The sequence below is a fragment of the Xenopus tropicalis genome, chromosome 4 (genome assembly GCF_000004195.4).
Source record: "Xenopus tropicalis strain Nigerian chromosome 4, UCB_Xtro_10.0, whole genome shotgun sequence".
NCBI lineage: Eukaryota > Metazoa > Chordata > Amphibia > Anura > Pipidae > Xenopus > Xenopus tropicalis.
Genome location: NC_030680.2, coordinates 23,058,484 through 23,130,572, shown reverse-complemented (window position 1 = coordinate 23,130,572; position 72,089 = coordinate 23,058,484). Strand labels below are relative to the sequence as shown.

Genomic DNA, 72,089 nt, shown 5'->3' with positions numbered 1-72,089 from the left:
TAGGGCCCTTACACACGGGTGTTTTTTTTAGGCATTCAACATCCATTGGAGAAGAGGGTTTTTAGCGCAACTAAAGGTGGCCATACACGTGGCGATCCGACGATGTTTCGTACGACCATCGGTCGCACGAAACATCGTAAGATCCGCCACACACCATTCAGGGCTGAATCGGCAGGTAAGGAGGTAGAAACAATAGGATTTCTACCTCCTTCTGCCGATTCAGCTCTGAAGGGAGAATTTTGGTCAGGCGCCTTCTATGGCGCCCGATCAAAATTTTCAAACTTGTCCGATCGGCAAGTCGTCCGATATCGGCAGCTTCCTGCGACTCGCCGACATGCCATACACGCACCGATTATCGTACGAAACGAGGTTTCGTACGATAATATCGGTGCGTGTATGGCCACCTTAAGGGTGAAGGCACACAGAGCTACTAGTAGCAGCTACTTGTTTTGGCTACTAAAATAGACAATGCTGATCATTTACTGATAATTGTCTCTATGTGTTTTAGCAGAGGTGTTTAGTAGCTGTGACAAGTAGCTCTGTATGTCTTCACCCTAAAACAATGAGATAACTGACTGCATTTTATTTTGGTTGTGCCAACAAGCATCCAGATCTGGGTTGTACCATAAGGACTCTGGCACACGGGGAGATTAGTCGCCCGCGACAAATCTCCCTTGTCGTGGGGGACTAATCTCCCCGAAATGCCACCCCACCGGTGAGAATGTAAATTGCCGGTGGGATGGCATACAGGGCGCTGCGATTTCCCTGAAAAATCTCAAGGGAGATTTGTTGTGGCCGACTAGTCTCCCTGTGTGTCAGAGCCCTAAGGGTGTAGACATACTGGGCTACTAGTAGCAGCTACTTTTTCAAAGCTACTAAACTCCAGAAAATACCCTGCCATAAAGATTACTGAGAATTGCCTCTGCTAACACACACGTAGAGACAATTATCAGTAAATGATCAGCATTATCTTTTTTAGTAGCCACAACAAGTAGCTGCTACTAGTAGCTCTGTGTGTCTTTACCCATAGGGCAGTAGCACATGGGGAGATTAGTAACCCGCGATAAATCTTAACTCCATCTAATCTCCCCGACATGCCATCCCAACCGCCAAGAATGTAAATTGCCGGTGGGATGGTATATGCATCGATTCGGTCGCCCGAAGTTGCCTTGCAAGGAAACTTTGTGTGACGGAAAACCAAAGCAACACATTTATCTGGGGCGACTAATCTCCCCATGTGCCACTGCCCTTACTGTGTTTATTGCAGGGGGTTAAACGCAACATGCTGCATTTGTATATGCTTGACGCACATTCAGAATGGATTAAAATAGAGAAATACATGTTGAGCGTGTTAAGAACATATAAACATAATATATGCATTTTGATGCATTCAGCATGCACATTCAAATTCCAGTGCATAAGGAACCTTAGATTGGCCATGGCTGACATTTTATAGAGGGAAATGCAAGTATACTGAACACTGAGGCCAGTGCTTTTATATACAATTCTTTTTTGGGGTGTTTTTTGTATTAAAGGGAAAATATACCCACATTTTTTTTACATTAGCTCATTATTGTTGGGCTTATGTAATTAAAAAATGGTGCATAAACACTTTTAAAACCACTTTAAAAACTAAATAAATATATATATTTTTCTACACAGACATACCTGGTTCTGCCTGACTGCCTCTGACTCGTAGGGTCCATTTCCCCATACTCCTCAAGGCTGCCAGAATCATTGAACCCCTCCCGGACGGGTTCCATTGCAACTTCCCATAGCTACCAGGCATATCATCCCATCCATAGCTACCAGGCATATAATCCCACCCATTCCTACCAGCCTTACAATCTAGCCCATAGCTATCAGGCATATGATCCTGCTATAGCTACCAGGCTTACAATCCCGCCCATTACTACCAGTCTTACAATCCAGCCCATAGTTATCAGGCATATGATCCCGCTATAGCTACCAGTCTTACAATCCAGCCCATAGTTATCAGGTATATGATCCCACTATAGCTACCAGTCTTACAATCCCGCCCATAGTTATCAGGTATATCATCCCGCTAAAGCTACCAGGCTTACAATCCAGCCCATAGTTATCAGGTATATCATCCCGCTATAGCTACCAGGCTTACAATCCCGCCCATAGTTATCAGGTATATCATCCCGCTATAGCTACCAGGCTTACAATCCAGCCCATAGTTATCAGGTATATCATCCCCCTAAAGCTACCAGGCTTACAATCCAGCCCATAGTTATCAGGTATATCATCCCGCTAAAGCTACCAGGCTTACAATCCAGCCCATAGTTACCAGGTATATGATCCCGCTATAGCTACCAGGCTTACAATCCCGCCCATAGTTATCAGGTATATCATCCCGCTAAAGCTACCAGGCTTACAATCCAGCCCATAGTTATCAGGTATATCATCCCGCTATAGCTACCAGGCTTACAATCCCGCCCATAGTTATCAGGTATATCATCCCGCTATAGCTACCAGGCTTACAATCCAGCCCATAGTTATCAGGTATATCATCCCCCTAAAGCTACCAGGCTTACAATCCAGCCCATAGTTATCAGGTATATCATCCCGCTAAAGCTACCAGGCTTACAATCCAGCCCATAGTTACCAGGTATATGATCCCGCTATAGCTACCAGGCTTACAATCCCGCCCATAGCCACCAGGCATATGATTCTGCCACTTTTATTCAGTGCTGTTGAATTGGTCCCTGATATGATTCATTGCATTCAGTAAACAACAAAGCCACAAACAGAGTTACTATAATCCTTTTATAAGATATATATAGAAGAACAAGAGACAGATATTAGCTTTGGCCTATCTTTCCCAATCAGCTTATACTGCTCTCTGATTTCTAGGTTATCTGAATAGACACAATGGATTATAAATAAATGTATTTCTCAACATTATGTATGATTATAGGGCATGGGGAGGGGGGGCTAAAAACTTCCTGGGAGTTTGACGTCCCTGTAGCACAGCCCTGCATATAGAAAAGTCAGCCTTATTGGGGAATGTTGGCATGCATGTAAACACCTCATTCCCATTTTATACTAATTTGCAATTCATCTGAGTACTCGCATATAAAATATAAGTGCTCACAGAGACATTCTCATGCACAGACAGTCCTTATAATTGCACGTGGTGTTTATTCTCTGCCAGCAGGGCTTACTGCAAGGGAAAGCACTATGCATGAGTCACAGTGCTACTATATTTCCCCAGGAGGCTGTTATAAAGAACACAGGCATTCGGGGGGTAGCAGACTTGAGCTGCACTTGATATCTAGTCACTCATTGTAGTGTCAGTGTAGGTCATTACTGTACCTGGTTCCAGGTGGTGTTCCTGCACAATAACAATCCCCAGGCTAATACATGTCTCACTCAATGGCCAGCTCACTGAATTAAAGGGGATGTAAACCCAAGAATTTTGGAGTAAGAAAATTTAAATTTAAAGCCCCTTTCCAGTATACATTAATTAAAAATCTTCAGTGATTGTAAATGCATTTGTAGTATGGGATCCATTATCCTGAAACCCCATTATCCAGAAAGTTACAAATTACGGGAAGGCTATTTCCTGTAATAATCCAAATTTTAGAACACATTTCCCTTTTCTCCGTAATGACACATACTGTATATTAATATATTAACATTTCATTAATCCTTTTTGGAGGCAAAACCATCCTGTTGGGTTTAATTAATGTTTAAATGATTTTTTGTAGATTTAGAGCATGGTCCCAATTAAGACCTGTTATACGGAAAGCCCCAGGTCCCGAGTATTCTGAATAATAATAGGTCCCATACCTGTACTATAGAAAGCAGCTTCTGTCCCTTCATTTGCTATGCCGTACTGGTTGTGACTATTGATGTAGCAGAAGCCTTGCTGCAACCTCGTTTCATGACTCAGAACCACCAGTGCAGAAAGGGACAGATGGATACTGCTTTAAATAGTAATTTCATTTACAATTATTTTAAAATCACTCACAATTCATAATGGATATATATATATATATATATTAGAAAGTAGTTTTTACATGTTTTTGATTAGGCAAAATAGATGAGAATATGAATTCACAGGTAATTCATTTTACATAATAGAACGTGCCAGTAATATCCTTTCAGTGTGGCAATTACAGATTTAGGGCTTTGCTGTGCAGCGTGTGTGTACTTGCTCTTGTTTGTATGGCAGGAGCCAAAGGTTTAGTTCCACTAAACTCAGTTTGGCAATTCACACACGACTTTTATCCTGAGTGCTTCCAAGCCCGGATTTGTGGCGAGGCCACAAAGGCCCGGGCCTAGGGTGGCACAAACTTAGGGGTGGCATGCTGCCCCTCCGCAGCAAAATTTTTAAATGGGAGGGTTGCGTTAGGGGGCGCAGAATGGTGGCAGCCTCGGGGCGCCCGGTTTACAAATCCAGCGCTGAGTGCTTCCCTACAGACAAGAGCAGTGGAGCCTTGGGACACTGGGTAAGGCACGTACCCCATACTGGGCTGAGCTGACACAATGTCTATCAGGTTAGCTCAGAGTTTTGGAGAGCCATTTATAGCAGGCTGGGTTTCATATAAATGTGTGTCAGTGCACATTTGTGTGTCCTAAATGACTTCACTTTACTATTTGCATTTTATGGAATGCACACCCTATCCCAAGGTGCCCTTTAGCCCCAGATGGGGCTGATTCGCAGTCATTGAATGGCTGGCAGCCATCCCCTTTTCCGTGCCTCCACCCAGAACCATTGTGTCGGACAAGGTCCAAGCACACACAGTGGATTTGGGCAGCAAAATGCATACTGGCGCATTCCGCAACAAAATCCGCTCTGTGTACCTGCACACCAGGCCTACTTCCAGGCACAGGGAAAGGCTGATGCCAGCAAGTATGTAACATTATTATTTTTACCATTATCTTCATGTAAAAAAAGGCAGAGTGCAGAAGTCACAATCAGCCATTGTTTTGCACTTTGCACACTGCCTTGTAGTCTTTCCAAACAGCCCTAGGTCTCTACACTCTGTTTGGCAGTCAGAGGCCTGCAGCTACCCCTATGTATCAACACTGACTGTGTTAATCAGTACTGGATTGGTGAGGGGCAGGAGTGGCATGTCCACCCCCTACCTGTCACCTAACTTAAGGTCCCTTGGACCGATTCGGCAGCTAATCGGCCCGTGTATGGGCAGAACCGAGCGGCCTGGCCGACCGATATCTGGCCTGAAATTGGCCAGATGTCGATCGGCCAGGTTAGAAAATCCAGTCGGATCGGGGACTGCATCGGCTCGTTGATGCGGTCCCCGAACTGACTGCCCCATGGCCACAAATGTAATCCGATCGTTTGGCCCCAGGATTATTTTTTTTTTAAGGTACTTGCTACCCGATATCGCCCACCCGTAGGTGGGGATATCGGGTGAAGATCCGCTTGCTTGGCGACATCGCCAAGCGAGCGGATCTGCCCGTGTATGGCCAGCTTTATACATGAATTAGATGCACAGATTAGGAGGAAGACACAGCCTGCAGTGGGGCCCTGTACTTATAGGGTAGGCAGTAAGGATGTGACTGGCCACCTGATGCTACAGTCTGCCACTCATACCAGGTTTCCTATCCAGCGCTAAGCGCTAGGGGCAGGGCACACTTTTTGATGAACACAAATGGGCAAGCACCCCTTACCACTCATTATCAGGAAACTTACCAGCCGCAATTACACTGGAATTATAGACATTATGTAAAAAAACATGTAGAAGAATTATACAGATATGGAGCATTCATGCCATAGGGCTAGGTGTGCATAGTTATTCTCCTATAATGAGCACAACTCCCTTCCATTGCCATCAGTGTCCCAGTTACATCTTAATGTGCCACAAAGTTAAAGGCAGCGTTAGGTGACAAGAAATAAGATCCCCTGTCACAGGGAGCAATGAGTCACAAAGCCATAGGTCTACAAACATTCATCCATGGACAGTTCAGTAGTAAACGTGCTAGTGGCTTATAGCTGATGATCTTGGCAGAGGTGTATGACCTGTGTGACAGGGGTGGGTCACACTAAAGCCGATTGAGTGAGTGTTATCTCACAAATCTGGATTTACTGAACACACAACATTTTTGTACTGTGCCACCTCCTTGTCACCATTTACAAGCCTCAAGGTCTAGTACTTATAGCAAATAGGTAGCACTAACTGGTTACCTGTTTAAAAGGTTTACTAAACTTACAGAAAGACCCCATATCTGGAAAACCCCAGATCCTGAGCATTCTGGATAACAGGTCCCATACCTGGACATTATCATAGTGTAAAGTTTGGTATAAGCCTGGATCTCACACATAGAGCTTTTAAATATGGTATTTACAGGCGCTAAATCCCCAGGTGCTGGAGATGCTTTCCTGGATCTAAATGGATCCGAGTGCATCTTGACCATACCTGTCCTGGCCTCTCCCCTTGCCATGCTCCCAGCTCCACTGCTTTTGCTGGATATCAGAAGCAACATTTATAATTGGAGATATTGCCACCTACTCTCTCCAGCCAATGTGGTTCTAAAACTAGCTAGGGTATTCTGGGAGTTGTAGTTCCCCAACAGAGTTTGAATGGTAGTATATTGCTGTTATAGATGTTATAGTTCCAGTGCCCCTGAGGCACAAGGCATAAAGTGATCTTTGTAAAATCTCAGTAAGGCTATATGAGAAGTGAATGAGCTTTCTGTCCTCTGGGGCTCGCTGGCTGAGCATAGTAAGCCATGCTTTTATTTGGCACACATATTTCCGTACACACCCTGCCTGGCAAGTTGGTTTCATGTTCCTTAATCTTCTTCAAGATCATCTTTTATGACAGGTATTTTGGATCTCCCCTGCCTTTGGTGACAGTTGTAGAAACATGCCGCTTTCTGTGTTTTGCTAGCAAATGTTAAAGGGAAACTGACCCACGGGGTTTTAAGATTCTGTTTCTGGCCTGGCTTTGTATGTAGCTCTATGGCAGTTTTGTTGCTGAGATGCAGTGGTTCTATGTGCATTATTGTCCCAATCCACTGACAAATGCCTGTAGCTTTATCACTTCAGTTGTCACATTTACTGGAATTATGACAAATTTATGTCTGAGAAGGACTTATCCTGGATGAAAGGCTCTGCTGCCACTACAGTGTCCCTCCTCAAGCGCTACAGAGCTTGAGTGTTTCTGATCTGCCTAGTGAATGGCCCCTGAGGCACAAAGCCCTTTAAAGTAGTGCTCAATCTTGCTGTCTTAAATTGTCACAGAATATCACTCTCTACATCATACTAAAAGTTAACTCAAAGGTGAACAACCCCTTTAATAAAAAGGTGCCTTATAAACAGCAGACCGATTGGCTTCTGGTGTGGCCTATGAGTATAGGGGGCTTAGTTAGGGTCCTGATGACCACAGTTAAGGTGCAAAACAGAATATTTTCTCATAATGGAGGCATTAAACAAAAAATTCCCAGTTTGAGGGACAGAACATATATAGCATGGTTACATGTATAAAAGAGTATGTATGAAGGGTAAGGGTTTGGGGCCTTGCTTAGAGTTGGGAGCTGTACAGACTCTTATTATTATGTAGCCCAGTGAAATTGTCTCTCCTTTGGTCTAGCGTCTCTCCATACACTGAACCCCAACTCTTGTATTGCTCTCTATAAGGATCTTGATAGGCACTACTTGATGGCTCTCTAGATTTATATATGGTGACAAGTGATCCAGAGCTATTCTCCTGTCCTGATCAACCTTCCTTTTGGAACGTCCCACAACAATCAACCCTTTCTCTCCGGCCATGGCAATATCCAAAGCGGATCTGTCTGTGACCAATATATGTTATGATTATGAAATTTATATGGATTAGTTTAGGAACCATGCCATTGCTGTGGAAGCCCCTGCACTTCATTGGCTTTGACTTACCAAGCATTCTCTAGTTGCTTCATTACCACACCCACCATGGTTTACCTACAAACATCTGTACTTCTGGCTCTCTTTCAATATATTTTATTTATCCTTAGATTAAGCCCCCTTGTTCATTGATTTTATACAGTTTGCCCCTTTTGCTCATCCAGCTATGGCCAACTCAGTTGTGTGCACCATAAATCTCCTGGGTCACCATCAGCTTCTTATGACCACGAGTTTAGAAGTAATACCTTTTAAGTCGCGCTGGAAGCATCATGGAACTCCCCTTAGTTATCCTCCATCATTTAAGTATAAGTTGCCTCTTGTGTTCAGACACATGCAGTACATTTGGCATGTTGGCTACTGAACCTTCATGAACCCAAATTACCCAATAGTTAGCCATGACAGTGCCTTTATACTCAACTGTAATGTCAATATCCCTGTGTGACATATGGTTACTCACACAGCTCATCTCTCCTGGGCCCACCTATAGACACACCTTTATACACACCTATATACACTATACACTATGAGCAGGCAGTTTCATTGACACATAAGTGTTTCATTTGGTAGCAAACAGGTTTATGGGATTTTTCTTGTACTACAAACTGATTCATGCCTGTCTTTCAATACTAAAGATATTTGAATTTACTCTATTTTTTTACTCGATTTTTTTTTACCATGTCATGGCAGTAACATTTTAAAGAAACAGTAACACCAAAAAAATGAAAATGTATCAAAGTAATTAGAATATAATGTACTGTTGCCCTGTACTTGGAAAAGTTGTATGTTTGCTTTAGAAACTCTACTATTTAAATAACAAGGCTCCTGTGTAGCCATGGGCTAGCTATTCAAATTGAAATATGGCTAAATAGCACAGGTTTCATAGAGAACTAATAAGCTCTGTAAAACCCCATTGTATTCTTCTGAACTTATGTGTTTTCTGCTATATAACCTCCGCCTTTTCTCCTTTTTTCCAGCTTGAATGGCTACACAGCAGCTTGTTTATATAAACTATATAGCCCCCTATGTTGGTGGGTGCATCGAAGTCCAGCCCTAGAGGGAAGTGACATTAGCAGGAGGAAAGATGGCAGCTGTAACCTCTTTCAAAAAGTTGCAGACTGTGTGCCAGTCTATGCCATTCAATACCCTGCTGAACTGCAACTGACTGCTGTTGGGTCTCTGTGCAGGGTGATTACATTATGAGAGTTATGGCCACTGGGCAGCGTCCAATTGCTTTCTCTATTGGAGGAAATGTATAGTGGCAACAACCCCAGAAAGCGATGAGTAAAGAGAACTGAAATGACATTCAGCAAAGCAAGACATTTCTAGAGGTGAGCTATTCAACTTGACTAACCGAGGGAGTTGGCTTCGACAGCATTAGCATATTTAAGATCCTACAGCCGAGGTATCGTTTATGGCACCCTTAAATGTAAGGTGGAAATGTAGGGGGCAATGTTAGGATGGGCCAATAGGTTACCGGGAAAACTCCCTGTGGGCCCAGGTGTGAGTGGCCTGGTATGCTGCTACTATGGTCATTCCCCTTTTCTGTATGAGACAAAATACAGAGGGTCAAATAGGTGCAAGTGAATGAATAAAGAAGGTTAGTAGAGAGAGGTGAGGGCCACTGGTCCCCCAGTCTGACATGGTAGGAGACAACATGTAATGTTTTGTGCACGCTGATATTGCAATATGTTTTATGGATATATATACCGGTATATGTGTGTGTGTATCCATTCCAGCCAGCCAGCCCACACTGACCCTGTTCATATAATGAGTTCTATAGTTACTACTGTATCTAATAGACCAGGGGTCTTTTTTGGGGAGCAACACAAGCATGAGGGGTTCTGAATAGGGGCTATTATTGCCTATTTGTCAGCCCCTATGTGGCCTGGCAGCCTACGGGAAGCTCTGTTTGGCAGGACACCTGGTTTGTAAGCAGCCAAAACATGCCCCAATCAAGGAATTCAAAAATAAGCAGCTGCTTTGAGGCCACTGGGAGCAACATCCAAGGGGTTGGTGAGTAACATGTTGCCCCCGAGCCACTGGTAGGGGATCCCTGCACTAGACAAAGGGTGATTCAGCATGAGAATTATTATTATAAGCTGAGTAACCCTGAATATTCCAGCCCGACCCTATTCAATCATTACACACTCCGGTGGCTTCTTTGTCCCTCTGCTGGCACCTGCCTGTGTTTGGCTCCTATCTCTTATATCTCATAGTGACATCTTACCTTCTCCTGGCTTTCCATTCTTTTCCTTGGTGTATGTCGCTGCTAAGTCCTGTCTTGCCTTATAGGTTTGCCCAACCTGTTCCAGTCTCCCTGCCTTTTCCAGTTTTCCCTGCCTATGTCAGTCAGCTGGGAATACACCTCTCTAGCCTACAACTGCAGCCATTCCACTTCTTTTGCAAGTGCCGTATTGCAGCCTATATGTGTCTGCCTGCCCAGGCTTCCTCTTTGCCCTTTTCATTCCGGCCAAATTCCTATTTGAAAGCAAGAGACCGTTTAGCCTGGTCAGTGACTGGTTTAGACTGACAGACTGTCAATCTTACCATTTAGCATAACTGTCAGCTTTTCCATAGAATCCCAGTGGATGAAGGTGTCATTGTTTTCTATGATAAGTAGTCTACTATACCCCATAGAAACTACTGGCCTTCCTGTAGTAGTCTTAAAGGGGTAGTCACGTTTAAATGAACTTTTAGTATGATGAAGACAGCAATATTCCAAGACAAATTGCAATTTTTTGTGGTTTTCCAATTATTTAGCTTTTGCTTAGCAGCTGCTCACTTTGGCATTTCAGCAGCTAACTGGTTGCTAGGACCTTAATTTCCATAGCAACCAAGTAGTGGTTTGAACGAGAGACTGGAATATCAATTGGCGAACCACCCCTTTAAGGGTTTAAGCCTTTAGTCTGTAAAGGCACTATACACAGGCCAATTCTGTGCCACACAGACCTGTCAGATGGATTAAGTATGGGGGCTCCACACATGATATGGCCGTCTGTCTATTGTTCTGATGGTTCGGGCACAGTCTGATTGGAACAGGAGACAGTAATGAGTGTAGTAACCTGCTTGTGTAGACATCTTGGTTAATGGCATTCTGGCTGTTTTGCCATTGCTTGATGATGATATTCCTATTCCTGTTGTTGTGCTTCCTGTTAAGCTGAGAGCAAGCATGGAGCGGGCCAGATCTACCTGCCATGTTCTAATAAATATACCAAAAGTTCCAGTGTGTATCTGTACCTGAACTAACACAGCAGAAGTATTAACCCACTGCTAGCCAGCAGTTTATTACAGTGGCGACGAGGATTTGTGTATTTGGACTCAGAAACAGACTCAGCTGCAGAGCAAACAGGCTGCACAGGCTGCAGGATTTCTTCTCTGCACAGTGAGTAACTTGCTACAATGTCTGCCATTGGGAAAGTCCCAGAGTTTTCAGAATCTGCTGAAGAATTTGAGTCTTATTTGGAAAGATTTGAGAGATGGCTGTCTGCAAATGATGTTAGTCAGGAAAAGAAAGCAGACATTTTACTTGCTACACTGCCAGCAAAAACCTACAGTCTCCTTAAAACTCTTATAGCTCCTGCAAAGGCCACTGAATTGTCCTATGAGAGAATTACAGAGACCCTCTCTCAGCATTATAAACCCCAGCCTATCATCATTGCTGAACGCTTTAGATTTTATAGGAGAAATCACAACATGGGGGAAAGCCTTGCAGACTATATTTTGGATTTAAAACGGCTATCTGCCTCCTGTGAATTTGGTACATTCCTGGATCAGGCTTTGCGAGATAAGTTTGTATGTGGCCTCCATGATGAGTTCTACCTGCATAAGCTGCTAAATGAAGCAGATCTCACTTTCAAGTCTGCTTGTAACATTGCCTTGGCCATAGAATTAACTAGAAGTGACTCTCAGCAATTCAAACAGCAAAATAGTTCTTCATTTACAGATATCCCTAAAATAACTACAGGGTCTAAACCCATTTCACCAAATTCACCACTGCCACCTATAGAGTCAGTTACAGGTGAGCAGGCATTTCAGACACAAAGGGTCAAACCCTGCTACGCTGTGGGGGCCTGCATCAGCAACTGAACTGCAGATATAAATCAGAAACCTGTAGAAATTGTGGAAAGTTAGGCCACATTGCTTGTGTCTGCAGAAGCAAACCAGGGAGGCCCAGGGCACAATATGTGTCTAATTGTGACAGCCAGGAAAGTGACTGCACAGACTTGAATACAGTCAATACTACGCATGGGGAGATGATGGCATTCATATTAAACTGGAAATTGATGGGCATCCAGTAAACATGTTACTTGACACAGGTGCATCTGTATCACTAATATCAGAGTTTGTTTACAAGAACTGTTTTAGGTGGAATTGCACTGCAGAACTCACTTTTACATCTCACTTCTTATACTGGAGAGAAGATTCCTGTACTTGGAGAGATTCTAGCACCAGTCACATATGAAGGTCAGTCATTTACATTGCCTTTAGTGGTTGTGAAGGGCAACAGGCCCACCCTTTTGGGCAGAAAATTGGTTGAAGCACCTAAAGCTGAAATGGGCTAAAATATTTACTATCAAACAAACTGAAGCTGCCTTTCACAAAAATCTGGAACAGATCCTGAGTAAACATGACTCCCTCTTTAAGGAAGAATTTGGCAGTATTAAGGGGCTAAAGGCAACTATCACTGTAAATTCAGATGCAAAGCCCATTTTTCATAAGCCACGTCCCTTGCCATATGCTCTTAAAGAACCTGTGGAGAAAGAACTAGAAAGAATGGAACATTATGGTATTGTGTCACGTGTCAAATACAGCAGCTGGGCTGCCCCCAATTGTAGTGGTCCCCAAAAAGGACAAAACTATTAGACTTTGTGGTGACTACAAAGTCACTGTCAATCGCTGTATTGAACCAGAACCCTACCCACTACCAAATGTAGAGGACTTGGTTTGCTACACTTGCTGGAGGTAAATACTTTAGCAAAATTGATTTATCAAATGCCTATCAACAGCTAGAGCTGGATCCGGATTCAAAGCCATTTCTTACCATCAACACACACAAGGGGTTGTTCCAATACCAGCGCTTACCATTTGGAGTATCTACAGCTCCAGCAATCTTTCAGCATGCAATGGATCAGATTCTTCAAGGAATTGATCATGTGGTCTGTTTTCTGGATGACATTTTAATTACAGGTTCAACTGTTGAAAAGCACTTGGCACTGTTAGACAAGGTGTTATCAAAATTAAAAGCATCTGGGGTGCGAGTAAAATTGTCCAAGTGTCACTTCCTCCAGGAGTCTGTAGAATACTTAGGATACCGCATAGATGCACAAGGTCTTCACCCAACAGAAACAAGTTAACTGCTATTGTTAATGCACCTTCACCTTCAAATGTGTCTGAACTACGCTCCTTCTTAGGACTGCCTAAATTACTATGGACGGTTCCTTCCAAATCTGTCAACATTATTGCAACCCTTACATGAACTTTTGCAGAAAGATACCAAGTGGGCTTGGTCAGCCGAGTGTGAAAAAGCATTTCAGGATGCAAAGCAAAGACTAACCAACAGCAAGTGGCTAGCACACTATGACCCTAGTAAGCCACTCAGATTAGCATGTGATGCCTCACCCTACGGAGTTGGAGCAGTTATATCACATATACTGCCTAATGGAGAAGAACATCCAATTGCTTTTGCGTCTAGAACCCTAACACAAACAGAGCGCAACTATGCTCAAATAGAGCGGGAGGCACTAAGTATTATTTTTGGAGTAAAAAAATTTCATAAATATCTTTATGGAAGGAAGTTTTCACTGGTCACTGATCACAAACCACTTCTGGCAATTCTTGGGCCAAAATCAGCAATTCCAACATTGGCAGCACTTCGAATGCAACGGTGGGCACTACTCCTATTGGCATATGACTATGATATTATATATAAGACGTTCTCAGGATCATGGGAATGCAGATGCTCTATCACGGCTTCCGTGCCCATATACAACAGATGTTCATGACGAAAGTGTCATTTTTCAAGTTTCATTTGCAGAGGAACTACCTATTTCTTGCAAAGATATTGCAGCTGCAACAAGTCGTGATCCTCTTCTGGGCAAAAGTGTGGGACTTTACTTCCAAGGCTGGCCAAACTACAGCTCTGACAAAATCCTTAAGCCATATTTTGAAAAGAGAGATGAGCTTTCCATAGATCAAGGTTGTTTACTGTGGGGGATACGGGTTGTCATTCCCCCAAAATATCGTCAGAGGCTCTTGCATGAACTTCACGAAGGCCATCCAGGTGTAAACAGAATGAAAGCACGAGCTCGTGGTTACCTGTGGTGGCCAGGCCTGGATCAAGATATAGAAATTTTTGTAAGTCAGTGTACTGCTTGTGCTTCTGTACAAAATCAGCCACCCACTGCACCCCTTCACCCATGGACATGGGCCACATCGCCGTGGGAAAGAATCCATATTGACTATGCTGAAATAAACCAGCAAACATTTCTTGTGGTTATCGACAGCTATTCCAAGTGGTTGGAGGTGTTACCCACTAAAACGAGTACAAGCGAGAAAACGATTACCTTGCTGCGTAATTTGTTTGCATCCTATGGTCTGCCAAAGGAATTAGTTTCGGATAATGGACCTCAGTTCACATCTCAGGAATTCCAGTACTTCTTGCAACAAAATGGTATCAAGCACAAATTGACCCCACCTTATCACCCAGCTTCAAATGGTGCTGCTGAACGGGCTGTTCAGACATTTAAAAAAGCTTGGATGAAACACTCAGTAGCCAGTGAGTCCGCTCGCACTACAGGAGAGTTGAGACTTTGTCGATTTCTGTTTAATTATAGGAATACTCCACATTCAGTCACTGAAAGTACCCCAGCGGAACTGTTTTTAAAGAGGCACCTCCGAAGCAGGTTGGATTTGATTAAACCCTCTTTAGTGGAGAAACATCAGAAGCAACAAGTCAGAGCACATAATAGCTCCAGACAAAGATACAAAGACTTTTACCCAGGTGATAAGGTTTTGGTTCGAGACTTCCGCCACTCAGGGCGCCTTTGGTCTCCAGGGACCATTTGCCATAGAAGGGGTCCCCTGACGTACGAGGTTCAAATTGGTAACCGTCACATTCATGTCCATGTGGAGCATCTGGTTCCAGATAAGAGTGTGTCACCTGTACCTCCTTCATTTTCTACCATTGACTTTCAAGTACCTGTAGCGCCCTCACAGGAATTACCAGATGCCAACAATCCATCTAATCCAACCAGTGCTACAGCCTTTGAGGGTGAACGGAGGTATCCAATACGAGCACGCAAGCCTCCTGACAGACTGGACTTATAATGCCACTATGTTATTGTTAACTTGGACATTTCCACTTTAAAATGTTTAGAACTGAGTTATAACTGTTGGTTATATATATATATATATAATATATATATTGTCGAGATCTACTTTTTGCTAAAAAGGGAGGAATGTAGTAACCTGCTTGTGTAGACATCTTGGTTAATGGCATTCTGGCTGTTTTGCCATTGCTTGATGATGATATTCCTATTCCTGTTGTTGTGCTTCCTGTTAAGCTGAGAGCAAGCATGGAGCGGGCCAGATCTACCTGCCATGTTCTAATAAATATACCAAAAGTTCCAGTGTGTATCTGTACCTGAACTAACACAGCAGAAGTATTAACCCACTGCTAGCCAGCAGTTTATTACAATGAGGGACAGCATTTTGCTGCCAAGTCTCCTAAAGCAGCAGAAGCATTATTATTCCTGCACCTAACAATATATTCATATTTCCCAGGACATCTCCAGGATCTGCTCACTACACTACTAAATAGTCCAGGTTCTTTGTGTGCGCACAATCCCGGGGGCCGCCCTAAGTTGTATGCTGAATGAGGCGCCACTTTCTGTTTCTCATCGTTGTGTTCCAATTGGGCATGTGGAATCTTGTGGGTACTGGATCTGGTTCAGATTGTCTGGGAGGAACAACAAGCTGGAGCCACCAGTTAAAATAATAGCGTTCAGCGAGGAGGGACAACCAGTGCTGTAAATCTGCCATATTCATTCATAAAGAAATAGCAATAAATCTCACCTTTCACAAAAAAGTCCCTCCTGGTATCAGAGGGTTGGCAGTTTCTGGTATCCAAGGGGCGGCAGGCCTATCTTGTTGTATTCTGCAGAATATTCTGGACAGTGAGAGAACATTTATAGTCACCATAGTGGGGTGCAACTGGTTATTAGACATTCCTGGCAGTATTCTGGCACTCCTACTCACCTCACATAAGTTTCTCCCACAAGAAAATCCTCCAGGTTTTTGCTGCAAATATCCTTAGTTCTTGGCTATGAATACAGAATGGTTGTCCTGTTTGGTTGCAGCCCAAGTCCTACAGACATGAAGCCCATACCTTACTACAGTGCTCTCTGCAAATTGGGTACATGGCTCAGGAGGCATGGTTACATCTGTACAGTTGTTTCCAAACTTGGGGGGCCCTATGCAGTCCGTAGTGGGACTTCTGCCATTGTGAATATAATAATATCCAGTAATTTATATTACTGGAATTATAGTGCTCTGACTTTTCACACTATAGGGCTCAAAGCACCAATTTTTTTGTTTAGAGCCATGCACAGCCGGGCCAAAAGCATGTGGTGCTACCAACCTTATCTTTATAGCTGGTTGCCTGGAAGGATATGCAGGGCCGGAGTCAGAGAAGGCAGTAGGTGCCAAGGGCACAACGGTTGGGGGCGCTAGGACACCAGGAACGTACCTCTGCTGCCTACCCCTAGTCCAGGCCCTGCCCACAGCACAACTTGCCCCTGCTCTTTTTTCCCAGCTTCTCTCAGGAGAATCTCTTTTTGCCTCCAGAATGCAACTGCAACTTGCCCATGGGCATTCTCATCCATGCCACTTACTTACAAGTCATTTTTGACTAAAAAGTAGGGGTTCTCTGGGCACCAAGGGCATTTGGATACCTGGGGCTACCCTGTTCCATCAAAGATGCAACTGGCACAGCACAATGAACATCAGATAGATGCAGTTGTATAAAATTTGCCCCCCAACATTTCAATTTGCACTGGTCTGATAGCAAATGTAAATGTCTCTGCTCAGGCCTGGGCTGCTGTAAGTTGGGGCATGTTGGGGCTGTTTGGACCTCTGTGAACTTGAAACGTCAGGGCCTATTTCGACTCCCAGCCCAGACCTGTCTGCGCAAACTGTTCCCCCAGGGGATAGTAGGGGTATATTTATAAAGCACTGCCACATGTACACCACTGCACACGATAATGTAGAATTCTGCATATTTTCAAAGCAGTTTCATGAATGTTACTGTATGTGTAGCAACGTGTACAATTCTGGAGTTGTGAGCTTGGGAAAAGCTGCATGAAAAGCACAAGCGGAATTTTTTTTTACTGGGTGACAGGGTCAGATTTGCTTGAATGAGTTACACCAGCTCTGAGCTAATGTCAAATTATTACATTAAATGAAGTGCTAATCTGCCATAAAGTTACACACCTCTATAAATACCGCAATTGGCTCTTTGCAATGAATGATTTACATGACCATGATGCTTGGTGTACATTCATGCCTAATGAGTACAACACCACTTTAGGTATAGGATCTATTATCCAGAATGCATGGGCCTGTATAAGGGATCTCTCTGTAATTTGGATCACCTCACCACTAAAAATCAATTAAACATTAAATAAACCCAATAGGATTGTTTTGGCATCACTATTTATTCTTGCAGCTTAGTTACCATCAGATACAAAGCTACTGATTCATTATTACAGAGAAAAGGGAAATCATTTTTATAATTGAGAATGATTTGCTATTCAGAGCATTCAGAATAACAGATTTCCAGATAAGGGATCCCATACCTGTACACCAGTGCTGTCCAACTTCTGCGGTGCCGAGGGCCGGAATTTCTCTAGCATACATGGTGGAGGGCCGCTAATGGAAGCCAGTTTTGACCACTCCCCTTTTTTAAACCACACCCACTTCAAACCACACCTATTTTATCACAATGGCGGTAGCACAGCAAATCCCAAAATGCTTGGTCCTTACTGTGGGGATATCAACCGTCATTCATATGTGAAAGAATTATGTCATATTAAGATATACCCTTAAAGGAAAAATAAAGTCAAAGTCACTTGGGGGTGCCAAAATGTTAGGCACCCCCAAGTGACTTTAACCGCTTACCTCGTACCCCGGGCTGGTGCCCCTGTTAGGAGAAAACAGCACCAGCCCGGGGCACCTGGAGCGCAGCGCTTCCGTCTTCCTCGCTTCCTTTTCCTGAGTGCCAGCGGTGGGCGCATGCGCAGTAGAGTGAAAAGCCGACTTTAACATTTAAGTTCGGCTTTTCACTCTACTGCGCATGCGCGCGCAGCGAATCAGGAAAAGGAAGCGCCGGCAGCTACCCCGGGCTGGTGCTGTTCCTTCCTCACAGGGGCACCAGCCCGGGGTAAAAGGTAGGCGGTCAAAGTCACTTGGGGGTGCCTAACATTTTGGCACCCCCAAGTGACTTTGACTTTCGTTTCCCTTTAAATTCCATATGCCTCCTCCTCCCCTGTGGATAGCACAGCAACCCCCAGTACATAATTACACACCTTTGGGACCATTTAATGGCTACTTCCAACTGCTAACAAACTCCCACAACAAACCCCTGCCAGGTTCACCTCCCACAAGCAGCATAGGGCAAGCAGAGTATGGCACACACAGGCAGTACTCTGCCTGCCCTACCCTGCCTGTGTGTGCCATACTCTGCCTGCCCTATCCTGCCTGTGTGTGCCATACTCTCAGGGCCGGATTTATCTTCAGGGCGCCCCGAGGCCGCCCCCGTTGGTCGCCCTGCCCCGCCCCCTGTGCGCATGCGCGAACGCGCGACACACCCCCGTGCGCAGGTGCGAGTGCGCATGCGCAAACCTTTAAACTCCCATACGGAGCAGTGGGGAGAGGTCCCGACTGCTCCGTATGGGAGCCAAATTTAAAAATTCTGTTGCGGCGGGGCGGCATGCCGCCCCTAAACTTCTGCCGCCCTAGGCCCGGGCCTTTGTGGCCTTTCCACAAATCCGGGCCTGCATACTCTACCTGCCTTACCCTGCCTGTGTGTGCCATACTCTACCTGCCCTATGCTGCCTGTGTGTGCCATACTCTGCCTGCCCTTAGCTGCCTGTGTGTGCCATACTCTGCCTGCCCTACCCTGCCTGTGTGTACCACACCCTCCCTGCCCTATGCTGCCTGTGTGTACCATACTCTGTCTACCCTATGCTCCCTGTGTGTGCCATGTGTGTCTGAGGTGTGAAGAAGTGAACAATGGGGGTAATTACAGCCTGAGCCTGAGGTGTGAACACTGCAGGGGTTAAACAATGCAGGTATTAAAAGGTGTGAAAAACACAGGGGATTAGATGTTTAAACAATACAAGCCTGAATCTGAGGTGAGAACCATGCAGGGAGTCAGTTAATCTCAGTACTGATACCATTTAAAGTTTACACAAAGGTAAACCATCAAAGCAGCCAGACAGGTGGGGGGCCACACAGAGGGGGGTCACGGGCCGCCAGTTGGACAGCACTGCTGTACACTATTTATTTTTCACCATGGACAGTAACACCAAGAAATGAAAATGCTTTAAAGTAATTCCAATATAATGTACTGCTGCCCTGTACTGGTAAAACTGGTGCGTTTGCCTCAGAAACACTTTTGCTTTAGAAACCCTACTATAGTTTATATAAACAAAGCTGCTGAGTAGCCATGGGGGCAGCTATTCAAGTTGGGAAAAAAGGCACAGGTTACATAGCAGATAACAGATAAGTATAGTACAATACAAAGGGAATCTACACTGCTTATTTGTTACTTGCTATGTAACCTGGGCTTTTTTTCCAACTTGAATGGCTACAAAGCAGCTTTGTTTATATAAACTATAGTAGGGTTTCTAAAGCAAACACCCCACTTTTACCAGTACAGGGCAATGGTAAATAATATAGTAAGTACTACTTTGATACACCTTTATTTTTTGGCATTACTGTTCCTTTAAATCGCTTACTTTCCTGGGTTGCTGCATTGGCCTGGGGTGCTTTCCAGTCAAACACTTCTCCACCAACTTCCTCCCTTCTTAAGGTATGCCTGGGGGCCATTAATCATAAAAATATATTGAGGGCACTGTATACCTTCCCCCCAGTGATATTTCTTCTTCTTAACAACTCCCGTCTGTTTTAGGAAAGTGCTGCACCAGACTAGACTAAACAATTATCTGGGAAACACAGATATAACTATAGTAATTGACTTTAAGTAAGTAGACATGCCCTCGGAACACTCACTGCTGATTGGGGTTACGGGAGATAAAAGGCAAACTAACCTAACGTCACTATGTGCAATGCCAAGCATCGGCTGGAGGGGTGCGATTGTCACTGCCATTGGACTAAATGCCTCCTCTAGAGCAGTGTTTTTCAACCTTTTTTGGGCAAAGGCACACTTGTTTCATGCAAAAAATCACGAGGCACACCACCATTAGAAAATGTTAAAAAATTTAACTCTGTGCCCAGCAGCAGTGCCCCCCTAGTACATTGGTGCCCAGCAGCAGTGCCCCCCTAGTACATTGGTGCCCAGCAGCAGTGCCCCCTAGTACATTGGTGCCAAGAGCAGTGCCCCCCTAGTACATTGGTGCCCAGCATCAGTGCCCCCCTAGTACATTGGTGCCAAGAGCAGTGCCCCCCTAGTACATTGGTGCCCAGCAGCAGTGCCCCCCTAGTACATTGGTGCCAAGAGCAGTGCCCCCCTAGTACATTGGTGCCCTGCCTACGGCACACCAGGCAACATCTCGCGGCACACTAGTGTGCCGCGGAACAGTGGTTGAAAAACGCTGCTCTAGAGTGATAAATGGCACCTGTGTAATGAAAAAGTCAGGGGTTGGCAGATGCCAGGAGAACCCTGCCTGCCTGAATTCATAATGCCTAAGTGTAGGAGGAGTAATGGATTGGGCCTGTTTCTCCATGGCTTGGTCCCCGGGTTCCACTGAAAGCAATTTTTAAAGATGTAGCATACAACATACACCGCCATTCCTGATCATTCTGCGCTTCCTACTTAGGGGGAAGTTTGGGAAGGCTGTTTTTTTTGGTATGGATCACCATCTCAAGCTTTAGGCCTGAAGCTCAGGTACCCTGAACCCCCCTTTTTATGGGTGAGCATTTTTTACTACACAGAACTATGATATCAACCCAAGCAAACCCGGAACTCTGACTGCAAACTATTGATGTAAAATGAAAGGGGTCCCTTACTGGACTCCTGGTATCTGATGATACAAAATGTTGCCACTGCTTTTGGCCATGTGTTATGGTAAGGTTCAGACTGGCAATCTGTGGGTTCTGGCCAATGCCAGAGGGGCTGCTGTAAGATGCCATAGGCACTCACTATTTGTTGGGCTGGTGGGGGGGCTGTTTGGGCCTTTGTGTACTTGAAATTCCAGGGCCTATTTTTCAATCCAATGCCAGACAGCCTTGAGTGTTTGTGCCAGCAGAGAAACCACCACACATGCCAAACTAGTGAGGGGAAGTGTTAGCACTGCCCGGCCAGTGTGGCTCAGGGTAAAGCAGTCCATTGGGACAAAGGGCTGCCTTGTTTGTTTGCGTTTACTACTTAACTATTTTTTAATTTGCTAGTAAAATTGTGTTGTGCTTGAGGCATTGCACACAGCATGTATTTCCAGAAATAGCTGATCTACTGGCTTGGAATTTTCATTTCACGTTCATTCATTTCGGCCCTTAGAAACCATTTAGCAATATTGTCTTTCAGCAGTGTAATTAAGCATAGGAGAGGGCCAATAAGAGGGAGACACAGGAGTAAAAAGCAGACAATTAGAGAGGGGCGGCTCCCTAGCAATTCACTGGGAAACAGTTGTACAGCTACTGACAGCTTGTCCTTTAATAAGACTTGTCTAGCAGTAAGCATAGGGTTAGTAGGTTATCATCAGAACATGCACTCCTTCTTTACCAGGTCTAACTATTGGGCAGTTAATGCAATACTTATTCCGCCTATTAATAATTTATGTACATTGTTATAAGAACAGGTAGGGTACTACTGATATGGTTACAGGACCCCATTGCCAATTGATTCTGCAGTTGAGAAGTTGGATAAATGGCATATTTTAAACCCTTTGGTGAACTACTGTATATAAGGCCCATAACAGTAAGAAGCAGACTCTCTTGATTTAAAGCTGTTATCATGGGACAGCATGTGTTTAATGCACATCGGATTTCTGGGCTCTGCCTGATAAAGGACACACCACATGGCCATTCAAAGGCTTTGAGATAACACACAATAATTTCTTGTCTTCGTCATATATCTGCATAATGTGGATAACCTCTGTGAGCAAAGCAGAAGGAATCCTGGGAAAGAAGCCCAATCTTACTCCTATTTGCATGGAATACCCTATAGGCTAAAGCTCAGCAAAGGCAGGTGGGGATCAGATCCCGACTACAGACCAGTTTCACATTTATTGGCTTAATCAGTGTAGGGTTTTCTGATGAGAATATATGAAACCAGGGCAGTGGATCCACAAAAAGAAAAGCTACGCGGATACTGGGTTTCCTTCCCAGAATTCCTTATGCTTTGCATGCAAATGGGGAGAGGGTCTCCTCAATTGAAACACTGCTGAATTTCTTAATCTTCCAAGATTTGCACATGGAATCAAGTGGCCACTTGGTGGTGTAACCAGTCTGTTACTGGGCCCCCAAAAATACTTGGAATATAAATTGGTTCATCAGCTTAGCCCCAATCACAGCTGTATTAAAGTCACTGGACCTCGGGCCCTCATCCCACAAGTGGTGATTATTTAGCAGGAAGGTAAACCTCCCCCCCCCTTACCCGCTTAGCTCTGCTGCTGGATTTAGCTAAGTATCCGCTGGTCCTTTTAACAAACATTATTTACCATATAGATACCCAAGGGCTGCCCCATGCATGGGCCCTCTGGTGCCTATATGGCAAATATTTCCCTAACCCGAGTGGGTCCTGTATAATCACAGGCAGGTTCAGAAAACCACCACCCCAGGCTGCACAATATGCAGTCACACCTGTTTAAAAACAAAAATGTCACTACACAACCTGTTCTAAAAACACAAAACACACAATTAAACACAGGAGGGTTTGTTGCCCCTTAAACATTAACAATACTTATTTTTTAGTTAAATAAAAAACAAAAACAGCAACAAACTCAAACTGAAAACCGTTTATTTTAGTTTAAAAAGAAATTCTTGTTTGAAAACTTCTAAAAACCTCTTTGCTACATTGTAATTTCACAGAAATCAGTGTAAATGCTGAGCGGGGCTGGACCTCGGCTCAGGAGATGAGTTGTTGGGGCCAAAGGGAATTCTGCCTCACGTCCCAACAATCCCAAATGAAAAACTGGGACAAAACCTTACCATGTTCCTGATCTGCCCTGGCCATGCTGAAACACACTCCAATCAGTTCCAAACCTTTCCCTGTTTTTTTAGTTGGGTCTGCAAATCCCCTTGCATGGGAAAGTATAGATATCTGAAAGAATTGTCATGCCATCTAGAAATCATTCAGCTTTTAAAACCCTGCAGAGCCTTGTGGGTAAAGCTGCTCAGCTCCGGCCAATAAAGACGCTATTAAAAGGAAACAGGCAGATGACCCTACTTGTAAGTAAATGGATATGGGGCAATAGCGTGTGTTGGTGTTATAACTATCTAATCCACTTTACATGTGAGTGTAAGGATTCCTAATTCAGTGCGACCCCATGTGGCCACTGCACCTAATACATGTAATAACTCCTATGGTACTTACTCTGCAGGGCGCCCAACCATTGGCTCCTCATGTCAAAAAATCACAGACAAATATGGGCCTACCTAAAGCTGCTGGCAGATCAGATTCAACAACTGTATACCTGACTAGCTGGGTGATTTATGCCGTGCCTTAGGCATGTTGGACAGTGAATTCTCTTTGCCTTTGCAGTGCATATTAATGTTCTAAATACTACACTGGGTGCAGAGCAATCCATTCCTATGCCCACTGTAACTCTTGACTATTCATAAGGGTTTAAATATTGTACAATTACCCAGTGGAGGGGTAATTACAGTACTAGACTGCAGAACAGTAGTACCATTAATTCACACTGAGCTGAAGCACATAAACGCATAAGCTCTGCATGTGGGGGCTGTAATATGCCTATTAAAACTCCATACATACAGAACTTGCCCTGCTTGTGCCAACGGGCAACACCACTAAGGGCCCTGTTACTAAAACCAGCCTTGACCATGGCTCCCATTGTGCACTAGTAAAATCCCACACAACTGAAGGGCATTTATGTGCAACACTATGCCAATATGTGCTGTTTAACCACTTTCTACCCTTATTTATCTGTGTATTTGTATTTATTGATTTGAGTGGGGGCTCCTATACTTGTCCTGCCAGGGTAAATAAAAGAAGTGCTCCAGCTGGCCAGGTTATTTCCTAACCAAGTAAAGAAATGCTAACACCAGTGTCCTGATTCAGTCAGGGGAACCTGTTTCCTAGTATAAGATCTCACTTAGGTTCAAGAAATCATAATTTTATGTTCCATGATTTTATTTTCTTCAAGAAAACTGATTGGGTGATCCTATTCTCTCTACCCACGCTCATATGTAATGATGATATTTCTGCCTGCCTGTGGAGCCTTTTATAAGGCTGATATAGTACCAAGTGCAGTCTCCAGCCCTGATCATTGAGTTCCCAGAGCTAATCCAATGGTGCAAGGTATTGAGGTAATAATGAGGATTTGGCTTCAAATAGAAACACCCAGGGGGCTGTCCAATATACAACGCAAATCACTGTGACATAATGGAATGATACAGATAAGCTGGTCACCCCACTGGACCGGTTGGTCATCTCAAAGGCATTGCAATTAGATCATTTGAAATATAACGACAGAGGTAGGTGGCCAAAGGGCACTAAAGTGAAGCCTCTGACACTTCCTGCTGACCAGTGTTGACCACATTTTATGATGGGAGACACTAACCAGAATATTCTATAATAACTGTTCAACTATAATAGACTGCATGATGGCCACAGACTGAGTGATTGGCCTATATAGAGGGATGGTTGGACATTTTGAAAAACACCTATAATTCATGACAATGTTTCTCTGTGTGCCACCCTAAAGGCTGAGGATATATTTCTTGACTCTTTAAGAGGGATCTAAAATTCTATCCTTGCTTCCCACCAGTACGCCAACTGATGTCTAGTGGAAACAGTCCAGTGCTCAGGATCAAGTTACTTCCCAAGAAGAAATATCTGTCACCAACCACAAAACATGGAAGATTCATCTCCTGCAGAGCATCGCAGCATTCTCAGAGCCCTACCAGAGCAGTCCGTACCATGCTAGCACCCAGAGCGCCATGCGCAGAGGAGCCGCGCTGCCCCTGGCTGTGTCAAGTTAAGCAACATAATCAGCCTTCAATAAACACAAACTGAAGGAGTAGTCAAACCCTGCAACCCACTCGCTGCATGTTAGTCCTTTACTGCACTCTCCTGGCTTTGTGTGTTCCACATGCCTCGCTTGGAGTGGTAGTAGTGGAAGAAGTTCCTCAGACGCAAACGCTCCACTTCCAGACCATTTTGGAGAACCCTGTGAAAAACACACCATGGGTGAGAATTAAAGTGGTGAAGCCTATCACTGATTTTATACTATGGGGGCACGCCCCTGTGTTTATTTTTACAGCCAGTGGGGTTGTCATACAACAACCAGATGTACTTGTATGTAGACAGACTGACAGCCCCAGACAGATCTTGCAGCTCAATCTTGGTGCAATGTACAGGCCCTTCCAGCCTTACTGCACAGAAGGCTTATGGGCTAATGCATCGTAATCACTGGCACATAACAGATGGGCAATCTTTACCAACACAAATGATGCTGGGGAAAATGGTGACTGCTGAGATGACTGCCGGAGATGGATTTTAAGCCGGGATTATAATAAATCTGCTTGGTGTAAGTAAAATTATACTATGACACTGGGTTGGGCAAGCTTACCAAGCAGTCCCCAACCAGTGGCTCACAGCAACATGTTACTCACCAACCCTTGGATGTTTTCCCAGTGGCCTCAAAGCAGCTGATTATTTTTTAATTCCTGGCTTGAAGGCAAACTTTAGTTTTATAAAAACCACAAGTACTGACAAACAGGCTGCTAGCCCACATAGGGGCTGCAAATAACCAATCACAAACCATATTTGGCACCCCCAGGTTCTTTTTGAATGCTTGTGTTGCTCTCCAACTTTTTTTTTACATTTGAATATGGCTCAAGGGTAAAGAAGGTTGGGGACTCGTGTTATAGACAGTAAATGACTTGTTGCCACTAGTTGCTTTACTTTTCCTTTAGGGCTCTGGCACACGAGGAGATTAGTCGCCCACGACAAAACTCCCTGTTCGCGGGCGACTAATCTCTCCGAGTTGCCTTCCCCTGCCATCCCACCGGCGAACATGTAAGTCGTCGGCGCGATTTCCCAAAATCGCCAAAAAAGACTCGCGAGGCTTTTTTGGGAAATTGTGCCGACGCGTGTGCCATTCCCTGCCGGCGACTTACATGTTCGCCGGTGGGATGGCAGGGGAAGGCAACTCGGGGAGATTAGTCGCCCGTGAACAGGGAGTTTTGTCGCGGGTGCCAGAGCCCTTAAAAGAATGTTGAACTTTGTAGCCCATAGACCTGTATAAATGCACCGGGGATGCAGCCTTATTCCTATATTCTATGGGGGGGGGGGAGAGATTCTCAACCACCAATAGGCTGTTTTCTATTGTAGTAAATAAATAAAGGGGAAGGTATACACCCAACCTTTTGGGGACTTGTTTTGGCACCCCATCCCACAAGTTACAAATCCCACAGAGTTCCTTAGTGTTCTGTGTTGCTGTACAGCAACCTTTTTTTACCCGTGAGCAACACTCAAATGTAAAGAGAGTTGGGGAGCAACACAAGCATGACAAATCTTCATGAGGGTGCCAAATAAGTGCTGTGATTGGCTATTTGGTAGCTCCTATGTGGACTGGCAGCCTACAGGATGCTCTGTTTGGCAGTACATCTGGTTTTTATGCAACCAAAACTTGCCTTCAAGCCAAGAATTTATAAATAAGCACCTGCTTTGAAGCCACTGGGAGCAATATTCAAGGGGTTGGGGAGCAACATGTTGCTCACAAACCACTGGTTGGGGATCACTGCTGTACAGCAATAAAAAAGCTAGGACAACAATATCCATAAATAAATGCTTTGCTTGTTTTTATACAAAGATTACCAATATGGACAGATGGGAAAGGATCATTTGAAATATGGTCCCCTCTTACCTGTCAAGCAGCTCCCAGTCCTCTCCACCCCAGCGATCTTTGAATTCCTCTGTATTCATACCTCCAATTCTATCAAAATCCGATTTGTAGATTCCAAAAAGACCAAATCCATTCACCTCCCAGTACCCTGCAGCAAAATAAAAAATGGCAAGAAAATGACTGAGATTGCCGTAAAATGGTGCAGACAGTGATAAACTGGTATTTATATTTTACTGGTTGTCAGGGCTACTTAACCTACCAACTAGGAAGTCATTTAGAAGTAATAATTGTAGATGCATAGAAGATGGCCTCAACATAATGATAAAAGAATAATAATACAAATACGCCCTAACCCAAAATAATTTTCTTTGTTGATGAGGGTCAGTGACCCCAGCAACCAGTTAACATTTCAAATTGCAGGCTAAGGACAGGTCGAAAAGAAAGGCAAAAGTTATGCTGCTGGAGGAGGCTATGAAAATGTTGATCTTACCACGAGGGTTGTGAGGAGAGCTTCCACAGGCCAGCCTCATAACTATAGGTGCAAAGGCAAGCCGTCCCTCTACACAATGTTTCCTCACACTGTCCAACACAGAAAGGGGGAAGTGTATGTGCAGGTCACACAGGAATACGATGCTGTGATTGTCCTGAATAGAAACAATAACATCCCATCTAGTACAGTGACAGAAAGAAATTGTTTTTCTTGTCGTGCTTGATGGCAGGAATTATATGCACTAAGGCTAAGGACCCACAGAACAGATCAGTCGCCTACGATAGATCTCTGCTATCGCGGGCGACTAACCGTTTCGAAATGGCAATTAGGAGCTGTCGGTGGAAAGGCTATCTATTGCTGCCAACTAATCCGCTCGGTGGCTCCTTAGCCTAAGGATCAGGGCACTTGTCAAAAGACAAAGCAATATTAATTACCATTTATCTGAATAGATGGTTTGCGTATACTACCCCACTGCCTGGGGGTGGTCTCTAACTGATTATGGGCCCTGACACTTTATCACCCACAGGAAGACTCCTCCTTCACAAGTCCCTAAAAATACCCGCCTGCATCAGTTGAAATTGCTGCAGTAGAACACTTACGGTATGGTGATTCCAGGTAATTGGCAAAAATGCCTTCTTACACACCAGAAGCATACCCAGGCCCGGACTGGCAATCTGTGGGATTTGGCAAATGCCAGAGGGACTGCTGTAAGATGCCATACCAAGTTACTATTTAGTGGGTTGATGTTTGGGCCTCTGTGTACATGAAATGCCAGGGCGTAGTTGGAGTCCCAGTCAGGCCTAAGCCTACCATCTGTCGTGGCCTTTAGCTAGAAGCGTAAGGGATAGCTCTGAATGAGGCAGAACAAATGAAGCCACTGAACATAAAAAATACATGAAGCTGTAATGAGACAGAATACAGCCTGCTGATCCCTGCAGCACTTGCCATACACAGTGCATTTCCCTTACAAACTCATTACAAGCAGCTGCAGGTGGGATAAAGATGCAAAAAGGTGATGTGGTGCCAGTGCCCTAAAAGCATAACTCTGTGTCAGGCATAAGGCAAGTGTGGGGGGAAAGCACATAAAGCCCATTGAGGCAGCGTAGGCTTTTTGTGCTCAGCTTACCTGTATGGTGTCAACGCCTGCCTGCAGCCCAGCTGAGCGCTCAAAGTTCCCACTTCTCTTCAGATATTTATAACTAGAAAATCACAACATGTTATTGTAAAAAGTCAATAATCAACTAATTTAACACCTACATAGTTCTAATAAATAAATTGATACAGTCCTAGTCCCATGCATTTTTAACCTGCCTGACAGAGAGATAGATAGATAGATAGATAGATAGATAGATACATTGCTGAATTTTGTCCAGATATTGGTTGCTAAGAGGGACCCATACAGGAGCCAATAATTCACTGACTCAGTCTGGAGGAGCCAAGTGGGCAGCTTATATCGGCCTGCGTATGGGCATTAAGTGATGAGAAGCAAGTGCACAAACCCCTTTGAAGGAAAACTATACCCCCAGAAAGAAAACTTAACTTTATATCATATTAAGTGGCCTATTAAAGAATCTCACCACACTGGAATATATATCAGTAAATATTGCAGCAGACTTGGCAATGCTTAGAGATCAGTAGCAGGAAGCTTTTTAATGACAAGGGCTGACCATTATTAGCCAGTTGTCCGAGGATGAACATCCCCATAAAGCACACACCGCTTGCAGAACAGCAGCATTTATTGTAATTCCCCCTGTCTCGCCTACTGACTGGCACTCACTGTGCACCTTCTCAGCTGGCACTTTCTAAATAACTACAACTCCCAGCAGTCTTTGGCTTGTCGGTACTAGACGCTGGCAGCAACCTTTATTTAGAGAAGAGAAAAGAAGTGTGCTTTCTGAAAACCAGTTGGGAATTGCCTTACAAAGCAGACTTAAAGGAGCACATAGAATCGAAAGAGAACTCTCTGCCACAAAAGCAGTGTGATCATCAAAGCCGGAGCCATCCCATGACATTTATATATATATTTATAGAGTATTATTCACATAAAAAATATAGAAGGCACAATAAAGACTTCACTTCTTTCATATTATTCACATAACAAAATAAAAGGCACAATAAAGGCTTCACTTGTTTCTCTGCAGGGAAAATGGACTCTGTGCAAAACATACAAAGCCGGCCTTGCAAAGCCAGATGCCCTTGGGATCCAATCAGCGGCAAAACTAGAATACAACAGACCCCATAACTATGGGGGAGAGAATTGCTGGTGCCATCTTGAAACCGCCGCATACTTTAATGTGAATGCCGAGGTTTAAAAAATGCCACATGAGGCATTAGCCCCAAGGGCAACTGTTTACAGCCCTTACATATGATAGGTTCCATTTGTACATAGTTGTGACAGTTATGTGTTTTTCCACCTAGTCAACAGCACACAATTAAAGGCCATGCAGGTGGATGACCAAAATTGTGCCGCCCGTTAAAATAAGCATACGTGCCAAGATTTGGTCACTTTTGGCTGATTATAACCCTGCTGCCCAACCATCTATCCGTGCATGGCCAGTGTAGCATAGGGTTTGTTTTACACTGATTTTATAATGATTTACAATACATACATCTGCTTTAATATATATATCAAATCTTAGGTTTGAGTCAAGATTTTGGGACAGCTATTGTCCGATGTTCAAGGCACAATGGGGGTCATTTAGAAACACTGGGCAAATTTGCACCTGTTCATTTTCCCATGGCATTAGATGTTTGCTTTTACTGTTGCAGCTGGTGAAGAAAAGCCAATTACGGATTGGTTGCTATGAGTTACTGCCCAGGTGTAAATTTGCCAATGTTTATAAATAAGCCCCAATGTCTTTGTATACATTTTGCTGGGTAAAAAGTGCTTTTCAAGTAAATCGGGCTTTTGCACTGATTCAGTGGAACAATACAAAGGTGACCATGCATCTGTATAGCCCCCTCATACGGTATCCCTTCATTCAATCCACAGGCGATCAACTGGAGTGCTGCACAGGCTGGCTCGTGTACCTCACCCCCCATCCCCTGATCGGCAGAAGAAGACTAAAATTAGAACGTGTATGGCCACCTTAAATGTGTAGAGAAGGAATGTTCTGCACTTAAGGTGGCCATACACAGGTCGATTATAGCTGCCGATATTGGTCCTTTAGATCAATTCAGCAGCTTATCTGCCCATGTATGGGTGCGAACGATGGGCCTGCATGACCAATATCTAGCCTGAAATTGGGCAGATCTCGATCGGGCAGGTTTGATTTTTCCGTCGGATTGGGGACTGCATGGACTCGTTGATGCGGCCCCCGACCCGACGGCACTTATACTCCCATTGTAAAGCAACTGAATAAGCCTGATATCACCCATCCATAGGTGGGGATATGGGGAGAAGATCTACTCACTTGGCGGTCTTGCCAAGCAAGCGGATGTTACCATGTATGGCCACCTTAACTTAACAGTCTAGGAATATAATGGGCAATAGTACTACATATACAGCGCCACAGGGTATAATTTCTTCTTTTCTATTACTATCAACATGATCCTGGAATTATTATATACTCACTTCTAATGAATGTAATGTGGATAAATGCTACGATTGATACATGGAATACACAAGATGAAAGATCTCAGATACAGCATAGTTACCTTGGTAGCTTAGCACTGCGCAGAGCCTTCTCCACATCCATATCCTCGCTGTCATAATCCACCAGAATGAGATTGAATTTATCATCCTGAGTGTTTGTATACAAGAACTCCAGGTCTGAGATGAGCTGCTGGACCCAGCGGGCTTGATTCTTTACTGAACAAAGGACAAAAAAAAGTGAAAAGCGTTACGGTAGGGCTGAGTGAAAGGGAAAACAGCAGGACAAAAATACACTGAAATAGGAGAAGAAACGAAAGAAGAAAAACAAGTATCACTGTTCTAATCAGCACCAGTCTACATGGAAACTCCTGCTGAGTTAAATTGGTGTTCACATTTGGTAGCGCCGAGGCTGAACTTTCATGTTTTCAAACAAAATGCCCTTAGAGGACAGGCTGCTGAATACAGCAAGGTCTGCGCTCACAAAAAATGCCTTTTCACTTTTCTTTCTTCTGTTGTGTTTACTGGGTGCAGAATGGATCTTAAGGCTGCCGGTATATGCATTCATTTGGGGGCAGAATTATCAAAATGTGAATTAAGTTCTGAATACATAAAAACAAACCCATGTTCTATTCATTCCTATGGGATTTTTAGAAGCATATTTATCAATGGGTGAAAGACGGAACTAACCATTTGACAATAACAGTTCTAAAAATCCCATAGGAAATTAATAAAACATGGCTTTTTATGTATTAAGCTCTACACTCGCATTCACAAACACTATTGACTGGTGTAACTTGAAAGCACTGCCCCCCCCCCAACCAAACTTATCTAAAAATGTTTTTTGTTTATTTCCTACAATTCGACTTATGTACTGTAGATAGAGATCCATCATCTATGTGGAGAAGAACAGGGGCAACTACACGGCACAAATCAATTAGTCTGCCTTAATGAGGTGAGTCAGCTTGTTGCTAAAGCCGCTAGTGGTAGGGAGGGCTGAGGCATTCCCCATAATACCACTGCTGATATTACAGTAAGGCCAAGAGAAAGAATACAGCTTAAGGGAATATTAAAGTGTAAAAATGAAAATGGGTAAAATAGACAGACTGCCCAAAATAAAAAATGTTTTCAATATAATTAGTTAGGCCAAAATGTAATCTATAAAGGCTGGAGTGAGCAGATGTCTAACATAATGGCCAGAACACTACTTCCTCCTTTACAGCTGTCTAAGCTGTAAGCAATCAGTAACCAATCAGCAACTTGAGGGGGGGCATATGGGCCATAACTGTCAGTTAGTTTGCATCTGAATCTGACCTGTGGGCTCACAAACTAACTGAACAGTTATGTCCCATGTGGCCCCCTAAAGCCCCTGACTAACTAAGAGGTTAAACAGCTGAACAAGGGAAGTAGTGTTCTGGCTATAAGTTAGACATTCACTCACTCCAGCCTGTATAGATTAAATTTTTGCCTAACTAACTATATTGCAAATATGTTTTATTTTGTGCAGTCTGCTTATTTTACCCAGTTTTATATTTATACTGAACTGTTCCCTTAAAGAGCAAGGAAAGGCTTCTAATATAGCCCCAAATATAATTTAGAGCCCCCTTGCCTGTAGCAAATCACCACCTTTATTTTTTAAAATAATGCAAACTTCTCCCCAAAATTGCCTTTTAACTTTACAGTATTTGCAGTCAGACACGGCCGCCATCTTGGATTTCCCCCGCTCGGCTCTACTGTCCAGTCAGTCGCCTTCCCACCCTGTGCCAGCCTCGTACTGCTCTGTCACTCTGTCACACATATGATTTGTTCTGCTATTTCAAGCTAATTAAAATCAGGCTCAGGAGTCCTACCACAAGGGGCAGGTCTCCTCTATATGCTGTCATCTGCCTCCATGCTCCATCCTCCACCTTGACACTAAGATTACACGTTTAGGGATAGGGTCCGGGAGAGCATTATTGTGAGGAGGAAAGAGGACTGCAGAAGGGCTGACAGCAAAGTTAGGATGGATAAGGCCTGAGGTGCACATGTTCTAATAACCAAGAACCTGCAAAGTGAAAGTCGCATGTGGGTTAATCTAATTGCCATAGGATGTCCTCATACGTACACTATCCAGTACATTCATTTCGGTCAGTTTCTCTTATAATACAGTTCCAAATTTTCCCATCTACCTTCCACGTTATAAAGAATGAGTTTTTCCAAAGAAGGTGGCAACCCCCCGCCGCTACCAGCAGCTATCCGCAGCGCTCGCCTGTTGTTTTCGGCTACTGCTTCCTCCGTGTCACAGGGGCCAGTGAAGGGGAGGGAGGGGAGAAGAGGGGAGCGCGCCTGCTTCTCTTCTGTCTCTGAAAATGAGCAATGCGCATGCGCCGCCTACAGTCCCAAGTCGCCAAGTCTGGGAAGGAGTGTTGCATTATGGGAATCTTCTCTACCCAGCTCAGCGTTTTTTCTCCGTGTTTGGCTTCAGATCTTCTGAACGTGTGAAATATGGGGAGACTTAAGGGCACTATTAAGACAACTGAAGGTATGCCTGCAACTTGATATTAACTCTTTACTAGCCTTTCCTTCTCCTTTAAGGGAATAACTAAGGTGGCTTGCAGTAAGGGCTAAGTTTGTTTGGGCTCAAGTCTTGACCAAATAGCATTTGATTATGTTGGAACTCGATTTGATCAGAGATTAACCTACTGATGCCTCCCACTAATCTAAATATTGCCCGTGTCCAACATTAGTAAGTGAGCCCTTATATCTGCAACACAAATATGCAACCGTAAAGCCCAAATTCCCCCATCATTGTCCGTTTGTCCGCAAAGCTCACCTGGCACTACAAAATGTACAGTTGCACGAGGATTCCAGTTAAGGCTCACAGGCCGGCATAGGATGGGTTTACTGTATAAGGGAAGTTGAGGGCTGGGAGAGACTTCTGGGGTGTCTGCTGGGGGGCTTTCATCGCTGTCACCCCCAGCTCCACGGTGCAGTAGCAGGTACACATAATCGGCCAGCCTCACTTTCCTGCTGCTGCGTTCCTGGAGCTCCAGCTCGATAAAGTAGCGGTTTCCTCTGGCAGAGTCTCGTCTCTTCTCCACATTGATTATATGCAGCAAAGTGTATATACTAGCAAGGAAAGAGACTCAATATTAAAAAAGAAGCAGAACTATATACATATATAGCAGTAGAAAGGAATAAATGTTTGCATGCATTTTAAAGTCCAACAAGTGCTTCATCATTTACATGTGGATATGCTTTCTTTTTGGAAGCACCTGGGCCATTGGCCATGCATTGGCCACCATTCTTTCTCATTCTCTCTCTCATTCTTTCTCTCACATTCTCATTTTCTCTCTCATGTTGTCTCTCTCATTCTCTCAGTTTCTTTCTTATTCTTTCTCTAGCTCTTTCTATTATATATATATATATATATATATATACATATGTATATACGGCTAAACGCTACCACCTATTTTCCATGTACAGGTATAGGACCCATTTATCCAGAATGCTCGGGACCAAGGGTATTCCCTATAAATGGAGTCTATAGGAGATGGGCTTTCCGTAATTCGGAGATCTCTGGATAACGGGTTTCCGAATAACGGATCACTGTACTCAATGTAGTTTCAGTTTTTATATATATCAGTTTATATCAGCTCACTTACCCGCCATTCTTCTCATTTAGTTTCTCCATATATTGTGCCACCAAGTCCACTGTTTCTGCCTCGGACAGCTGTAAGTTGCCACTCACATTGCAGCGAAGGTCATTCCAGTCTGACCGCAGCATCTCAAAGTCGACAGTGCCCACGCTGAAAGTGCGTTGCCAGTTGATGGCATCCTCTGGCCAGCGTTGCCGCGGCTCCTCTTCCTCATAGCTATAATCCTGCTCCTGCACTTCTGCAGGAGCTTCTGAAGACACGCTAAGAGATGGCGGCCCATTAGGTAGACTAGGAGAGGTTGGAACTGGGGCTCCAGGCCTTTCAGTCTGTCCCTCCCAGCTGAAAAGTCCCAGTTCTGAGGTATCAGGCAGACTCCATGCCTTAGACCTTCTGCCCCCACGGGAGGCTTTGGGAGTATGGGGGGCATGTGAGTGGGCATGAGGACTAGGAGAGCGATGGGGTTTAGGTTTATGCAGCAGCATTCCAGGTAAGAGTCGGGATGTTTGGGACTTTCTTACTTTAGATAGCAGGCGTGTCACATACACCTTTTCTGGCTTATGTTTATTTTTTACTCGTAAAGTGTCCTTCGGGTTCTGTTTAAGTATTGCCTCACTGGTAATGGACTCCAAGTGGCCGCCTTCAGTGGGCCTGATTTCTGGCAATTCTGGCTTTTCCGTGAACTCGGTTTTTGGACCAACCGCTACAGAATCTAATTTTCTAGCTCTGTTTCTAAACTCGGATTTTATGCCTTTTCTTCTTACATCAGACATCCGTCCATTCTTTGACTTACCAGTTGTCCTATGTTCTGGCTCCTTTATCAGTCTCACATCTAATGTCCCATCTGTGGGACGCTGCTGAGTTCTTTTAATTTGTCCCTCCACTGTAGGTATTAACAGTCTCCTTTGCCCTCTGTGGCCTAATGGCGGATATTCCCTTGCTGCCCACTGTAAGCTCCGACCACGTATTTTAGCCACAGCGCTGGCATTTATTCTATAGGTAGGTGCAGGGGGTTCACTACTGGGGATATGGTCAGTGTTAGGCGGCATGGGGTCTCCAGTAAAATCTTCTTTAATCTTATGATTTAATTTACCCCCCGCAAACAGTGCTTCCTCATCGTCATCATCTTCCTCCATGAAGTCTGAGAAGAGATCGAACATTAGGTAAGCTGAAATTGTAGGTTACTATAAAACAAACATAATTAAATTGTCACATTGTTAAAAAATAAATATACTGTTGCTTTGATAAAGGAAAGAAGATTCAAGAGAATATTGGGATTATTTTTTACACCAAATTAACCCGCCGGTCAGCTCCTGTGCAGGGCTGGCAGTCTATAAGTTCATAAGACTTACACACCTCTGTCTGAAATAGTTTTGGGTTATAAATCAAATTCAAAATTATTAATACATTACAGCAATGCTAAAATATGTTGCACTTATTATAGGAAGAGAGAGCTAATTACAAATGTAATGGCTTAAAGTCATAGATTACATTAGTTAAATCCTTATAAAGGGCAAGTTTAAGGTGGGTTCTACACCATGTGCTGGGGGTCATCTGCATGACCTGGAACTGCATGGGTTAGCTCTTTCCCTACTTTTTTGTCCTTCTCTGCCTTTTAACTGCATGTGGCCCCAGCCTCTGAGACCTGATTAAATGCTACCATACATAGGGTTGGGCAATATACCGTTTAATACCGATGTTTTTTTTTTTTAAACTATATTCATTTTTCAGATACCGCAATACCGGGGTGTAAGGGTACTCACCTGTGCGTCCCGGTCTTGCGCGCCCCATTGCGTGCGCACGTCCCGTTGTCCGCGGGACTTTGCGCACACGCATCCAGGTGCGCGTGTCAAAGCGCACGTACATGTCAAAGCGTGCACGTCCGCGACATGCTGACGGCGCCGGTTCTGCGCATGCGTGGGGGGTATTTAAAGCTGATTTTGCTCAGGCGCCTTCTATGGCGCCCGATCAAAATCTTTTAACCTGGCCGATTGGCGAGTCGACTAAAGCTGGCCATACACGCACCGATAATATCGTATGAAACCTCGTTTCGTACGATATTCGGTGCGTGCATGGCGAGTTGACCGATATCGCAGGAGGCTGCTGATATTGGTCGACTCGCCATGCACGCACCGAATATCGTACGAAACGAGGTTTCATGCGATATTATCGGTGCGTGTATGGCCAGCTTTAGTGGTGCACGAGCACTGCGGGGGGTGGGCACAAACCAGCCCTGTCTTTACCACATGCTATATGGGGAGGCGGTTGCACGTCCCTGCACAGAAACAATGCTGCCCTTAGTGAAAATGCCCTAGTTATTTCACCCCCCCTTTGTAACTGTTTATTATTATTTTTATTATTGTTGGTTAATGGTTTGACATGCCTGAGATAGCACTTCCACACAGTAATAAAACCCAATGAGCCAAATGGAATTGTCAACTCCATATTGGCCAAATGGTGCAACTACCCCTTCGACTGGCCCATTAGATATGCCTGAAAGCCTCTTTGTCTGGCCTTTATAAGGTGTGAAATGCTATTGCTGCCTATGAGAGAAGCAAAAGGTTAGTTCTTTGCAGATGGCAGTACTTATATAACAGGGTGTGATTAGAACTTGGATGCTGGAAATAAGCATATGGACATTACAAGGACTCGGTATCTAGCTGGACTCAATAATAAGCCAGTGACTACTGACATTAGGACATTTTGTCTATGCAGAGATTACTATGGAAGAGAAATGGCATATGTAGTGTACCAGCTAACTGATGCAAAGAGCCCGATGCTGCTTCATTTGGCAGCTAAAGCGCTACTCAGCTGGTACTGATATTATTAACATAGTTTGGCAGCGGAATCCCATAAATATTATAAATGGCCAATCCTTTCATGTGCATGGTTTTTTGGAAGCTGTATTTTGCTTGGATGTTGCTTTGATGGGCCGCCCATCAAGATAAAGAGGAGCAGAAAAATTGTTTCTTCCCATTGTACCGCAGCACTCCATCTGATCATGTCAATGTGATCTGCGGAGCATGAAATTGGAAAAGTGGATGTGCTAAAACAAATCAGTTACATTTTGTGCCGTGAACATATCGGCACATTCGGGGAGATGGACACCATTAATTCATCATGTTTCGTTGTGTTCATCAGAGCAGATTTATTGACTAGGTGGAAAGTTGGAAAACAAAAAATGAACAAGATTCAATATAGTAGGAATTGTTTGCCATTCCAGCACGTAAGAGCATTTTCCTGAAGGTTCTTTTTAGTATTTTAAAGTTATTTGTAAATCTAAATTCAGTAGAAAGCAGCGTGTTTTATCCCTTTCTGCCCAATACAATGAGGGGAACAACAGTGAGATGCAGAATCCAGGATACCTTAAGTTTAGTTTAAGGGTGATTTAAGGGTATTTATATTAAGGCACCCAGTGCCAGTGCCTAGGGTGGCATGTTTTTGGGGGGGAGTGGCCCTCAGGTGCCTTTTTTTGGGGGAGGAGGGTGACAAGGTCGCAGGTGAGACGTCACATGCACTAACATAGGGGCGTATTTGGGTCCGGTTCCTGTGGCAGCACCGGGCCTAAATACGCCTCTGGTGATGATACATGGGAAGATTTGTGCCCTGCGGTTAAATTTGGGCCACAGCGGGTGACAAATCTCTGCACTTGGTTTGCATATAGCTTCCATCAGTGCCTCACAACAGGCAAATTCAGCAGGAGAACAGATGGTAGCACATACAGCAATGTGTTCCATAGATCCTATGAATATAATGGGTGGGGAATGCAGGAAGTAGGCAGTGGCACAACAAGACATTAAGGGCAGGGTGCTGAGTGCTGCAGGCTTGGTGGTGATGATGGGGATGTCTGGCAGCATTTGTACATTAGAAATGGTTTGTTTAAATGTGATGAAGGCCAGGACACCGACTGCAATAACATTCTTTCCCTTTGACATGAGCTTATTCAGTTGGACTTGTGTAGAAAAGGTGATTAACAATGTCTGAACCTCCACAAATAAACATTTGTTTTTTTGTTTTTTTTTATTTGTTTTCTTTTTAACACTCATACCTGATTCCTATCATTAAAAAGAAAGCACAATAGTTTGTCCCTTAATTTTCCAAAACCCCTAAAGGTGGCCATACACGAGCCAATTTCAGCCACCGATATCGGTCCTTTAGAGCGTATGGGCAGCACCAATGGGCCTCCCCGATCCAACATCTGGCCTGAAATTGGGAAGATTTTGATCAGGCAGGTTTGATTTCTCCATTGGATCAGGGACCACAGCAGCTCATTGATTGGGTCCCCAATCCAACGGCGCCTATGCCAATTGTTTTAATTTGATGGTTTGGCCCTATATCAAATTAGCCCAATATCGCTGACCCATAGGTGGGCACATCAGGATAAAATCCACTCGCCAAACAAGCAGATCTTACAGTGTATGGACAGCTTTAGGTTAACAGAGACATGCATCCCCCCCCCACCGTGTTCTGTTGAGAAGTAAGTGTTGGATTCTAGGACATGAAGTTCCTCTGCTTTCTAAATAATCTGTGCACCACCCACTTTGGGAGACAGAGGGAGCTGGCAGTCTCAGAATCCATCACTTCACAATGAAACCAGGTGAGGAAGGGGTTGCAGGATACTGTGAGCCTATGTGGGGGTGGGAAATAGTTCAAATGAGTCAGGGATAGAATACAGTACATAGTTGGTCTGTGTATGGCTGCCTTAATGAACTGGGTTGATGAAGTTAACTGATGCAATAAACTGCATAGGATCCTGTGATCCTGTAAAGCCTTAGGAGTATATTTATCAAAGAGTGAAGTTAGAGCTTCCACTAGAGTAAAATTCCACCACCTTCTATTCATTTCTATGGGCTTTTTAAAGTCATATTTATTAACGGGTGGGCTTTCACTTTCACTCACCCATACAAATGAATGGAACGTGGCAGAATAAATGTGTGAGCACCAGGCTTTCTAGACATGGGCAGGAACAGGACAGGAGAAATGGCCTATACTTACTCTGGCGATTAAAGAACAGAAATGGTATTTGAGGAGACTCTTCATCATCCATCTTCATGTACTTGTAAAACCCAAACCTATTGAAGAATACAGCAAGAGAGATTTAGTTTCCCCTTCGATAGAGAAAGGATGCAATAAGAAATGGGGCCAAATGGATACAGGAGTGTTTTCATGGGTGTTGGGGAGGAAAAGAGAGAAGTCCAACTGAAGGAAAGAGGTAAGAAATATAATAAACGTACTTTTCTAAGTATATGGGGGACTCTCGATAGAAGCATTTGTTTTCTGTTTCCATATGAGTAAGGCGGGTAAAGTCATTGGGGTATACAAACGTGAGGTACACCTATAATAGAAGAACAAAAATATAAGAAAAAACAAAGTAAATATAAAACAGACTACTAACACTATATTGTGTTTCATTGATTTTGTGCCTCAGCCAGATTTCAGCAGATTTTAGCTCCTTCCTATATCAGTTTAAAGGAAATGTCAGGTGTCCCATTGTTAATATTACTAATAAAAATAAATTACAACTACACTCATATTCGGACTATGCACTGCAACGCTTCTCTAAATATATTCAATAAACTAAAATAATGTAATGGCCATCTTTGCACTAAAAATGAAAGTCATGTGACATTGTTCTGGGTTTACTTTTCCAATAAGTTTGTTCATTTTCATGAAAAAAAAAAAATATCAATAAAGCACAGGTATGCAAAGAGTTAAAACTTACAAACTGCAGGCCCTGGTATCGTGCAATTGGAAAATCCTTTACTACGTATGTAGGGCTATATGCGCAGGGGACCAGCACGTTCTCCAATCTGGATTGTTCAATCAGTGGTGCTGAGAAGGGAAATGACAAATCATAGGGTTAATGCATGGTACAAACTAGAAATACGGGTAAGAAACCAATTAGTAAATAATTTCTTAACCCTTGCAAGATAAATTCTGGGAGAAATTGTGATGTGGAGAATCCCACTGAGCTTTCAGAAGGAGCCAGCGCTACACATTAGAACTGCTTTCAGCTAACCTATTGTTTTTCCTACTCCCATGTAACTGGAGGAGTCCTAAGCCGGACTTGGATTTCTTACTATTGAGTGCTATTCTGATACCTACTGGGAGCTGCTATCTTGCTCCCTTGCCATTGTTCTGCTGATCGGCTGCGGGGAGGGGGGGGGGGGGGGATATCACTCCAACTTGCTGCTCAGCAGTAAAGTGTGACTGAAGTTTATCAGAGCACAGGTCACATGGCTGTGGCACCCTGGGAAATAAAGAATATGACTAGCCCCATGTGACATTTCAAAATTAAATATAAAAAAATCTGTTTGTGTTTTTGATTACAATACAGGATTCTGCTGGAGAAGCTCTATTAACTTAAGCGTTTTGAAAAAAACCTGTTTTCCCATGACAATAAATTTAGATTATACACAAGAGCTATAATTATCATGTAAATGATATCTTAATAAAAGGTGCTTAGTGATATCATCAATCATAATCAGTGCTTTGTGATAATACATGACTCATGGTACAAACAAATAATGCACCCCCAGTTGTTAAATATGAGAATATTAAAAGTCATTGAGGAGTACCATGACCTGTATAAAAGCCCTGTGGCCCCATGCCTTTACATGGGTGGTGACTTATAATATCCTTATACTTTATAATGGGGGTACATTATTCCCCTTATATAATTGTGCCAGTAGGAAGGAATCACTCTAAAACATTGTGTGTGTCACTGCCCTGGTGCTAAGTAAGTAACTAGCCCAGCAGCACGGTTCATGTGTATTAAGATATGTGAGTTTCTACTCTCCAAAATGCTCACTCATAAAAAAATTGTCCCGGGGGTCTTCAATCAGCATGTCAGCAGCCGGCTGCTCCTTGTCTCCTCCCCAGAGGTGATTGGTGTGGCTAGAAAGAGTGCGTGGGATGTGAGCCACCTCGTTCATTCTTAAAGCAGTCTCATCTGCAAAAAGCAAAGGCTCACATTCACTAATGTGTTTCCAGCTCAGTGGCCGCCGCACATTATCTATACTGAGAGTGGCCGTACCTGTGTAGAGGGATAAGTAGGCCGAATCCACAATCTCAAACTTCATGCCTGGAAGAGACAAACGCCACTGGGAAAATAGAATAAAATCAACATGTTAATTGGAAATGGAAGGTGTTTGTAGTGTTTTCCCTTCTCCCTAACACATACATTTGGCTAAAGCTGGGAAGGAGGCTCATTCTGATGCATATTGCACATGTTATTATCATGAGAAGCAGTCAACCTTTACATCTCTAAGAACCTAAACATCTGTGGCTTCTACGGCTTCTCCTTGCTGCTTTGGTGGAAAGAATATGATTAAAGGATTATTACTCCCAGTGTGACCCATACAGTTGCTAAGGATAGAAACAGATGCAACCACATGACTACCAAGTAAGACACTTATGCACGGAAGCAGAGAACGCTATTAAATGTTTTCAAACAATGTAATGCTCTACTTGTAGTTTCTTAGTTATTTCATTTTCAGTTCAGGAGCTCTGCAGTTTAGAATTTTCACAGCGATCTGGTTGCTGGGGTCCAAGTTACCTTAGCAACCAGGGAGTGGTTTGGACAAGAGACTGATATGTAAACAGGAGAGGGCCTGAATAGAAAAGAAAGTTACAAAAAGTAACAATAACAATACAATTGTAGCCTCACAGAGCAATAGTTTTCTGGCTGCCGGGGTCAGTGACCCCCATTTAAAAACGGCCAAGAGTTGGAAGAAGGCAAATAATTTAAAAACTATAACAAATAAATAACGAAGACCAATTAAGCAGTTGTTTAGAATTAGCTTTAAAGGTGAATCATTTGTTTAATTCAACATAGTGTTTCCAGTCATTTATTGTATTCCTTTTAGTTGTTCCCAAACTGTATGTCTGGTTGCCCTGGGGGGTTAGGGTGAGATTTAAAATGGAATGCCTATCTGCTTTCCTAGATACTCCTGGAACCTTAGCATGAATGTCAAATAGAGGGGGTTATGGGGCGCCTGCTTACTGGCTATGTTGTTGAAACTACAGCTAAATGGCTAATATGACAATGTTTCATATATCCGTAACCTTGTTATGCGCTAAGGGGAGTCCTCGCTAAAGATATGACCTCCAAGGGCAACTTGAACCAAAAACATCGAGACAACCCCTGTTTCAAGTCATACTCCTATATCTGTGGTGTATAAAAAACTATTTGTGTGCTTACCGCAACTTCCACATGATCAGAACCATGATCGTCCTGCTTGTGAAGAAGCTCAAAATAATAGCGCCGAGAGCTCATTAACCTACGGTAGAAGATAATGTGAGAAGCCGTACACTGGGCAAATGAGTTGCAGAAATTCTGTAATGCGTCGCAACCAATCAGCAAGGAGCTTGAACTGGTCGAGTGCACTTAGAATAATCAAAATGAAATGCCAAACTGGTTTTTGAAAGCTACAATACTTGAACAATCCGTCTGAAAGTACAACATTGCTCAACCATTCACAGGAGAAATACAATACCATCTGTGCTATTATTGTTAGTGAATGTCAGGCAATTGGATATTGATTATAATTTGTTCTGAAGTACCAGACCATTTCTGAACACCCATATGTTCACTGCCATATAATTATAAAGGAATGCAATTCTTTGTGCATTAAACAAACACCCATACCCCAATATATGCTTGTAGATGAATGGCCTAGGCCAGGAGGTGTAATCTAAGCATGTTCATACCCTGGCAAACACATGCATATAAGGTGCAATCCTCTCACTGTTCATCACTCACATAATCAGGCTAAGAGGATTTACTGACGTAAATAACTATGGAACAAGGGCAAGAGACAGGGCGAGAAGTAAAAAGTGACAGAAGGAAAGAGACACTGCCCTAATAATGTCACCGGTGATGAGAAGCAGTAAGAACTTTGCTGCACTGTGGCAGTAGGAACAAACGGCTTGAGTCTGGGATCTAAGGGTTAATGGAGGATTCTCCGACGTGTTCTGACCCCAAAAATTTGACAGAAGTGGAGAGATATTATGAATGCAGGTCATGCAATTCCATGGATACAGCACGTACGGATTTACAGATTTCAAATATACATATTTCAGAGAATGGCACAGATTTGTCCCATCAGGTGGCCATAAGGCAGACAGAAGAGGGACTGGAGGAGAAAACACCCGCTGTCAGTCTGGGGCAGGACTGTTTGTTGCTTCTGAAGAATAATGGTAACAATATCTTACAGGGTAGGACAGATGGAGACAACTTGAATCTGAGTTGTTCTGTGACAACAGGTGCAGACTTGGAAATGGACGCCTCTGCTATCAATGTGGAAACCGGTATTTCCTTGCTATTAGGTGCAGAATTTGTGAAGCAAAGTACAGCCGACAGCAACATGGAATTCAGTGATGCTACAATGCTAAATATAGAAGCAGAGATGACGGGGGCAGCTACCTGCAACGCTGATCTCAGCGAATATGTGGGTCAGGAAAATCAGCAGGTAGAAGCCATGGCATCGAGAACTGCTTGGGCTGGCAAGTTACTCAGTGACGATAGCTGCTTCCAGCACAATAATGCATCAGGGGACAAGCAGCCCATTGGGTTTTCCCAAGATGGCACTGGGCACTTACATGTACATACAGTGAATTTGGGCTTGGTGGGAACACACATTATAACCCCTGCTGTACATTCTACGCCAGATGTCAACTGGCACCGAGATCCAGAAAGTGTCAAGTGGCTGGAGATTGGTGCAGTGAATATAGCTTCCCTAGCCCTTGGCACAGTTGGCATAAATGTCTTTCCAATGATATTAGCTGGCACAGAAGACATGGATCCTACAATTTTTGGAACAGACACTTTTGACTGGGACACTTTGAGCACAGCCTCTATGTCCTTGGACACCCCATATGAGGATTTTCTAAATGTGGATTCCTTAAAGCCTGAAGGGGTGAGGGAACACTGGGATCCACTGGAGGAGCGTCTATGTTCCCTTGGGAATGCCCTTGCTGCTCTGGATAGGAAGTTAGAAGGATTTTCTCCTCATCTACAGGAGGCAGAGAAACTTCTGAACTGTTTGGATTCCTCACTCGCCCAGCATGCCATGTGGATTGGCGACATAGATAGTGAAAGCTCTGCACAGGCACAATAAATCCTGTGTCTCGAGGGGCAACTGGTAAGAAAGATGGAGCAGGGGAGCCTGGCAAAAGGGGATGGAAAGGAGGGCTAATGGCAAATAGTTCAGTGCTGCCATCAGAAACGTTGGCACCGCATACAAGTTATTTATATGGGGCCCCTATAAACACAAGCACACAGTACCAAAAATTTGGCCTTGCACTTGTGTATGGAATATAAACAGCCACATTTACTGTATAATAAAGCAGTTCCTATAAAGAGTTTTATTGATTAATGTCCTACTTAATGGTCAGTTCAATGGGGATCAGTGGAGTTTGCCCTTAGTTTAAACCCTACACTCCTTTCTGCTTCTGTTCTGTCATTGGTTGATATGGAAGTTACGTAAGTTTTTGTTTTAAGTTAGGGGCCCAATGATCTTGATGTGGTGCCCAATAACTAGTCAGTAATAGTTCATAAAAATAGTAAAAATCATGAATGTGCTAATAAATCAATCAATCTTTTAACTTGGGGGGTCAGTGGAGTTCTTAAGTAAATTACATAAGTTTGGCATAAGAAATGTAAATTATGTAAGTGTAGGGACACAATAATGTTGCTGTGGGCCCAATAATTAGTCATTTGCTATGCTGGCCAGTTCATATAATGCTCATATAATTCAGTAAATGGCTCCCAATATAAACAGTTGACGTTATGCTCTAATAAGCAGTTCATATAAATAGTTAAAATAATTAATGTGCTAATAAGTAAATTACACTGTTTACATAGCAAATAATTCACTCAACTATTTAACATTTTATTCTTAAACCAACAAATGTATTTATTTTAGCTGTAATATTGGTGTGTAGGCGCCATCTCAGTGCATTGTGCCTGAGTCTGAGCTTTCAGAAGGAGCCAGCTAGCCTATTGTTTCTCCTACTCCCATGTAACTGGAGGAGTCCCAAGCTGGACTTGGATTTCTTACTATTGAGTGCAATTCTGATACCTACTGGGAGCATCTTGCTCCCTTCCCATTGTTCAATGCAGGATTCTGCTGGAGAAGCTCTATTAACTAATGCATTTTGAAAAAAACAAGCTTTCCCAAGACAGTATTACTTTAAAATGTTTAATTCAATGGAGTTTGCCCCTTCCTGCCCCATCAAGCTTCTCTGCATTGTGTTTTGCTTGATATGCAAGTCTAAGACAAGTGTCTAGACAAGTTACTTAAGTTTCTGAGCAGTTTTTGCCATAAATTATGTAAATTTGATGCAACTTTCTACGTAACTTCGCAATTTGCGTAACTTTCTTGATGCGGCCAGGGCCCCATTTGGAAGAAGATTTCACCTGCCCGAGCACAACAGTGCCCCCTTCCCATCCTGATGACAGCCCTGTGGATCATTGTATAATTATGTGAATAATGGTAATTCTATTTTCTCCAAAAACCGGTGTTTTCCTATAATGAGCGGATGATCTTAATTCTATGCATATAATACTGCTTAGCAGAAAGGAAATTACGCCATTTTTTTAACATTATTACAATGCAAGAGCTGTAGAAGTCTCATTTGATTATATTACACATTGTATGTTCCTGTTGGCCTGGTACAGCACACAGGGAAGGCACGGGTGCAGCTAATGTGTGCATGGTGTTCCCCCTGGGATAATGCTGAGAGATAGGTACACTGGCAGGTTCAGCACAGCAGGGAATTGAAATGACAACTCTTACCGGATTGGCTTGGACACTTGAGAACTGAACTTTGTGAATTCCCCTGGTGCTGTCCACTCTGAGCCACTCTATACACGCGGGAAAAGAGGAAACATCATTTTCACCACAACACATCAAACCCCGAGTAGTATTCTCCTACAGGCTGACTTGGTCCACTCTCTCCCAAGCGGCTTATGGGCAAATGGACAGAGAGTATATGAAAAGCCACATACATTACTGCTGGCTTCTTATTGTTTCAATCATATGAGCAAAGCGCATAGACGATCAGAGCTACAGGAAGCGAAGCTGCAGCTCCTTTATTAACTTCCTCATGTGCTGATTCATCATGAACTGGCCGGCATGATGCATTTAGAATATGCTGTCTCTGCATAATTCTAGTCTTGCTCATACTACCTCCTTCATTCACGCCGGTGCTCCTGAATCACAGGTTGCTTCACACCACTATCTATGACAGATAAAGGGAGAAGGCACACAGAATTCTTTGTGGACTGACTGAGAATTCAGTGTGTCTTGCCTTTATTTGTGCCATTGTTCCAGCCATTAAGGTGGCCCCACACGTGGTGATTTTCGAGCTGATGGTCGCACGAAAGATCGTTCCAATCCGCCACTAACGTTCAGAGCTGAAACGGCAGATATGGAGGCAGAAACAATAGGATTTCTACCTCCTTCTGCCGATTCAGCACTGAAGGCAGATTTTGCTCAGGCGCCTTCTATGGTGCCCGATCAAAATCTTTTAACCCGCCCAACTTGCCATACACGCACCGAATATCGTACAAAACGAGGTTTCGTATGATATTATCGGTGCGTGGATGGCCAGCTTTACTCTCACTTGGACATTATCAGATTTAGGGTAGTTAAATGGTGGTATTTGCCCTTGTGCTGTAGCTTTCAAAGGGTCCTATTGGTAACAACGTGCCCTTGGGAAAACTACAAATGACACACTGTAATGTTGTTAGACTGCAGTTATTAAACTAGAGCTCCCTACATCTCACCCACAGCCTTTGGTTTAAAGTTGGGGGCTGCAAGTTGGATGTTTCTGGTTATGGTAGTGTGGAACCTTTGTGTATTGCCCAATTACTATTTAACTCTTTCATCCGTCCATTCCATGTCATTTAATTTATATATCAGCCACTGAAGCCCTATGTCACATCCCTACAGGTAGGCACCTCAATTCAACTTACCTTTCCTACATATGCTATAAGCTGAGCGCTAGAGGGGCTTTCCTCGCTGCTAAGCCAGAACTCAGAATTATCCTCTGATGCCACCGCAAACTGGAAGTCGCCTGAAAGGGAAATAAGTCCGGAATGAGAAAAAAGTAGCAAAAAGACAACCATAGCAACACCAAGGCTAAGGAAACTGCACAGCTTCCTAACAGGGTAGCTCACCTTCAAATTACTGATATACTGAGCCAACCTGTAACTGGATTTCATTTGTAATGTTTTTTTCTTAACTATTTAGCATATTCTAGTTACTAAGGTCCAATTTACCCTAGCAACCAGGTAGAGGTTTAAATGAGAAATTAAAATATGAATAGGAGAGGGCCTGAAGAGGAGAAGTATCACAAGGTAACAATAACAATACATTTGTAGCCTCAAGGAATACAAGTTTTATGGCTGCTGTCAGTGACCCCCTTTTTGAAATTGGAAAGAAAAAGAAGAGGCAAATCATTAACTAAAAAAAGATCAATTGAAAAGCTGCAAAAATAGCACTATTCTATTCTAAACGTTAACTTAAAGGCAAAATACCAATTTAAAGAGGCTGTAAACCTTTAAATTAACTGTTAGTATGATGAAGAGAGTAGTATTTTTAGGTTCTTAGCCCTCTGCCTGACCAGGCCCCTTAATTGGTGTGCCCTGCTATGCCCTGCTTTGTTTTAAGAAAAAGTGCTTATGTGTGACTACATACCCTGCCACATCCTGGCCCAACGTGCCCCTGACTCACTCATAGTTACATAGTTACATAGGGTTGAAAAAAGACCAGTGTCCATCAAGTTCAACCCATCCAAGTAAACCCAGCACACCTAACCCACACCTACCAATCTATACACTCACATACATAAACTATAAATACAACCACTAGTACCAATACTAATACACTCACTCACTGCTCAGCTCTGCAGATTCTGCATTCCATCATTCTGGATTATTGTTTTTTTCAGTATCCCATTACCCTGGTGCCCAATTACCATGGGACTCCCCCAGTCTTCCCATTACCCTGGGACTCCCTCAGTCCAGTCCCCCATTACCCTGGGACTCCCTCAGTCCAGTCCCCCATTACCATGGAACTCCCTCAGTCCAGTCCCCCATTACCATGGGACTCCCTCAGTCCAGTCCCCCATTACCATGGGACTCCCCCAGTCCAGTCCCCCATTACCATGGGACTCCCCCAGTCCAGTCCCCCATTACCATGGGACTCCCCCAGTCCAGTCCCCCATTACCATGGGACTCCCCCAGTCCAGTCCCCCATTACCATGGAACTTCCTCAGTCCCCCATTACCATGGAACTCCCCCAGTCCCCCATTACCATGGAACTCCCCCAGTCCCCCATTACCATGGGACTCCCCCAGTCCCCCATTACCATGGGAATCCCCCAGTCCCCCATTACCATGGGACTCCCCCAGTTCCCCATTACCATGGGACTCCCCCAGTTCCCCATTACCATGGGACTCCCCCAGTGTCCCCCTCGCTAATGGCAGCCCTGATGGGGCTGGAAACAGATGCAGGAAGATGGCCCCAAGAGATCATCATGGGAAGAATAGTGTTTAATCTAACAGTTATAAAAATGTAACTATTTACTGTGATATAGGTTATCATATGAGAATATGGGTTCTACAGTGATCCATCAGAATAACCTATAGTTACCAGTCAATAATTACCTTTTGCTAATTAAGATCAGATTCTACAGAGAGACCATATCCATGGCCTGATACCTTCTTTACTCAACAGCCAGTCTGTTAAACCAGATATCAGCTGGGAAACCATCATTTTGGAATTTTAAACTGAAGCCACACGGGGCAAACTGTCAGCCTGCAGATAAACACAGGCCGAGAAATAGCCCAGATGCTTCAAAAACTTATTGTTGTGCCTAAAGTGGGAGGGAGTGCATCAGCCTGGGTGCAGGCACACAACTGCTCGAGTATGCACCGTATTCACTGAATTCCGCTACATGCGCCCGTACCCGGGCCAATCCACACTCACCAGCACACCCTGGCCTTTCCACTCTGTTCCGCCTGGTGCACAGTATTAGGAGAGACTCCAGCACTCTCCACCACCAAATAGCACAAAAATACCGGCACAACAGGACTTAATTTAAGCGGGATAAACCCTGCTGATTTTTAATAGTAGCAAGCCATATGTCTTTATATATATATATAGTTTGCTACTATAAAAATCAGCAGGGTTTATCCTGCTTAAGTTAAGTCCTGTTGTGCCGGTATTTTTGTGCTACCTGTACCCGGGCCGACACAAGGGCTCTAGGCGTAGGCACACAGTTATATTTTTATAGCATAGCGGTGGATTCTCGACTTGTGTTTATCTGCAAGCTAAGAAGCTGCCCTGTGTGGCTTCAGCCTTACATCCGACAACAAGCGGGAAGGCAATATCAGCCTGTGTATGGGCAGCTTTAGTAAATGAGCAATCATAATGTAAAGAAATGTTTCAGTTCTAAAGTTTCCTTAGTTTCACTTCCTCTGCTTCGGCTAATCTTTCTCATTTCTTCCACTCATCTGCATATTCTGCCCGCTTTTGTGGTGATTGCTCTGGTTTTCTTTAAGCATAACAAGAGCGGCCTTTGTTTTTCTATTTGTATTTTTGCCACAAAGGAAGAAGAGGCAGTCACATGGGTACCAAGAAATAAAACTGTGTCACTATTCCTCCTCACAATACTGCCTAATTCACATTGTTTCTATGCTTGCAAATGGCAAAAATCTCGTAATGTTTCTTTAAAAGCCAAGGATGGGCGTTTAAATGTAAGTAGAATGGTTGTACAGCGCTGAATTGCTTTTGTCTGGTACCGTCCCGAAAAAAAGCTTAAATCCACTTAAGGTGGGGGGGGGAACCTCCCCAATAAATTCAGGTGTCCTCGTCCTTTATATCTTTGTAAGTAAACACAAGCAGGAATCCAGGATTCAGTTCAGAATTTGGACTCAGCAGGATTGGGCCAAATCCATGCTTCTGGCTGAACCGAATCCTTAAAACACAGGACTTTTTGTCACTTAACAAGTTGAAATTTTTTCACCGCACAGTTGTCTTTAACCCTTCCTTGTCCTAATTTGTATATTTGGACAAATCTTTTGCAAAGGATTTGGGGTTTGGCCGGATCCTAAAATTGTGTATTCAGCGCATCCCTAAACACAATTATGGCATCTATAAAGCAGAATGCTTGGACCTTGGGGTTTTCTGGATAAGGAGTCAGTAATGTGGCACCATGCTGTACGGCTAATAAAACATTATTTTAAAGACAGGTAGGTAAGGTTCCCAAAGTAACTCACCATCTTTGTAGGGGTGTATGTAACCAAACAGCCGCAGTCCATAATTCTTCCACTTGGGTGACACTGCAAGCTTGGTGACTGTAGTACGAGTCTGTGGAAGCAGAAGGATACCAAGAAGTATAGGTACTGAAGCAAGAGTCATTTGGGGGGTTTGGGCAGGGCTAAAAGGCGGCACTCACATGAGGGTACAAAGGGAAATGCAGGTTAGTCTTTAAGAGCAGCACGGATCCCCCACACCAGTCCTCAAACACATGGAGGTTCACTTTGCCTTTATACTGTTTGGAGAGAGAAAGAAAAAACGGTGGCAGGAGTGGGTGGATTCCAGAAAGATGAGGGACAACAGAAGAGGTTTGGCATGAATACAAAGGGGAAGGACAATTAATGCTTATTATCAGTAGTGTTCGACATGCAACTATATATCTCCATTAAAGTCACAGCTAAGTGTGTGAACAGAACAAGTGTAAGGGCTCTGGCACACAAGGAGATTTGTCGCCGGCGATTTTTAAAAGAGCGATTTGGCGACAAGACGAGCGACAAGACGCCAATGCTAAATCAATGGAAATCGCCAGCGTCAAAACATACGAGGCTACTTCAAGTCGCCTGCTGTTTCAAATCGCACACAGACCCTTTTCTGAGCGACTTGAGTAAACATGAGGGGGGGTTAACTGTTGAGTGTACCATGGGTAGCAGATCACCTGGAGCTCAACTTGCATGAAATCTCTTCGTGGGTATTGTCGTGGCGACTTGTCGCCAAAGCGCCAGGGGGAAAAAACGCAGGCGACAAATCTCCTCGTGTGCCAGAGCCCTAAAGGGAATAGTCACCCTTGGGGAACTACTTTCCAAACCGTGCCTATTGCCCAAATAAGCAGTTATTACCCTAGGATCAGGTAAATGTGTACTGTATAATGTCATGCTGCTGAGACCTGGCTACAGTCAACAGCCTGAAGTTCTGCTATTACTGAGAATCACAGAGGTGCCACTTTCATTCCTTTTCACAGTACAAGGTGAAACATTGGCTGAAACTGTGATAAACTCCACTGTGTGAGTATAAGGTGCTTCACAGAATACACCCCCACTCCTTGCACATCCCTGATATACACATAATAATATTACTTGTCTAATAGTCCTAATACACAAGAGCCATGAATATCCTGTAAATTATGTTCCCTATGGGACCAAACTGTGAATTATATCCTTAAACAGTGCTTAATGATGTCATCAGTTATAATGGCAGCTTAGTGATGTAATTTCTGTCACATGACTCACTAAAACTTGCATATTATAATAAATGGAGTACCCCCTGTTGTAAAATATTGATATTAGAAGTCACCTCAGAGTTCTATAACCTGTATAAAAGTACTCGGCCTTCGGCCTTCTGCTTTTATATGGTCACGGAGCTTCTCCGTGACTTATAATATCCCTATATTTTACAATAGGGGGGTACATGATTACTCTGTACAAGTACATTAGAGGGGATTATAGGCAGTTGGGGGATGTTCTTTTTTCCCATAAAAACAATCAAAGCACCAGAGGTCACCCCTTTAGATTAGAGGAAAGGAGCTTCCATTTGAAGCAGCGTAGGTGGTTTTTCACGGTGAGGGCAGTGAGGTTATGGAATGCCCTTCCTAGTGATGTGGTAATGGCAGATTCTGTTAATGCCTTTAAGAGGGGCCTGGATGAGTTCTTGATCAATCAGAATATCCAAGGCTATTGTGATACTAATATCTACAGTTAGTACTAGTGGTTGTATATATAGTGTATGTATGTGAGTGTATAGATTGGTAGGTGTGGGTTAAGTGTGCTGGGTTTACTTGGATGGGTTGAACTTGATGGACACTGGTCTTTTTTCAACCCTATGTAACTATGTAACTATGTAACTATGTAACATTATTCATTATATAAGGTGCTTAGTGATGTTATCAGTTATAACCGGAGCCTGGTGATGTAACTTCTGTTCCATGAATCAACTCAACGTGTATAATAACAAGTAATGTACCCCCTTTTGCACAGGGAAGTGGGGGGCCTGGAGCTGGAGCCGTATCTGCTATATGTGTTTTTACTTTGATCTTACTTACACTTTCTTTACTATTGCCCCCCATGGAGTAAGCATGCACAGGTAGGTGGAAAGACAGCGACCAGCAGGAATGGCGCAAGGGAAGGCTCTGAGTGTAAGATTTGGGGGCCCAACACAGGTACGTTACACCACCGGTCATGAGACTAATTGGTAATTCGAATATCCTTATTGTTACAACAGGGGGTACATTATTCGTTATCTTATCCTTTATTTATATAGCGCCAACATATTCTCCACACATAGGAACAAAATGCAGAAATGGAATTTTCTATACACACAGCAAGCTGTGCCCTAATACTTTATCTTCTATTTTAGGAAAACTAAATGGTAGGAAAACCCATGGGAAGGGAGGAGACGAAGAACAGATAATTGCATTACCAGTATCGGCTTGCTTGCAGTATTTGCTTTACAGTTCACTACTCCATCATGTAACACAAATAAAAGCACTAACCTTCTCATCCCAGGGCAAAGGGGTATCAGTGAGGTTAAACCCACGCTCGCTGGGCTTCCATTTACGTTCTCTCTTCCAAACCAGGGCATCAGGCTGCAGAGGTATGGGTTATCAGTAGAGGAAACCACAAAGTGCCCAGTGTTCTATGCAATATATTCAGGTCTTACCGTGGGAGCCTCCTCGCTAGAATCTCCAGCCTGAGAATGAGCAAGGAAAACCTGGGCCCGTCCTGTTTTACGTGCATGGTCTGTTCCCTCCGCTCTCTCACCATCTATATAGGAAAAAGACAACAATCTGTTCTTCATGCTTACTGGAGCAAAACAGCATGTCTCCCGTTTAATAAGCCATACCGCCTTACTGCTTCCCACTGGAATAGAGAGGCAACAAATATTTATTGCCTCGGTTATATCCATTATAACTTATTAGTGGTGGTACCCCTATAATCATTACAGGTCAATACTAATTAATGGAATCCATGCAGCAACCTGCAAGATAAATTTTGCTTTGTATGACACTCTCAAAAGTCGTATGTAATGAATCTCAGAAACAGCAAATAGAAATGCAGCGTTCTTATGTTCTGTGCTGCTTATATTGCATGGACTCCACATGAACTGCCATAAGGACCCAAGACACACAGAGACATTTCATGAAAAGCCAAAAAATGGGATATGGGCAGTTAACAGTTAACTGATTAGCAGGTAGGTGGTTAATGGAGCAATATAAACACAAGCATGGGCTGTCTCATTCTGGCATTCTGTGAGAGTGAGAGCGTGCCCAGACTAAATAGAGACCGCTCTGAATAGAAGTCTTTCATGCCGCGTCCCTCCACTCCCGGCCAGTGGAAATGTAGAGCAGCAAATCCTATAACCAGTTAATGTTCCCAAACTGGAAACAAATTCTAAGTGAACCTTGTAGATGTAGATCCAGCAGCCCTGTAAGCAGTTTCTGCTAGCGAACGACAGCCAAAGCCAACCCAATACGGCACCGTATAAATCTAACTCGACAACAGTTAAACAAGGTACTGTACTATGCTAGCAAACTGGGCTTTACACCAGCCCACAAATATGAAGCTCAGTGCCAGGCCTGTAGTACAGAAGCAAAGCCCCATCCTAAAAAGCTTTGCATTATAAAGGCACATATTTAAAACCAAACTAATATACAAACAAGGCCGCGCAATGGTTGCTCTTAACCCTTATTACCAAAACGCCTGCGACCTGCTGCAGACCCTTTCCCTAAATCTGCTGCCTGCGTGCATGTAATGCGTTTAATAGCAACGTATGGTGAGTCATGGCACTTCCCCCAGCCGTGGCACAGCAAGCCATCCTCTCACTGGCATTCTGAGCTAAAAATCACTGCAACTGAAATGCTCCATATGCCGTATCCCTCAGCTTATTAGACTGCTTTCATCTGCAAGGTAGATAAATTAATTATTAGTTGATATTCCCCTTTCACCTTTACATTTAAAGCAACGTGTTTATTTATAGCCAGTTGCCATCAGGCTCTAGCTGAGGATAGTGGGGGTTTCTGAGTGATGCTTGTCTAACCCATAAGTGCAAATGTTGGGGTGGTATTCAGCTGGAATTGCTGCCATATGTGCCAGTGCCTCATATTCTGGTATAGAAAACTAAAGATACAGAAGGTACAACCAACATGTACAGGGCAAATTACAAATTCCCTATTTTCAGCTGAACCCCAAATCCTTTGTAAAGGATTCAGCCAAATACCGAACCAAATCATAATGAACATACAGTATGTAAATTAGGATATGGAAGGGTCAAAGAGCAGCGTGCAGTAAAAAAATTTTAGCTTCCGTGTTTATGTTGACAAAAACATCACGTGTTTTTAAGGATTCAGATTCAGTTCGACCGGGAGCATGAATTCGGCCGGATCCAAATCCTGCTGAAAAAGGCTGAATCTTGGCCGAATCCCGAACTGAATCCTGGATTCGGTGCATCCCTAGCACAAATGCAACCCCTACACAAAAACTGCTCAGCACTGAACCAACACTGCTCTGTATTACTGACTGCCAAATAAACTGAAGCCAAAGCCGACACTTGCAGGCTCTGCTAGGCTGACTGCCATTTAGCTTTAAACCAATGAGTATGAAACCAGCTAGCGAGGGAATATAGCCCCCAATACGGCCGTGTCACTAGCACCAGCTTCCCGTGACCTGCTGTGGCAGGAGGAAGTGCAAACACATATGAACTACTCTGAGGGGCTCACACCCCTCTGTGAATTAGGGGGTCCCAAGGCCCTCACCTCCTCCTCCTCACAGTTCTCTGTGCCAGCTGGAATATCCATGCCTGACTCACAGAGCAGGGTGGGGAAGGAAGGGTGAAGGCAGGGCAGGGAACCTCTCAAGTAGCAAAGATCTAATCACTAAAATGTTCTCTTTTAACCATATTTCTTCCACACAGGCCAGTCTAATGACTATACAGCACACAGCCACTTGCAGCCTCCATGGCTCTACAACAGCCCTGTGCATATTGCATAAATCTGTTTTTTTAAATGGGACCTCATCCAGAAAAAAAATGTAAAAAAAGTTTTTTGCACAATATAGCTTTCCAATATGCATTAAATATATCCAGTGGTTTAGGTTATTTGTAAAGCTGATTGTAAAGCTGATTGAAAGCAGTGTACTGCATTGGGAAACTTTGTAGCTGAAGTCAGTTTTCCTCCAGGTCTTAATCAGCTGATTCTGCAACATCGTTTCAGGAATTAGAACCAGTAATACAGATATAATCAGCTGTTTCAATTGCAATAATATTTACAAATGTTTTACACTGAAAATGTGCAAGCAAGGGATGTTTGAACATTGCTTAGAGAGACATTTTTTTTTGTTATGGAAACAGTTTTTAGGGTGTCGACCCAATTCATGTTCTTATATCAGCGTCAGGTAGGGAAGGTAGACTTCGGCATATGTTGAACCCAAACCAATGGCTCAGTTATTAGTCAGTTTGCGGGAAAATCCTGCAGAGCATTTCACCATGACGTAGCTCTTCATGCAGGAAGTGACCTACAGAGCCCTTATTGTTCTGCACAGAAGGAGTGAGGGAGAATGTAAATATGCTGCCCTTCACATTAACACAAGGTTTTAACATAGAAACGACGGGGTGGGATTGCCACACACACGCAGGTGTCATTGCATCCCTAGACAATTTACTGTGACCCTCACATACAGTTAGTGTGTGCACATAGGTCTCTCATCCTGCTTAAATATGTCCAGTTGTGCCAGTGTTTTTGCGCATTTTGGCACAAAGGTCTCTTACACGCGGGTGTTTACGCTTGTGTGAACAGCACAGCACTGGAATATTTGAGTTAACGGAGCCCTATTCCAGCCTCTAGACACGGAACCACACTGAAACACCAGCTAGGGAGCTGTATATTGTCATTTACCTGCATTTGGCAGTTTAGCAAGGTGCCTTGGGTACAGGCAAAGTATATAAAAGCCATTGCACTAGACTGCAAAAATAAATGCCTGTGTTTATCAGCCCTAAAATACTTTAAGCCCCTGTTACCCAAGCCAGTCAGGACCCTGACTTAATCCTCTTCACTACTAAACACTGCCCACCCACCACTGGGTCTTCTCTCCCCCATTGGATAAAGCAGCTGAGGCATACCATCTCCTAAACAGCACCTACACAATTAGGTCTTAGTGACTTCCCTTGGAAACCCAAAGCATTGTGTCTAGAAAAGAAATATACGTGTAACAATTCAGCTGTAATGCAGCAACTCCCGGCACACAGCTGTAGTTATGCTGCCTAGGGATTATGAGACTTATAGTTCAACACAAGCTGGGCGCTCCACATCTGGACACGAGGTACAAAAAGGAAACTTTGCATTATCGTTATAGAACATATAACTTTCTTACCTCTGCTGTAGATGAAGGGCAGTCGTAGTGTTTTTCCTTGCCTTGCAAGGCTAATGTGCAGGTATGTGACCCAGACGGCTGAGGTAAGTAACACCAGAAGCAGCAGCAGCTTAAATTGCCTGCGGATCTTCTTCACTGGCAACCACGGCATCCTGCTGGCACCATCACAGGGCACCACAGAGGGGCCAGTGGAATGGCTCCCTCACACCCTGCCAGCCCGCATCCAGGCAGCGACACAATCTAGCAATGAGAGACAGACAGAACTGTTATTAAGCTTACATTACCAGCATTAACACAAAGCTGATGCCAATATTACTTCCCCATAGGGACACTAAGTTACACAAAACTATTCACAAGATCAGGCTGCTCAGCAGGATCCTACAATGTAGAAAGCATAAGCCACTAACTGCTTAACTGAGAGATTTAACTTAACAGATTTCTTCTACAGGGACCTTTGATTTCATCCTTAGAATAAAAACATCCCATTATAATAGTCGTGTTAATCTTCTATGCAGTACAGCAGTTTCCATTGATAACTCCCTGCAATAGAAGCTCATACAGTGTGACATGAGGATGCTGTGTGCAACACCTACTCACCACAAAGCCGGTCAGCAGGCACACACACTCTGGCATTCAGCTCAGACAGCTCAGGGTCCTGCTACAGGAGTGGGGAGGGGGTGGAAACATTAACATGAGCTTCGGGCTGGGGAAGCTCTGCAGGGTTTTTTTCCCCCTCCATCTGCATGTTAGCGCTTATGTGCGTTCATTCAACAACCCCCTGCATCCCCAACAAGCCAAAATGAGGCAGATGTGTTTCATGGTTCATTTAAATGTAAACATCCAATAAATGTGTTTTCTGCATAACCATACAAAATCTCATTCTAAGCAACTTTCCAATACAAATTCATGAAATAGTTTTTATCATTTGCAAATGTAATTGCTATTGGAAGCAGTATCTGTCTCTAACAAGTCCCTCCTCATCTTTTCCTGTGGTTATGTCCCATTGCAACACGATGTTCAAAGTCAGGTCTCAAAGTCAAGACTCCAGTTCCCACAGTGCCGTGCATGTTCTGCTAAGTAGGAGAATAACAGAAGTGTGCAAGGCATTGTGGGAAGTGAAGTCTTGGTTGGAGGAAAGTTGATCTGTGAGGCACACTGGGACGGCAATAGCAAAGGGCAGACAGAAGTTGCTTTCAGTTGCAGTTACATATTATGAGTTTGCCCAGGGTACCCAGACACGGTGCTTTTTTGGGCAGGGCAGGCAATATCTGGATCCCTAGTGGTGACAAAGTCTCTGCACTCTGAGTGATGGAGTTGCAGGTTTTCATGCCTCAGACACAAAACACTTTAAGCCACAGGCTCATTGAATATTATATACTCCGCTAAGTGCAATAAAAACAGTAGGACTATACATAAATCAATACTAATAAAATCCTTATAAATACCAGTGAAATAGACAGTGCCACAGGAAGCAGACCATTTATAGCCACTAGGTGGTGTAATGTCTGTGGTACTGTAACTCCCAGACTCAGATGAGTATCTAGAGAGCCATGATGTGTCATGGTTAAATTTTGGTACATCCTCGCGAATCTTATCCAACCTTAATACCTGTATCCCCCAAAAAACACCAGATTCTTATCCCACTACCACAGTCCTCCTATATGGCTTATGTTTTGCATCTCCAGCAACCCCAGTAGGAATGCCCTTACATGTGTCCCAAGTATCTTTATAGCACCATGCACCATTACTAGCAGCATGGGTGGAGGTCGAATTTTTGTCAACCCACATTCAACCCTAACCTGCCTGCTATCAACCCTTGCCCAGCTAGGTACTACTCACTAACAACTAACACTAACAGCTACTACTCACTAACAACTAACACTAACAGGTACTACTCACTTACAACTAACACTAACAGGTACTACTCACTAACAACTAACACTAACAGGTACTACTCACTAACAACTAACACTAAGGGGCTGATTTACTTACCCACGAACGGGTCGAATGGAGTCCGATTGCGTTTTTTTCGTAATGATCGGTACTTTGCGATTTTTTCGTATGTTTTGCAATTTTTTCGGATTCTTTACGAATTTTTCGGATCCAATACGATTTTTGCGTAAAAACGCGAGTTTTCCTATCCATTACGAAAGTTGCGTAAAAAGTTGCGCATTTTGCGTAGCGTTAAAACTTACGTGAAAAGTTGCGCATTTTTCGCGTAAGTTTTAACGCTACGCAAAATGCGCAACTTTTTACGCAACTTTCGTAATGGATACGAAAAACTCGCGTTTTTACGCAAAAATCGTATTGGATCCGAAAAATTCGTACAGAATCCGAAAAAATCGCAAAACATACGAAAAAGTCGCAAAATATTCGTTTTCAAGTCGGAACTTTTCCAATTCGGGTCGGATTCGTGGGTTAGTAAATCAGCCCCTAACAGTTACTACTCACTAACATAGGGGATTATGTCATATAATGTGCAAAGTTTACTTAAGTTCTTATTACCTATCGCAACCAATCAGAACTAGCATTTACCAGTCAAAAGCACACATCCATCTTATTGGTTGCTATGGATTACTGCACCTGGCCATATTTAATGCCTTTTATTACATATGGGGCACCCGTTCTGTAAACCTTTATGAAACATTTCTCATTTGCAAATACCAGTTGCTCTGCACTGGTAAAACTGATCAGCTTGCTTCAAAAATACTAATGTAGTTTATATATATAAGCTGCTGTGTAGCCACGGGGGCAGCCATTCAAGCTGGAAAAGGAGAAAAGGCGCAGGTTACTTAGCAGATAACAGAAAAGCTCTGTAATAAAATACAATGGCATTCTACTGACTGCATCTGTTAACTGCTATGTAACCTGTGGCTCAATAGGGCTGCCTCTTTGGCTAGACAGAAGCTCATTTATAGAAACTATAGTAGTCTAGTGTAGTTGTACCAGTGCAGAATACTTTAATTACTTTAAACCACTTATATTTTTTGTGTTACTGTTCCTTTAACGGGCACGTTTATTAAAGTCTTTTGTCTTTATTTCTGTTTTAGGCTGATGCCACACGGGCGTATTCTCAGCACAACAAAAAACGCTTGCAGAGAATACGCCCCGCTACGCTAGATTTAGCCTACCATGTGCCTGCACCCCAATGAATGAAATATATTTAGCTGATATTCGCCAAACAAAAAACGCGGAACACATTTTCTGCTGGTATTGGCTACATGTGCCTGCACCCGAGCGTATCTCATTCATTCAGGTGCTGGCATAGGTAGGAGCGTATGGCGATATTTTCGGCAAGCGTTTTTCCGCTTTCCGAACATATACGCCATACGCTAGGTGTGGCTTCAGCCTAAAGGGGTTGTTCACCTTCCAATTCCTTTCCAGTTCAGGTGTTTTCAGGCAGTATCAGAATTTGAAGCGCCATTATCCTTGTTTGGTATTTCAAACTCCAGGAGCAGACTCTGTTTACAATTTGCTTCATTAGGTGATACATTTCTTAGGCTAATGACTTTGCTGAGAATATGCCCCGCTACTTTAAAATCCTCCTACCTGTGCTTGCACTTGAAAGCATTGAATATGCTCAGGTGTAGGTACATGTAGCCGATATCCGTCGAAAATGCAACGTTCACGGTTTTTGGCAGATATCGGCTACATGTGTGTATTCAATGCTTTCTGGTGCAGGCACAGGTAGGAAGATTTTACAGTAGCGGGGCGTATTCTCGGCAAACGCTAAATGGGTACAGATTAGATGCGGGTCTGCACAGGTCTCTGGCTTCCAGGTTTACATGAGAATCTGAAAAAATGAAACGTAAGGCTAACAGCACACAGAGTTGTGTCTCGGCTTTTGCTTGCGGCTTTACACAGAAAAGCTAATGCACTCCCATCCAGAGTGAATGTAGGCCTGGAAATGCAAATTATGCTCTGATATCTGCTCTGTGTGCCTGCAGATGGGCCAGCATTGCACAGCTCCATGTGTCATTAGCCTAAAGGTGCCCATACATGTTAAGATCTGCTCGATTGGTGAAGATGCCAAGCGACAGTATCTTCTCCTGATATCCCCCCTACGGGTGGGCGTTATCGGGAAAATGTAGGCTAATTCTAATGGCAGCAATGGCACAGTTGGTTCGGGGACCGCATCAACGAGCCGATGCGGTCCCCGATCCGACTAAATCTTTTAACCTGCCCCATCGATATCTGGCCAATTTGAAAAAAGTCTGGTATACTGTCTGAAAATAAGTGGAAAAAGAGTTTTTGGAAGGTGAACAACTCCTTTAACTTGAAAGAAAAAAAAAATAAGGAAGATAGTTTCCCCTAAGCATCACACATCAGTATTGTTAGAAACCGCATGGAAACCACTTCCTCCCAAACTCACATATTATTGTGTCTGCAAATCATCAGACTGGAAAGTCTCCAGGGCAGGACCCAACCTCCTCTGTTCTACCAATGTGCCGAATATTCTCCTCAGCTCCAAACTATTCACTGCATGTGTTCTTGTTATCAGCACTTGTTCCTTTGGCTGCACTATAAATGTACTCTAAGAATTTTAAAGGGAAAGTTAAGCCACCAATATATAATCTATTCTTTAGCCTTGTTTAAAAAAAAAAAAAAAAGAGGAAGCTAGAGAGTGGGGGGGGGGGGGGGCATATATGATCATGCATGGCCGGCTTAAAGATCATAAAACAGTATTTTGCAAATGTGTTAGGTCCTACTGTTAAGGGTGCAATAATAAGTATTGTATAGAAAAACACACATTTCCTCATTTGTTTCATGATAACGTACAAATGGGACATTGTTTTGTGTTTACCCTTACAGCCCCCTCCTCCTTCTGCTCCCTCCCCTTGGAATCTGGGAAGTTACCTCTGTACAAACAAAACCTTCCCTACCACAACTGCTGACTTTAGGACTGACTTACAAACACAGGTGCTAAGTTGCAAGTCTTTCATTTTACAAATGTTCAAAAGTAATCGCCGATTGGTTGCAAAATCCTATGAATCAGCTCCTGTAAATTTCCAAGGCAATGGCCTAGGCCCATAAGTATTATTGCCTAACCCACTAGTGTGTCAGTGGGTCCAGGCCATGGTGCCATTTCCCTAATAGGAAAGCAGTTGTGAAAAAAGGTGAAAATCACAGCAGGTTTATTCCCATTGCAGCCAGCGGGAATTGATCTGTTGTGCTCTGTGGTTGAAAACAACTTGTGTACAGGTACATGATATTGAAGAACAGTACAGAAGTGCTCGGAACAGCAATTTAGGCAAATGTACAACAATGTGATTGTTACTACAGTCTATGGAAGGCAATTTTCGGGTGTTTTGTCATTAACCCATAAAGAATTCACTCACAAATATGCCATGTGTTATTGCCCTTTATGTGAAACCAGCTCCATCGTCATACCATGGGGCAGTAACAGTTGCTGCTCAATAAACTTATAGAACTGCACATCTTGGCTTTACTCTACCACTTGAACTGGCAAAGGAGTTCTGTTTGTTGCAGTGCCTGTTACTGTATATGTAACCTCCATCTGACGTCACACAATAGTCAGACCAGCAATTCTTCCTATAATAGAAAACCACTAAACCACTGCTAAAGTGCTAAAGTACAGCTCCACACACACTTGTTGTACTCAGAAACTGCCTTCTTTAACACAACTGTCCCAAGATATAAATGTTTTTATTAAAACAACTGGGCCCAAACTGCACCCACCAGACTCCCCCGAATGGCTCTGTTCCCTGGACCAGATCAGAACAGACAGATGCAAAGCAGGGTTAGTATCTTACTTCAAATATTTTTTTTCTAACAGAGTGTCCTACCTCTACCACTTTCTATAGAGAGGGGCAATTAAAAATTATACAAAATGTATTTAGTATTGATATACCATCACATTAATTATAGAACTTATATAGTTTTAAATTGATTTTAATGTGATGGTACATCAGGGTTGGTATCTGCAATGTCACTTCCTGTCCCAGGCAGACATGGCGGCCACCAACCCCTGTGCAAAACTTTGCTTTTTCTAATCAGATACAGGGCAGAAGGGGCAATATATACTGCAACAAACCTGAAACACACCTGGGCAGGAAATTTTGGGGCGACCCGTATGCCTTCCCACTGGTGATTCCCTTTATTGCCAGTAGGAAAGCATTTGGGGAGATTTAGCCACGGGCAACTGGTCAGGACTGTGTCGCTTCCAGTGTTCTGATTTATACTGACGTTTGCGTTTGCTCTTCTGGCACAAGTCTGCTGTGCTTATTGATGCAACCCACTTAGGTATCCCCAGAATAGCCCCTGCTCACTAGAAGCTGCATTAGTGAATTTACCGTAATGTGTTTTCTTACTGGAGAGGTCATATATGAACGCAGCCAAACTAAAGCTGACGTGAATGATGCATTATTGACGCCATTCATTAATAGTACATCCAGTCAAACATGCTCCTTGCAATTTCCTATGGTTGTGCCAAGCGCCATTGTGTCTGTCCTGCCTCTTCTGCTAAATTGTGTGCAAGTGCCTCCATGGACAATGGAACCCTGGAGCTACAACCATCCTGGTGGTTTCCAAAGCAGTTTGCGCCAGTAGGGGTAGCAGACATGTGCCTAAAGAATCCTATAGGGCACAAGGCATATATACATGAAGTTAGGCTCTAATGCCACTATTAACGCTGTATGCTGGAAGTGTATGCTCGCAACTAGGTAGCATTTTACCTTTCAGGTAAGAACTAGGAAAATTAGAAGCAAATAATTCACAACACACACAAAGTAAAAAAGCCCTTTTGCAGTCTGCCTCAGAATATCACAGTCTTTAGGTGTTTTCAAAGCTATAAATCCCCTCTAATTACATATTGTTTCACTATACCAAGGTGGAACACATCATTCAAGCAAATACAAAACCACAAGCAAAGACTTGCTCCCTGTACAAACACACAACCTCAGCCATTCACAACACCAAATAAACACTGCTGACACAAGTTACCACTGAATAGGGATATACCTCTGAACAACTGCAAAACAAAACTCACCTAAATCAGAAAATCACCAAGGACATGGAGGAAAGGGCAGTGATAATCACCTGGCCTACAGCTGCACTGGCAGAGCTGGCACTGGCATGGGCAACAAAATGCTAGGAATCAGCTTGGAATCAGTGCCCATATGCAGGACTAAGATTTGAACTGCAATAATTAATGTTAATGAATTTTATTATGTATCGCCAAAGGTGTCAGGCACTGTCCTACAGGTACACTGCACTAGTAGGCTACTCTCAGTTACACTGTCAGAAAGTTACACCCTAACTGCTCCAGAATGTGTGCAGCACATACACACTGTCTAGAGACACAGCACTTTCCCACACATCTACTGACAGAGAGACAGCCCTCTCCCAGAGGCAAATTAGTAGTTATTTTGCCAGAGACATACTCTGCCTGCAGCAAGTCTCTCAGACCTAAGCAATCATTCACTTAGGCTCTACCAGTGCCACATATATAAGTCTATTTTCAATGATACAATGATAAACAATATAAACGAGCAATTAATAACCACAAATGCTTCTCACAAATATCATAGGAATCTACAGACTGTTCCTCTCTACTACCACAATTTCCCAACAGTATTGCCATTGGCAGCTTGAAGATCCCCACTGAAGTAATAGACTACACACAGCATAAAAAGTACCAAGCTTCTTACCTCTCTTACTAGCTGTCTCTTGGATGCTGTCTTTTGTCTATTCCTGGATCTCCTCTTCCAAGGCTTTCCTCTTCGTCAGGTTTTCCATGTCACATTATGTCCTTTGCAAAGAAAACACAAAACGTTAAACTACAAAGGGTCCATGTCTTTCAACAGGTGTCTTGCCCTTCTTGCTGATCCTTCTCTTTGATCGTCTGTCTCTCCTGATCACAGTTGTCATGGGGAGTTCCTCCCCATGCTGTATCCCTTTCTCCCAAGCTGTCTGTATTTGCCTGCCAGCAGTCTTTTCTTTAGCACTCACTAAGGCTGCCACATATCCTTTTCTTCCACCCTGCTTTCAACGCTCTCTTTCCTACAGCTGTCTCTCTCTGCCTCTCTCTCTGTCTCCTTCTGAGCATCAACGCTGTGGTGCAGCCAAGCTTCATCCAGGACCGTTCTAAACACTGCCCTGTTTTAACCAATTAATGTGTCTCTTCCAGAAAGGCAGCCAATCAGCTAGCCACAAGAAGCGGACTACACCGTACAGCCACTTTCCAAGGCAACATCACTCTTCTAAATGAAATTTGGTGAAAGCTTTCTGAAAACAGACGGTATTCACATGCCTCATGCTACATACATAGCATTCTCCCTTTTGCAGTGACACACAAAGTACTGCTTTATGTCCCTGTACCCATCTATACATCCATAATAACAGTACCTAATGTAATAAACACTTGTCAGATTAACTCACAGACTGGACATGTACACCAGAAATAACTCCTGTCATATTACAGGCAATTTCAAGCTGCTGCCCTATGGCTTTGACTACAGTTCCCAGCATCCCCTGACAGCCCAGCCCCTGAGAAACAACATCAAGGGCATCACTCACAGCCAGGCTCCTTCCTCTCTCTCACAGAAGGGGGTCCCTTGTGAGCTGGATTCTATTTCTGGACCTTCTCCTCCCACATTCTTCCTCTCACTGGATTTTCTCCCATAACATGCTGGGTATAGAGACACAATATGCTCAGGGGTCACTATTACAGGTGCCTCACCTTCCCACCCCAGCTCCTTTCCTTGTCTGTCTCTATCAGAGGTCTCTTTTATTCCTGCCCAGGCTGTATCTCCGCATCTCAAGCTGTCTTCCTTCACCTCTCACCATTCACTGAGCTGCTACTGCTGCTCACTCTCCCCACCCCTGCCTCCCCCACCCTGTCTCTTTCTTTCTCCCTGTCTCCTTTGAAGCATCAATGCGGTGCAGCCAAGCTCTACACAGTGCCCTGCTTCAGCGGGATACAGAGAGAAGGGGGGAGAGCAGGGAGCAGCAGCCCTACAGCTTAATCCAATCAGAGCATCACGGCAGGAAAAGAAGCAATACAAAGCATGTGTTGTGACAAAGAGAACCTGAGGAGAAAGAGGCTCGGATAATGAGGAGAACTATACACAGACAGCTACATATCCCAAGAGACCCCCAGTAAGGAGAAAGGGCCTGACTGGGAATTAAAGAGAGACAAGAGTTTGCTTGGCTTTTTCCAATTCACCTATTTACTGTTGGGATGCTGAAAGGGAAGGCCTGCCAGCTAGGCATAGCCATAACCTTAGGTGTTAGTACCTGCCCCCCCAGCCCGGCGTGTCCCTGCTTATACAAAGGCTCTTTTTGCTGGGAACGTACCAAAGCTCTAGATAGGTGGGTCGCTGTGCTGGGGTAAGTAACATTATCCCTTTCTCATCCATGTCACACTGCTTATTTGTTTAATTAAAGAGCATTTTAATGTTTAAGTTGTGTTCCCTTATAGGTTTTGTATTATACATTGATGATGTGTTTCTCCTCCCCCCCCCCCCCCCCACTAAAAGATGGTCTGTCCTTCAAGGTGTGTGCAAGTAGGCTTGGGGATTGACACCGGGCTCAGACTAACATGTTTGGTCCCGTTCCCTGATTGGCTGTAATACTGGTAGTGACACTCTGACTAATGGAAGCAGGTTAGTGTTTTGTGTGGTCCTGTGCCAAGCTTAGTTGCACTGTAGCACTGATGCTCAGTCAGAGATAGAGCGTAGGCAGTGAGGTTAGTGGGGTTAGAAATGGGTATCTAGTGGGGAAGAAATGCAACCAGACGATATTCTGTCTGTGACTGGGTATAGGGGATGCTAGAGTCCCCCTGTATTGTACTGTGCTGTGTTGTGTGAATGGGAGGTAATGCAATAATAGGTGCAAAGTTTACTACTTCTCTAGCAACCCATAGCAACCAATCAGCAGGGAGTATTTAATGATTCATTGCTGTTGTTTGCTAGAACTAGGCAAATTGTGTGCATTATATTACTTTAGCCTGTTCCGCTATAAGGCCTATACCCTGAATGGTACGCACAGATAAGCTCACAATAATCGTTACCTGATGCTACTGATGCGTATTACTGCATTCTGAGTACAGTTAGCTGAGCTTCCCACCATGCAGGTATACATCTTGTGCTGTGTTAAAGCAATGTTCAAATGCAACAAAGCATCAATACAACTGAAACCAATGGTCTGGGCATGCATTGTATCATTAGGGCACTCTAACTTTCCTACCCCACAGTTTGGGAGCCATGGCCAACAACCTATCTGCACCCACACTGCTCCACTCTATTTGGCCTTCAGTAGGGAGACACACAATAAATAATTTGGTATATATATCATATCAAAAACAATTAGAAACGTATTTTGCTTATTAAAAAATGCGCACAACAGTCTTAACAGAAGGAGATCCCTTAGTGGAGAAACTTGCAAAGCCCTCTTATAGATCATGATGCCTAACCAGTGGCCATTCAGATGGCTCTGAACACTGCTGACTGTCAGGGTCTACTGAGTCTACTTATGTATATGCATAGGCCCAAGCACAGTAATACAATTCTATTAGCATTGTTTAGTACAGGTATAGCATCTATTATGCATCTGCTAAACAAGCTACTGTTTTAATATTAAAAAAGGGTAATTATTTAAAAAAAAAAAAAAATAGAAGTATTTGCTTAAAATGGACTCTATGAGAGATGGCCAAACTGTAATTTGGAGCTTTCAGAATAACAGATTTTTAGGATGAGGGGTTCCCAAGCCTATTACTTTTGCAAACAAAAAGCACTCAGCAGTTGCTATATTTTTACACAGTGCTCAAACCATTCAACAATTTGTTTTCATTAGTCCATTGTGGATTAAAGGTAAGCACTGTGGGCTACTTGGTTAGTAGCAGTAGAGGTTTGCCATCTATAGGGGTAATTTATAGAGGCCACAAATGCAAGCGCTGAGCACAAAGGGGCACAAAATCACACCCGAAAACATTTATATGCCTCACCTCATGACTAGAGAGCTGAGGGAAACCAGGTAACATCTTATAAAGGGTGAAAATTTGCTTCAGTTTTTTGTACTTTGCACCCTGCCCTGTATTTTGTAAATGACCCTTCATATGTGATACTCGATTTACCTTTCCCCTTCACATTGGCAGAGAATATCACTTTTTTCTTTGCTATTATACTGCCAGCATTTTAATTAACGTTGCCATATGGCAGCCTTGGGCATGCTGCTGTTCCTTAGTATCTCCAATTACCTCTATATCGTTAGAACAGGTACTAGGATTATGTCTCTCTATATTTCTAATCTCAGTTCCCTTGTCGGTATGTTAGTTTTCACCTTCCTTACCTTTAATGCGGCAAAATTCCTTGCATTTAATGCAACTAATTTCTTTCTCCCAGTTGGCCTCTTGTACTCTGCTCCAGGCGTCCTTCTATCCACTTTGCATTCCACGAGAGCCTGTTTCTGAGACCCTTTTCTTTTCTTGATCCGCACCTCTGGAACATGCTCCCTCTCGATATACATCCAGCTCCCTGTATGTCAGCTTTCTCAAACACCACCTTACAAGGAAGCTTTTCAGTAAATTCGCCAGCAGCTTAGTCTGTGCCATTATTTCCTTATGCATCTGTACATTTCCCTTCATTCTATTAGACTGTAAGCTTTTCACAGCAGGAACTTCTGTATCTTTCAGCAAGTCACTTAACTTTGTTTTTTACAGTAAGAATTAATGCTATTGACTGTTCCATATTCATAGAAAAGTATACTTAGGAATATGTACCATAAAGTGCTATGTATATGGATATGTTGTAAAGTATTATGTTTATATATACTGTTTTTGATAATGTACAACACTGTACACAAGCAATTACCTGCCCCATATATCTTGCAATCTAGATTTAGTCCCCTGGGGATATATAGAGGCAGATTTATTAAAATTTGTATTTGTGTAATTTTACAGTTTGTTTAATTTAACTCACATTTTTAAAAAGCACAAATCTCATTAAAAAAATAATGGTCACAAAAATGCATTAAAAAAAAAACCACAAATATCTTGAATCATAAACTTTACATCAAGAAGTGACAAGACAACAAAAAAATGCCTAGGGCAGCTCCTATTGACTTCTACAGGACCTTGCAAGCTTTGAGATGGTGTATTTTTACATTTGATTTTCATGCGGTTCTGACGCATAATAAATAAAGCAAACTTTGTGTTTTTAGAAAAATTGTGATTGTTAACGCAAAAAATTCAAATCACAGAAAAAGTAATACAACCATTTATAAATCTGCCCCTAAGAGTCCTATTTATACACCTTGACAGCTTTTAGATGGTGAAGTATTGTATTAGTGTTTTTCGTGATTTTTAATGCTTAATAAATCACAAAACATTTCGTGTTTAGCACAAAAAAACACAAATAGTGAAATGCCCTCCTAAGTAATTAATCCAGTGTGAGACAAAAAGAAAATGTACATTTAAAACTGCTAAGCACTTTTGCAATTTACAAAAATAATTTTTTTCTTCTTTTAGATTTCATGATATTAGCAGTTGTTGACTGCTAATATGAAGAAGAGACACCCTTTCTGGGAAGGGGATGGACACAATGGTAAAAGCTTGATTTATTGATGCAGGAAATGTCTCCTGATGCTGATTAATACTAGGGATGCACCGAAACCCGGATTCTTTTTTTTAAGGATTCGGTTTCGGACAGATATGCGGGCCAGGCCGTATGCGAGGCAACTTCGGCAATATGCGCGAAATCGCGCCGCCGCGTGTGCCATCCCACCAGCGACTTACATTTTCGCCGGTGGGATGGCAGGGGAAGGCAACTCGGGGAGATTAGTCGCCTGCGAACAGGGAGTTTTGTTGCGGGCGACTAATCTCCCCGTGTGCCAGAGCCCTAATACTCCTGGCATATTGATTATCAGAACTTATCACTAGCTTCAAAAATGATTTGCATTGCTATTTACCAAAGTACCCACACTGCTTCTCTCAATCAGCAACCACCTAAAAATCCTGGACACCATCTTCTCTATAGAAGTAATAGCTCAACACTGCTTTTATTTTCCATAACTCTAATATGTGCCCCAAATTTCATGCCTAAACAGGACAGCTAACAATAAAAGTCTCATACACTCACAGTTCCCCTTTGTAGAGCTCAGGTGCAAATCCTCCGAGTACACCTGGCTTCAAAGTGCATTGAAGCAAATAGCTATAAACAGGACAGCTGGCTGATAAGCAAAGAATAGTTGTGTATTATACTTTACAATGAGCAGTAATTATATAGTAAAAGATTTGAATGTGTAAATATCACAGTGCTATAGGAATAACAATATGTTCAATAAACCACAGAGAGGATACATTTTTCCCAGGTGACCAATATAGGTCCCCATACACGGGCCGATTCTAGCTGCCGATATCAGTCCCTTAGACCGTTTCCGCAGCTAATCGGCCCGTGTATGGGCACTACCGACGGGCCAGATATCAATGGGGCAGGTTAAAAAATCTAGTCGGATCGGGGACCGCATCAACGATGCCTATAACTGTCGTTGTAATTCGATCGTTTGGCCCTGGGGCCAATTAGCCTGGATATCGCCAAGCGAGTGTATCTGAAGGTGTATGGGGACCTTTAGTGTCCATTTAATTCTCCAAAATGAATCCTGTGCTGTGATCAGATAAATAAACCTTGCAAAAAGTCTCACAATACTCCCCATGTGGGGGAAGCACTTTTTGACCTTGCAAATCTGTGTTAGAATCAATGTTCTATGCACTATGCATACCAGAAGGAGGCATTCTAATATCAGTCACTGTATATATGTTATAAATGCATAATATACAGGCTGTAGCATTTTGTTGACCAAACTGAACATACTTTGGAAAGCCATTGGGAGTGATTTTTGAGCAATGTTGGCACCAAGCTTACTGATGTCACTCCAGTGGAAAGCTTAGTGATGTCATTCTGGCACAAAGCTTAGTGAAATCACTCTGGGGTATTAGCAATGATTCTGCTTGAGTATGTAGGACAGACATTTGGACATATGTTAAGGGTTGCCATCTTTCTAGAAAATAAAACTGGCATACAGTATATTTATAGCTTTCTGCCCTATCAATAACATTGGCTTGAAGCATAATTTTTACCAGTCAGACGGCAACCCTATGTATGTTAAATCTGACCTGGGCATCAGTGAGTCTGTGATTCAACAATAGCTGAAGGTTGAACATGTCACAGTCATACACAGCTGAGGGAATGGACAGGAGTCGATTGGCCTTTTCTCTGCTGGTGTATCTAACTCTACAATTCACTAGCCTTAAGCCGGCCATACATGCACCATTATTATCGTACAAAATCTGCCGTCAGGGCTGAATCGGCAGAAGGAGGTAGAAATCCTATTGTTTCTACTTCCTTATCTGCTGTTTCAGCCCTGACTGTTTGTGGCGGATCTGACGATGTTTCGTGCGACCGATGGTCGCACGAAACATCGTCAGATCGCCACGTGTATGGCCAGCTTTAAGGTGGTCATACATGTTACGATAAAAGCTGGCAACTTCGGCAGCGTATTGGCCAGTTCATGGAGCCTG

General features: G+C 43.4%; 1 protein-coding gene across 1 annotated transcript; it reads right to left on the bottom strand.

The window, feature by feature from the left end:
- Positions 1–23,058: 23,058 nt before the first annotated feature.
- On the bottom strand, positions 23,059–66,351 carry b4galnt4 (beta-1,4-N-acetyl-galactosaminyl transferase 4). The gene is given in 22 exon segments (NM_001097200.1): positions 23,059–25,470; positions 27,172–27,298; positions 27,641–27,794; positions 28,767–28,839; positions 31,298–31,451; positions 34,045–34,340; positions 34,877–36,008; positions 39,863–39,939; positions 40,102–40,202; positions 40,590–40,699; positions 41,679–41,819; positions 41,904–41,970; positions 43,071–43,149; positions 46,669–46,736; positions 47,850–47,950; positions 51,158–51,248; positions 51,337–51,432; positions 53,683–53,775; positions 53,850–53,953; positions 57,554–57,793; positions 65,224–65,324; positions 66,255–66,351. Coding segments are annotated over 20 exon segments (3,333 nt in total). The 5' UTR covers positions 57,705–57,793; positions 65,224–65,324; positions 66,255–66,351; the 3' UTR covers positions 23,059–25,352.
- Positions 66,352–72,089: the final 5,738 nt, after the last annotated feature.